A 72,089-nucleotide genomic window follows, 5' to 3' on the forward strand; every position below is an offset into this window, starting at 1 on the left:
CCCATGCTTTTTTTCCTCTGCTTCAATAGCTCTATCAAGGAGGTAGCCTGATGTGGCACTAGCAATAGAATGGGCAGAGAGAGAGAGAGAGAGAGAGAGAGAGAGAGAGAGAGAGAGAGAGAGAGAGAGAGAGAGAGAGAGAGAGAATAAATCAAACTCCATCCATTAAAATAGCAAGAGTTTCAAAATCGGAAGTACTATATCTGAGTCATTATTGATCTATACAGTAGGAGCTAGATAGATCATGCATGGACACACCTTACCACAATAGGAGATAGAGCATAGGATTTATGAATGCTAATGGAAAAGTCAAAAAAATAAATTATTTCTTGTTCAAGTACATTTTCTTCGCAAACAAACCTCTTAGTTTTCTATCATATTAGTCTACAGAGAAAGTTTTCTTCAACTATATTCCATTGCATCTATTTCATGATTCAGACAGTGATACGACAACGAATCAAGTTCCATAATCTTCTTGATAGAAAGACCATAAAGTTTACAAGACTTAATAAAGAAAAAAATTGATGAAAAAATAGAGTACATTTTCAAGATCATCATTACAATCATATAAAGTACCCACCTGTGACCTATTACAAATCGTACTACAATTCCCTTCTCTTCCTCCAGCTTCTTTCTTTTATCACCTGATTTCATCCTAAAAATTAGGATTGATCAAATTCAATAAAAAAACAAGGAAATCCCACTAACAATTCATTTTATGAGAGAACACACTGGAAGTGTTCATCCTTGCAGTTGTACATTGCACCTGTTATTGTATTGGTATGGCCTCTCAACCATTTAATACATCTCTTCCTCTGCAAATCTCATATTCTTACAACTTGACTGCTTCCACCAGAACATATGTACCGGGATACCTTATTGCTGAAGCTGATAGCCATTATAGAAGAAAGAAAAATAATAATAGAAATTTTGTACATAGACTGCAGCTTCTATTCTAGCTTCTTGTTCATTTTACTTTACATTACATTTAATTACATTTATGTGTCAGTGTGCATCTCTACCTGGTATAGACCTCTCTTAGGCAGAACCAAGTGAAGGAAAACATAGTTTTGATCTTGTTGCATCCAGATTTTAGATTTTTATTAGAACAATTACAAGAAAAATGGATGACTTTTGTATTGTTTTATGTCCTGTTTTATGTCCTGTTATGTGTCTTGTTTTATGTCCTGTATTTAGATAAATCTGTACATCATCTTAAAAAGTACATAATCTGAATTTTGTAAACATGTGGCCTTGCTTAATCTGAAATATTTAAACATGTTGGCCCTGTTTTGCTTAATATGTGTTGTTTTAGTAACATTTTGTCCTTCAATATTTTGTTGAAGGATAAACACTTTAATTGATAAGGATCCCTTCTTCACCACATTGTTGGAAAGTGGTAAGGGTGGTATAAGCAACCCTAATGTGGATGTTGCTTTCGTTGATGCCCAAGCGACACAACCCCAACGGGAAAAATGGCCACCTAAACATAAATCCCAGCGGGGTGTGTTTTGTGCAGTTTTTGAGGAACAAAGAAATAAGGTCATATCTCGTACATAGTCCTGTATGCTTTGTTTTGTGCAATTTTTGATATTTTTTTTTGACACTGTGGTGACATAGCTTGGATATTTATATACTGCTGGTTGCTATGAACACCAAGCCCTTTTTGGTACATCTATATGGGCCTTTTATTTTGTTGGTGGTTGGTGGTGGGTGGGAACATTTTGTTGGGTGAATATTTGTTGTTGGTGGGATATTTTGTACTGCTTGCTGCTGATGCTGGTGCTGGAGGACCCAATGGCAAAACTGTTTTTGTTGCTATTGAAGGGTGCTGGAGCAACTGGACTTGTTGCTGGTTGCTGTTTCACGGTTGCTGAATTTGTTGGTTGCTGTTTTCTGATTACTGGTTGCTGTTTTCTGGTTGCTGTTATTGTAATGAATTTGTATCAAAATCAACTTTTTGAAACTTGTATTAAGTTGATTTTGATACATAGAATTATTCACATGTAAGTTCTGAAGTTGATATAGTCAAATGTAAGTTTTGAGTGTTGATATTAGTCAAATGTATTAATCTGAGTACATGTTTAATATGTGCTGTTTGGTGTATATTGGGTTGGTGGGAAAGACTCACTTGGGTCGTGGTCCATGGCTGTAACAGATTTGATGAATTTGATGAATTTCTCCTTCTATGAAAGCTTGATTGATACTCTTTAAATTTGATGAATTTTATTATATATACAGTTGGTAAATTTGGATGCATGAAACTGGGTATGGATGCATGAAATAATGAAGATTATTTCATTCTACAGGTTTGGTGGCACTGAAATATTTCCATGTACTGGGTACTGATTGCATGTATAAAACTAGTACATGGAAATTGCACTCAAAAAAAATTTAGGCAAAAAAATAATAATAATAAAATGATAATATTTTATTATTATTTTTTAAATATGCATAAGCCAATGTGGAAGTTTTGTTGAAATGATAAAGTGGATATGCAAAAGAGGTGATTTTGCATATGCATATGCATAGTCCAATGTGAATGCTCTTATATGAGGGCAGTTGTATTCTTCTTCTTTTAGAATGCAGACGTGTCATATTGTCATTGAAGTGTCGGAGTTGGAAAGCCCAACTCTGATCTCCAACTCCGACCAAAGTTGAGAGGCCAAATTCGATCAGGAGAGGACCCCAACTCTGATCGGAGCTCTAAAGTTGGATGTGGAGGTCGAAACTTTGGTCAGAGTGGAGCTTTCTTAGAGTGGTTGACTCGCAGTGGAAGAAATGCATTGTTATGGTAATGGAATCTCGCGGGCTTTTTTTTTTTTTTTTGCAATCCACTCTTTCTCTGACTCATTGTGGAAAAATAAAATAAACTACTAGTGGAAAATATGAAAATATAAAGAAAAGAAAAATTGGTAGAAATAAGAGAAGAAGAAAAAAATAAAATCTAGTAAGAGAAAGAGGTCGATGAGTACAAGAGTGAGAAAGGGAGGAATGAGAAAAAAAAAAGAAAGGGAGAAAAAGTACAAAGGGAAATAGAGAAGAATAGGAAAGAAGACAGAGAGAGAAAGAGGGATTGAGAGCAAAAACACTATAGCTAGGCAACCTGAGAAGAAGAAATGTATTTATTTGTTTATTGATGAAGACCAATGAAAGGATAGGGGAGGCCACACCGATTCTCTGTAACTCTATCCATTTCGGAGAGTAGGAACCATATGATATATGTTTTCTATAGTTAAAAATATTCTTGTATTTGGTGTCCACATCAACTTTGAGCTCTAAACTACAAAAATGAAAAATCAACCTATGGTACTACTACTACTGATACACTGTTGAGTGTTGACTTCTGTACTGGCTTGTCAATGCCAAAATAAATAACTCCACTTCAACTGTTGTTTGTCTGCAACCTAAGTATGGAATGCAAAAAGACAAAAAGAAGCTTGCAATCTGAGTTTAGAATGCGCAAACACAAAAATGTCGGAGTCGATAATAGCTCTGATCCTGACTACGACAATTTTTTTCAAAGCAACTACGATTCTGAACTCTAAACTTTTCGACTTTGGTAGAGTCAGAGTTAGAGAGGGTGTCGGCCGGAGTTAGAGCCGCCGGAAGTTTTGCCCACCCCTACCCTTTATTCACCAAGTCCAATTTGAAGTTATTCTCTATTTTCAATGGTTCTGTTGGATGAAAGAGTTAATACTTACATTATTTTAATGGAGAGAGGAAAACATAAGGTTGGGTTGGATGAAATAATCGTAAAAAATTAAATTATCTTGCTAAAGTATTAAGAGCTAATGAAATCTATAATTTCTTGGTGAAAAAAATTACAATAAACTATTAGTTTAGCTTAGTAACAGTAAAAATAAAAGCCAATAATGAAATCTATATTTTAGCTCTTATTATAATTTAGAGCTAATAATAATAAGCACGACAGTAAAAATTAGTTTAGGTAATATTTTGACTACTCCAATACAATCCATTTTCATCCTCGTTGGTTAAAATATTGCTAAGTAGATGTTATATCGAATGGAATGCCAGTGCTCTTAGAGCAATGGCATTGGTCTGTCTAGCCAAAACCAAAGCTAAAATTTAGCTAAAACCAGAAGTTTTGTCTAAAAGCCAAAGCCATTCAAGTATAATCCCACGTTGGACTAGGTAACTATAAGCCAAAATAATAATATAATATTATTCTTTTATAATAATATTTTTATAATTTGTTTTTCATATTTTAGAATTATACTAACTATATGTTAATTAATAATTTAACTTTTAATTAACTTATTATTTCTCAACTATTTTTTTCAACCTAATTATCCAACACATACCATATCTACAATTCTTGTAAGGAATAGGGGTGCTACCCGCACCATACGGTGCGAGGTAGCCCTCTCCTCGCACCCCGCCCGCATCGGGTGGGGTTTTTCCATACGTCCCCCACCCCCGCATCCCGGGGGTGAGGTGCGGAGCAGATACCCGCCCCGCCCACTTTATTTTCACTTTAATTATGAATTACATTTAATTATATTTAAAAATTATTTCTAGATCTAAAAGTGATAAAAAAAATATATTTTTAGATCCAAATTGTAAATTGAAAATTTGTAAATATGACTATAATTTAAAAATTATATCGTTTTTAAATTTGCTAGTACATATTTTATGTAAGTTATAGTGTAGTAGTTTTAAACTATATAGTTTTTAAATTTGCTAATGCATAATTTGTAAACAAGTCTAACAAATTATAATATATATTTATATATACAATTTTTAAAATATAAAGATATATTTATATTTATATATATAAACATATATTTATGTTTATATATATATAAATATTTATGTTTTATATATATAAATATTTATGTTTTTTATATATATAATATATATATGGAAGGGGGGCGGGGCCGGGTTGGGCCCTCCCCGACCCCCGCCCCCGCTAGGGGGACTAGATGCAGAGGCCCCCGCCTATGCGGGGCGGTGTTGCCAGCCTTGCCATGCAGGGATGGGGCGAACGGGGGTGGGGTGCAAAGCCTCGCTGCCCACCCCTAGTAAGACATGTTTGCCTTCGAATAGCAATTCATACACGTTCGTCGTATCCAATAATGTGAATGCATACACATTCTTGTCCAGTACATACACATTCCCAACTTAAAAAAAAAAAAATATCTTAATTTATCATGAGCTCCATCATAAAAAATCTTCCATTCATCCTTTTTTTTTTTTTTTTTTCAACCAAAAAAATCCAAGCCACGTTCAGTATAAAAAAGTCAAACTTAACTCAATGCAAAAATATGCCATTTCCAAACCAAATCAGTGCAAACTTAACTCAATGCAAATATATGCCTAGTTCAGTATAAAAACAAACCAAACTTATACATGACAAATATGCACTGCATGGGGGTTAACACCATAATGTAATTCAACTCAAATAATTGACAAAAGCAATTAGATTCAGCTACCCTAATTCACACGAGAAAAAATGAGCACAACACCAAAACCCAATTCAACTCAATTGATTAACAAAACAATCATATTCAAGCTACTCAAATTAATCGCACATATATAGGGGTGTAAAAAAAAAAATCGAAAAATTGGTCGAATCGATTCGGTCTTGTTTCTAAGCAGTCTGATGCGGTACCAGTTCTTTAGAATAAAAGCTGGTGCGGTACCAATTTTCAAAATATGAAAACCGATTTAAACCGAACTAGACCAGTATATATTTATAATTTTTCATATTATACTATATATATTATATGCTAAATTTCTAATTAATGTAACATGAAATTCTAATCTTATTATTCAAATCTATTAATCTTATAATATAAAATTAATATAACATGTGATATACCATAAAATTAATTTTATAATTTTTAATACAACATTTGATGTAACATATAAATTTTAGTCTTAAACATAAACATTAATATTAAGTTATTAATATAAACTCACTTTTGATATATATATATAAAGGATAGATATATTTTTAGCATAATAGATTATAATATATATTCTTTTTGTAAATATATTTTTACACACTTGATCAGATATACTCACATAAAAAGTCTAGAATTTAAATAGACTATAGTTCAATTCAATACTATACTAGTGTGTATTAATTATTATAAAATAATGTACTTATGCTATAATATAAATAGATTAATAGTTTAGTATATATAAATATCATATTATTACTAGCATAAATAATCTGTAAAAATAGAAAGACCAAACTAGACTAGACTGATACTGAAAAAATTGGAAGTTTTGATTTCGGTAGTGAATCAGTCTAGTATCGAGTAGTGAATCAGTCTAGTATCGATTTTCAAAATCAGTATATATCAATTCGGTTATAAAAATTTACAAAACTGGATCGAATCTGACTAGTATCACCCCTACATGTATAAATCACCACATGGGCATAATAAAACAACCCCGTCCACATCAAGATCTATCACATACTATCGTGACCAAAGCAATATTTTAACGAACTGGACCAAGATTGGAAATACAAATGAATGAAGAGTTGATAAAATAGAGTACCAAAAGAGGAACATTGGTTGATGTGGATGTCTTTGGTACGGTAGAGGCTCTTGTGGAACGTCTTTGGTACTTGTGAATGTCCAAGGCACTACACCATATTAGTCTTGTTAAGGAGCTCAGTCTTGGATTTTAGGATCTGCTCGTCCTCGTAGAGCAACGCTCTTGCAGAATCTTCTAAGCTAAGCCCTAGATTGTAACAAAAAGTTTTTTGGCTAGGAAACGATGGGACTCAGGCGATGAAAATGGGTGAAATAAACCAAGGGTCAAGCTACCAAGGAAATAGAGACGGAGCAAAATTGAGGCAGACGTTGGCCAGCAGACGACGGGAAACAAAGGGGACGTTGGCCAGGAAATGAGGGGAAAACGTAGATGCCACGAGATGGGGGAGAAGGGAGAGAAGAGGAAACGAGGGAAAGCAACCATTTTGGTGGGGAATAGGGAGGAAAAGAGGAAAATTTGCAGGGAGAGAGACTGTGTGTGTGTTTTTCGATGGGAGGAAAATAATAAACAAATATTTGGTTGAACTATAGTAACTCGCCAAATATGACCCGAGACCCGAGTTACTGTAGCTCGAAGCTATCCTTATGATAATTTACCTAGTCCAATGCAGTGTATTTGATTTGCAAGCATAGAAGTACCTAATTGAAAAGGAAATATCAATCAAATATAGCAGGGTAGTAGCTCGCACGATGGGAAGGGGTGCTCTCCTATCTGTTGAGTTTTGATAAGGAAAGTGGTTCGGTCACAACAATCGGTCTCTCCTAAACCAAAACCATCTATGAATAAGAATCTTTCATTAGTAATATGAAGTAATTGTTATACAGTATAAGGATTGGGTTCAGGCAATTTGAAATGGTTTAACAATTAGGGATTGGAAAAGGATTAAGCCCTTAATAAGCATGCAAATGAGTCTTTGCTAGCAGCCCCAATCCAAGTCTTGCTTGCTGAAGAGAGAACAAACTTTTTAACTAATCTGATTTTCATCAAAACATCTGGCTCTAATTTATGTGACAAATAAAGGCCGAAAGAACTTTTGCAATACTAACAAGAAAAGAAGAGATTGCTTTGGAATAAACATATTTGTATCAACTGGCATAAAAAGATAAAAAATAGAATTTTGATTTTTTTTTTTTTAATAAATCAGTCTGTTAGATCCCGTAAGTGTGTTTACATACTAACCTGTAAGTAGCATAACTCGTGAGAATCGGAATTCACAGAAAATCAGGTTAGAAAAATACTTTCAATCCAATCACACTATTATTATTTACGTAAAAATCCAGTCTCCGCACCAGTCGATGACGACGATGCAGATCTCAGTAGGATAGATTTTGACAACAGTCAATGCATCCAGGCATGTCATTGGATTTTTGATAAGATATCCTCTGGATAAGGCAGCACATGAGCATGTATGGATGGACAAAAGTCATTATCAAAGGGGTTTTTGCTTAGCGTAATGATGCAGTTTTTGACCGTGCGAAACCTCAAACCAGGCCAAGTTAGTGAATAGTGATACAATATAGCATTTGGACAGCTGACAAGTAAGAAGAATTAGAAACCTTGCATGTGGATAGAGCTAATGATCCCAACGAAACAAAGCATACCAATACATATTTTCAGAGAACTGGGGAATAGTTGAATTAGAAGGGCTTCTCATAATCCCGTGGCTGTTGCTGCTCCCAGGCTGGCAAAAAGCCTACAGAATGCAACATAAGGGGATCAGAAGATAGCAGAAAATTACAAAGTAAAACTCATTTAATTCTCATCACTACAGCAAGTGACAGTTTAGTAAAAGCATATATATGACGATTTAAATGGTTACCTTCCCTACAACAAGACTCCACAACCTGATGGTATGCCATAAATGCAATATACACTCGAAGGAAATAACGGATCAGTACAGGGGTCTGTCCAACATATTTGCAAGTTATTCTAAAATGAAATCAGCAACCTGAAAGGAGTGTCCTTAACCTTTCTGTTTAAAAACCGTGAGGCATTCATGACCAGCTGAATCTTAAATAAAACAAATTCTAAGTCCATGGCTTACATAGTACAAGAAATTTTACATCCTTTCACTATAACTCTTTCAAGTTAATTCTCTCAGGCAACAGTTGGTTAAGACAAACACTAATATCCTTCAAATAGGGATCTGATGTTTTATGTGATGCTTTTACCTGTAACATATTCATAGAACTCAAATCAATGCATCAGCATTACACGAGAAATTTAGTTGAGACACAACTTGAGGCAAGGTTCTATGATGCAAGCAGGTTTCTTGAATAGAATCAAAATGTCCTCTTCCAGGACCAATCTTTCTCATCAATAAAACTCTTGTTTACCAATTAAAAAAGAAGAAGCTTTGTCTATGGCTCGTTCTATAGAAATGATGGTTGAATATTTGGGGCCAACATATCTTTCAAGCTAACAAATTTCTTGGACAATGGAGGAGCACATATGTTTTCAGCAAACTCTCTATATGTCTATTTGTCAGGCTTTAGGTCAAGATGTGGTCAACACAACTCCAAATGCGACATGTCCATCATCTCCTGCTTGATGCATGTAATCTATTAGAAAATGTATATGGCATAAATAACGTATCTATGCAGGTCTATATGCTAAAGGTGGTTCAACCCAGAGGGTTAAGCCAAGAGAAAGGGAATAGTTCCAGGATGCCACTCAACTGGGGATAGCAGATGCCACTCAAAGAGACCAAGCCCCTCATTTGATTGTTAGAAGGAATCACTTAAAAGACACTTTTCTCAACTTCATATTGCTCACCCATATTTAGTGATTACAAAACATTAGTGGTCAAGGTCACTAAATGCTAACAAACTCAAAACCCAAGTTCAAACAACTAGACATTCCCATACATCACTCAACTTACAAAATGAATAAAGACAATTTCCAAACCAACTTAATGGATACTCTTAACGCAAAAAAAATTAGGACTCATTATTGATTTATAGGCATCAGAATCTTCAATTATTAAAGAACTTGGTCATCGTTTGTCAGTACCCTTACTCGTGCACCATTCTCCCCTGATTGAAAAGAACCTGTCCTCGAGTTTCTACATCCTTGCACATGTCATTTATAACAGGAGAACTCCTTGGGTTGAAAAGAACTCGTGCTTAGATTTGCCTTTGGAGTTTGGAGCTCCCTTTCTAATAGATTATGAATTTTACCCAGTTAAATCCCTTATCTTCCCTCCTCTATTGCACTTTACACCTTGAGCTAGATGGCCATTTTCACCTTCTTTGTTTCATCCTTCAAGTGATTTATAAGATTCACGAAGACAAACATTGAAAAACAACAAATCAACCAACCCCAGTAAAACAAATGGAACCTAGTTGAAATTTTTAGGGCATTCACCACAAATCGGTGAGAGATCGAAAATCCACAAGTGCCTCATGAGTATTAAACACACAAGTGCCTCATGGGGCATTTTTTGGACCTGACCGATTCAGTCGGTCCACCATTTTCCTACACTGAAACCAACTGTGGAGAGCTATAGACGGGCCCAAACCGGTTACTATCAATCCAGTTGGTCCTATCAGTCCAACCGTTAAGTTTTTTTTTTGGGTTCAATTTGTTGGCAAAAAATTGTATTAAATGGTAAAATCATAAATTCAGTGAGTGCTTTAAGTAAGTTGTCTAGCTAAGTTACTATGTGTAATAAATTAATAATATTAATATTTAATAGTATGCTTATTATCAATTTATCATTGAGCAATAATAGACATAGTATGCAATTAGTTAATAGTTAATAGGCTATCTTAACATTTTATATATGATCATGGATCATACTTGCAAGCACTTAAGCATATTAAAAATATATACTTAACAACTAAATTATTTTAATTAAGTGTAATAAATTAATAATGTTAATAGTATGTGTTATCAACCTTCACATTCACATATAAAATACAAGTTAATAGCTAATAGCCTATCTTAAGTTCTTAACATTTTACATACTAATATCTAAGAATAGCTAATTAGGTTAAAAAAAATTACATAATTATTTGGTTATAATTTACATTATTACATTAAAAATTTACCTAATGCATAAAATATTATATAAAAAATTATTTAAAAATAGAATACATAATTTCGGTCGGTTCAAGGTGAAAAAACCACACCCTGGGATTGGACCAAAGACTGAAAATTTGGAAAACTCTAGACCAGTCAAAACCAGCAGGTTTGGTTGGGTTTTTTCTGGTCCACTACAATTTTTTACACCCTGACCTGTGACAGTCATATCTCATTAATAAAACCTCTGACTATGCTTTCTGAACAGAATCAGTGTGAGGTTGAGGTCTTGGCATGAATCCCTCACAAGAATAAGAACCTGCTAATAACAATTTGATGCAGTTGGGATATCACTAGACCACAGGTAGAGAAAATGACTTCACTGTTAATCGTGGATGCCACTCAACATAGTCACAACACACTTGATTCTTGGGAGGAATCATTCAACTCCAAGAAGCAAGATAACTTTTTTGTTTACAAGTTACTGACAAATAATTTTCAGATCCAAAGAATTCTCTCATCTTCTTACTTCTCATTGACATTTATAGGGGAATAAAAAGCATGACCAGTCAGGGTCCTACATCAAAAGCTAACTTTAAAAACAAAATTCAACTTACTAGGTGGTCTATAGGCATTCCAAAGAAAAAACTCACTAAGCAACATCTTAGACTACAAATTGCATGCAATACTTTTTTTGATCGGTAATTCCATGCACTACTAAAATCAACAAATATTCAACGAAAAATTTCAAAAAAAATTTAAAAGATAAAATAATATCAAAAGAGTTAAATTACTTATTCTCAATTCTAGACATCAAAATCTTCATTTTACTAAAGGATTTTTTTTTTTTTGATAAGTAATAAGAGATTTTATTGACAAGTAAATAGGCATAGCCTTGGTACACAGAAAGTATACAAGAGAAAACACCTAAATACAAGCTAAGAACTAGAATAGGCTTACTAAAGGACAATTTATCACCACCTATGCTCCTAAATCAATGAAAGAAAAGGAACACAAGTCCTTGGAGCCTCTAGAGTTGATTTGGATCATAGAAAGAATGGGGAACAGAAAATAAAAATGATTAAAAATGATCGATGAGCAAGCAAATTTGAAAGTATTTTCTTTTCTCTCTTTTTTCCAAGATTGAACTGTAGCTTTGGCTATAAAAAACAAGGACCATTTCTGCGCAGAGGCACCACCATTTGGCTGAAAACAATTTCAGCCAGAAAAGCACAAAACTACAATACATGACTCCAATATTGATATCTGTTTGACGCATAAAATGCAGTTAGCACTGTGTTAACATGACATTCAAAGAATCAAACATCACCTCAGGCAAATCAACCATATAAACTCTTGATTTAAAAGAAAACAAACCATGAAATTAAATATCTGGCATACTTAATGGTATTTCTTCCAGGGACATATATATGGAATCATCATCAGCAAGAGACCCCTGAAACAAGCAGTGAAAATATGTAAGTTACCTCATCAAGGTGGTCAAGGCACATGCATGACCATACATTAAAACTAAACCATAAACGGCAGGTCGGCGAATGGGACAGCTGCAATAAGATCATTGTGTGCAGAATATGCAGGTAAACCAGTTATCAATAGTTAGTGGTGGTACCTCTCCATTGGGAAGGCCCATCCCGCTATGCATTGAAGTAACATCCCCTGGTACTGAAGAACAATTTGAAAAATCACCTGCAAGCAGCTCTGAGATCATAAGCCCATAACCATCCTGAATGACAGAAATATCATTGGCATTCGGTGCATTGTTAGGGAAACCCTCAAGGCCCGTATACACAGTCTCCGTCCTGTACAATCCAAAAACCAGCAAATCAATAAGAACAAGATATAGAAACAATACATAAAGTATCAGGTGCAGTTGCCGCCCCCAAAAAATGCTATAGGGCAACAGGGAATGATTCTAAAAATAACCCCGTGGGCATGTCTATGCAATCACTTTTATTTAAATTGATGAATTTAATCAATATCCTCATGAAGAGACGTACTGATAAAGAAACTTACTTTCTTGCTGCATCATGGAAGGCCTTATCTTCCAGGGAAGAATCATTTTCTAAATCAATAACTTCAATCTCTTTACCATCAGTGACATGTCTACTGTATTCACCAGATATCTTGGTGTTACTCATTGACAAGTCAACATCAATTGGTGCTGGTTCTTTTCTGTTTCTGGAAACAGAATGGTAAATATGGATCGGATCATTATCATGATTCTCATTGGTTTCAGAAGCTCCCCCGAGATTAAGGTCACAGATTTTAAATGAACCAGGAAAAAGTTGCTTCTCTTCTGCATACCCAACACATGGTTCAGTCCTAGCTTTAGCGAACAGAGAATCATTCTCCAAGCTCTCATGATCTAAAGCCATGATCATGTTCTCACCAGGTGAAGCCATGTCTTCCTGTGAGCTCTTTTTCTTTTCACTGGAGTTAGAAAGGTGGAGATACTCATCAGCCTTTGTTACCTGAGAGGAAGTCCTCTCTCTTGCCTTTTTGATTCCCTCCCTGATATCACTATCTTCTAGAGCTCTTTTTTCGCCTCTTTCCTTAACAGTGGAACCGCAACTTTGAAAACCAGACAGTACTGGAATTGGTTCTTGCCTATTTTGCATATCTGAGAAAGACTGAGTTGCAAATTCACCCTGCTCAATATCATCTGCAGAATCTATTTTGACCGCATTTTCAGCAGAACACACAAATTGAGCCCTAGCAACTTCAGATTCAATACACTTCGAATCATAAATTTTACTTGATGGAGCATCACCCAAGGAGGTGTCAACAGGGGCATTGTCAACTAAACATTCAGATCCTCTTTGAGGCCGCATATCAGGAGCTTTTCCCTCCTCAATCTTTGGAACAGGGTCAACCTTTGAGCCCCTATGCGACAATGAAGAGCGGGTTCTAGTGGGCACCTTGGAAAATTTACAGAGTGTTAGTAAATCAGTGCTGGTGTTGTCTGAGAAATTTCCCTCCACAACACTATCCTGGATGGTTACTTCTTGTTTGGTACCCTGTTTGTCAGTTTCATCACTGCTGGTGCCATGCTTCACCTCTCCTATTCCCACATTCATATTCTTGAAATCATAAGACCTTGCAGGGAATTCTCCATTAGCCTCATGTTGGAGATCTTTCCCTGTAGTAGAAGAACTAGCCTTTATGGGCATATCATCTTCTTGGAACTGATACTCATCCAATTCAAATTCCAAATCACCAGCATCCTCAGTTTTTGGGGCTAATTCACTTCGACCACCAATGTGCAAATCATCAGTGAGATCTTTACCAAATTGCTTCTCCTCCTCATGGTACTGTCCAGAAGCAATATTGTCATCACCATCAACGTCAGCGGATGACCTAAGTCTATCAGACCATGAGCCACTCCTTCTGTAGTCTCGGCCATAATCTGAGCTATAATTTCGGAATGATGCTGCTCTTCTTCTTCCTTTGGTATTAATATCACCTAAAAGCCTTCTCTTACCCGATCCCAACCCAGCATCAGAAGTAGCATTCGACAAACGGGCAAGGGCAGATGTTCGGCCCTCCGGTGGAAGGGAGAATTGGTCTCCCTCCTGAGGCCTAAGCTCTTGAAACTCCCCCAACTGCCTCTTCAAACTACCGTTTTGCCACTTAACAGCAGAAAGTGCACTTTGAGGTAGCAATCCCTGAGAAACCAAATACTCGGCTGCAAGTCGACCCGCTTCCATAAAGATGTCACCTTTGCGCAGTGGTGGTTGTGGTGGTTGTTGATATGATTTAGGGTGGCCCTGGCCACGCCCAAAACCACGACCAAAGTTCCTGAATTCGGACCCGCCGTAAAACCCTCCATGGCCTCTAACCATCAAACCCTCAGGGGAGATCTGAGAGGCAGCTACACCCATTCCCATGGAGCTAGACCTATACCCATTTCCAGGACTACGATGTCGGGTATGCATGTTTTCGTCTCTTATTTTTGTTTTTGACGTAAACTATCTGTAGTTCACCACAAAACAATTGGAAATCCAGATGACCAAGGACTCCGCTGTTCTCTGAGGATCAATTCAGTATGCCGGTAACTGGGTTAAGATGCATAGGAAATTGTTCTTTGTGAAGATGATCTTAATTTACACCCCATGTAACAGAAGTTGAAAAATCCTGATTTCGTGCTCTGAGAAAAAGATCCACTAACATTGTGAAAATTAAATCTTAACAAAAGAAAGAAACGATACGTATTCTTATATCAGAGGAAGGGCAAAACCCACCTCGCAAATCACAATATCAGAATGCCGAGCTCAAGTGCTGCTACCAGGTACCTACCACCCCCAACTTAAAACCCCAAACCCAACCAACAGTTACCTAATTGACGAACCTTTCATTCATATGTTGCAGAACACACAAGTCAAACTCTAAGGAGAATTAGAGATCTTTGAGTTAAAGATCTGACCTTTTGGTTTTCCAAATTGAGGGGTGGGAGAGGGAGGAGACGGAAAATTTGTCTGATGCGGTGTTTGAACTTTGGTGCGTGTGTAGCGAGGAACATGAATCTTTCAAAGGATTGGGATCCAATACGGTTTCACCAAGTACTAATCCAACAGATTAGATTTGCAGCACAGAAAAGTAATTCGGAAGCTAAAAGAGTACAACTTTACCCTTTATTTCCTTTTAATTTACGGTCCCTGACTCCTCTTCCTTCCATCATCTTTGCCAAGTTTTTTGTTATTTTGTTTTTGAAGAAACTCGTTGTGTTTTTTTTTTTTTTTGGTTCATTGGAAACTCACCCCCTCCCGGCCCGGACCTTCTGAATTATTAGTGATTTTTAATAAGAATTATTAGTGATTTTGAACTTTGCATGCTAAATTATTAAAGTTGTACATCGCAATTATTAGAACCTGATATATGTCAATTTTTTTAAATTTTATTTTGTTTTGAACTTTACACACTAAATTATCAAATTAGTTGTGCATTGTAACTATTAAAACTTGACATTTTGTAGTACTCTAATTCCATTCTAATCGTTAGAATGTATAAAAAAGCGGGATACAATCTCAACTATTTGGATCTTTATGAGAGTGCATAATATGAGTTTTTGTAGTATGAATATACATTTTGTTAATTTTAATGATTTAAATGCATAATGAAAACACTTCATAGTTTGAGAAAATAAAGTGTATTCACCTCTAAGCCCCTCTGAGGACATACCTCAATACATTGCAATTAATTATTTATCCTTAGTTTCAATTTTAATTAATTATCATTATAAGAAAAATGACATAAGAAATATATTTTTTACGACGAATTTAAGTGATGTAAAAAATTATTTTTCTTATAATATATAATTGATATGTATATTTTGAAGGACCTAAGCCCTTTCGAGGACATATCTAGAAGACTAGATCCATCTCTATGGAATATTCTCATCCTGCATGTGAGTGTGATCACACGCTGCATGTGGTAAGTGTACGTGAATTTCATGTGTGGCTATGCATATATAATTTGTTGGCATACCTCAAACTTATTCCTTAAAAATCAAACAATAAATTATATGATTTTTTCTTCATATTGATCTGATATGAATGCAGAGCCTACAGGCTCGATCGTTTTTGTATGAATGCCTCGAACAAGATCATTTTACATTATTTTCCGCCAAGTTTCATGTCTATAACTCGGTGAATTTGTAAACGCAGTGATCAGCTTTTAGTCAATCAATTTAGGTTGGCAACGGATTATGATTTGCTCCGGTGACAAGTGATTTACGTAGTTCAAGTTCAAAACATGATCTGCTTCAATGAGTGGCGCGCGTTAACTTTCGATGAGATCTCCTCACCTTTTGTTTTTCCAAGTTATGTTCTCCTTTATGATCTCCAAAGCCAATTTTTATAGTTTTTTTTTTTAATTTTAATATGTTTTTGAAAAATGTTTAAAAATGGTTTTTTTATGTATATTTTAATTTTTGCCTAACAATTTTAACTAATCTTATGATTTTTTTAAAAAAAATTAATTTTATAATTTTCTTTAAATAGTGAATTTTTTCTTTATTTTTAGTTTTATATGATTTTAATATTTATGCTGATGCAGCATGCTAACGGTGCATTTTTTAATTTTTAAAAGATCGCTACATATACATTAACTTTTTCCGCCAATAAACTAACAAATCATATGGAGGGATCATTTAAAAATATGACTCTTACTTTAAGAATTAGATTAAAACATTTTGAAATATAGCAGGTAACCCTGTAATAAGTTCATATAAAAATTGAAGAATCAAGAGGCACAAGGATCATGCACTTATAATTTAAATGCCTATGTTTGTATATCATATAGAAAGGTAAACATTTATACTTTCACCCAAGAAAATTATAAAAGTGAAATTTACATTACATCGGCGGTCCAAGCGGCAGCCTGCTCATAATTTGTTGGTATACTGATGAACCATTGGACAGGTCCAGACCAGTTTCACACAAGGGCTCCACCTTTGGTTCTCCTTTTGGCAACATGAAACCTATTTTACTCACCCGGCGTGGCTGTGCCAAGAATGGATGAACGAGCATAACAGGATATTTGGCTTGGGCAGGACCCAACCAGCCATTGCAAGATTGGCGACGCCTGGATGATTCGTTCCAAAAAAGAAGCAATGCGAAGGCCCCAGCTGCTGCCTACTCGGCATGCTGAACGAATCAAGTGAAGAAGTCTTTTCAAACCAGGCCATGCCACCGTGCACCTGTGATGGCTCAGGCCTACGGACATGAGTTTGAACGAGAATCGCAGAAACTTCGGCAGGTACAGATCAACTGGAGGCGCCAGAGTTGACATGAGTACTACTACTGCGAGCAGCATCGGGAACTGTTGAATTTAACACAAGAAGAATTCTGTCCTCACACGCCTATGGTTTCACAAGACAGAGCCATGAAGAAATGAGGGAATATAATTCTGTTGAAGGTGTTATAGTGACTTGTAAATACATTGTTTATTTCATTATTTCTTATTCCATTATTTTGTAGTCATAAATAGCAGTCATCCTCTCCTCTGGTTCCCGATCTCCTCACAACAGAGAATTATGTGACCTGGGTAAAGACAATGCAGCGTGCCCTGAACATCAAGAACAAGCTCGATTTTATTGATGGTAAAATCACTAAACCAACTAACGCTTCAGACCCTCTTTTGGCTCCATGGGAGCACTGCAATGACATGATCATAGCCTGGATGCAACACTCAGTTGGCTTTGAACATAGATCAAGCATTGCAAATGCGGATGCTGCAGCAAATGTCTGGAATGACCTGCATTAAAGGTTCTCTATCCAAAATTCTCCTCGAATTTCCAACTCACCAAATCCATCTCCACTTTATCCAAAGACAATGAATTTGTAAGTCAATACTACAACAAACTCAAAAGTTTTTGGGATGAACTTGAAATCTACAAACCCATGCCTCTATGCACTTGTGGCTCGATCAAAACGTTGATGGATTACACACATCACAGCAAGGTTATGCAGTTCCTAATAGAGCTCAATGATTCTTATGACTCTGTTCGTGCACAAATTTTACTCTATGGCCCACTTCCTACTTTAAATCGAGTCTTGTCCCTAGTTCAACAAGAAGAGAGGCACAGGCAACTTCATTCTGTACCTGCCTCTCTTGCAATGGTCACATGCGGACCAGAAATGCGCAACCAACCATCTTCTTGCAAGGATTGATTGTTTTGTTCCCATTGCAACATCTCAAGTCACTATTTGGCGCATTGTTTCATGGCCAACCCTCATCTTCGTGTATGATCTTATTACCATATACCAGGCCATACCAAAGAAAAGTGCTACAAACTCAATGGCTTTCCCTTGGGACACAAGAACAACCTCAAGTTTAAATCATCTGCTAATCAATCTTCTCTTGTGCAGGAAGATATCAGCCATGGTCCGACGATTACTCAGGAGTAGTACAACCACCTCCTTGCCTTACATCTCACAATAATGCCCCCGCTCTTGTTGTCAACCATGTGCAAGCTAGCACGTCTCCTGTGTCTGCTATTATATCCTATCATTCCGCACACAAGTACAACAATACTACAAACACTACCACAACATGGATCATCAACATAGGTGCTATAGATCATATGATCTGTACCCACAATCATTTCACACACAATGTCACCTCGGTTTTTGACATGATCAAACTCCTTAATGGAGCCACAACAACAGCCACTCACATTGGTGATGTTTGTCTTTCTGACTATTTGGTTCTTCGAAAAGTGCTATGTGTTCCTACATTTTATTTTAATCTCATTTCTGCAAAATCCTTGACAAATCACTCCAATTGCTGTCTAATTTTTTTTTTTTTTTTTTTTTTTTCCAATTCATGTTATATCCAGGACCTTTCATCTTGGATGACAACTGGAGTGGGGAAGGTACTTAATGGCCTGTATCATCTTCAACTATTGAGATCCAACTCGACTGCTTTGCACATTTTTTTTTTTGTGACCTTATTTCCTTCCAGTTCTGTTAACAATATTATTGTTCCCAAGTTTGATTAATTTACTTTATAGCATTATAGGCTTGGACATAGTTCCATGACTCAACACATATTACATGATATCCACAAAGTTGATCTTAAGCTCTCGACTACTTCCAACATACCTTGTGATATTTGCCCCTTGCCAAACAACACAAATTGCCATTTCCCCATTCCAAAACCAAAGTTACTAGACCATTTGAAATTGTTTTTGTCGACATTTGGGGTTCCAATTCAATTCAAGCATAAATTGGTTCTAAATATTTTTCTTATCATTGTAGATCAATTTTCTCGATGCACTTGGATTTACTTACTAAAGGCAAAATCTAAAGCAAGAACTTCTCTTCAAAATTTCTTCTCAGAAGATTGCACAAAGCTGTTCATATCTTGGGCATCCCCAAGTCTTGAAATTCTTCCATGATGATCTCACATAACATAAAAATTATGTTAATGATGTTAGAAATAATTATGATAATAATTGGAGCATATATTGAAAAAATGTTGGTTATCGTACTCGAATGGCATTTGCCCAATGTTCCTAGCTAGCAATTGGGGCCTTCCTCTTTGGGTCCCACCCTAAACCAGTTTGCTTCATAAGATCAATAAATTCTCGTTGTTTGTGCTTTAGACGAGCAATCTTTCTCTTAACTTGCTCACAATTGAATTTCTTGTGGCACACAACTGACAGTAGTGTAGCAAGCCTTACATTATCACCGTTTGTGATCCTCCCTCCCCTCAATCTATCCATGAGGGTGTCCTCATACAACATGTCTACTAGTCGATCCTCGAACCTTTCATTCCATATGTCATGATCACGGGTGGAATCCATCATATCATTGTCCATAAATTCTCTCTAAAGCAACAAATTATAGCGATTATTGAACATGCATTATATTGGTGTCCATACGATGACAGGATATAGAAAAGAAAATGAAATAGATAAAATCAAACTTTTCTATAATGAATTGACGTGCCAATTGACTATAATCAACAATGTAAATAGTTTACTATAATGATTTTTTTTTTATAATTATAGAATTATCAGTCATAAGCCCATCATACCTGTCCAGATGTTGAACTACTTGTTGAGCATAAGTAGTAACGCTACAACAAGAAATGATTTCCGTTAGTCCACTCCAATTGGGAAACATAACAAAAGAAAGTGTGCTTGCAAAACATGTTAATTATAAATGGGAAAAACAAGGTATAACAAAAAAAAAAAAAAAATTCAGCAATTCACTAGGAAAATTAAAAAGCTAGAAGTTGGCTCCCTTTCACTGTCTTCTAATAAGCAATTCATTACTAAATTAAATTAAAAAGATCTCTCTGGCTCCCTCTCACTGTCTTTTAATGAAGCTGGAAAAATAAACCATTAGTTATAACTTCTCAATTAACTAATATATAATTAACTGATAAGACAGAGCATTTACCTAATGAAGTTGAAAGCATTCCAGCTTAATAATATAAAGAAGCCTAAACCGAGTATGAATATTTGTAAGCTAACTGGTACCTGTGTAATCATGGAGTAGAATTGCATTGACTCGTTATAGTTGAAAGAATATTAAGCTAACTTTCCTCTATCAATTATACATCATCCCAGTCCTTAAAGAGCTCTGGAGACATGACATTCACTAGTAGAAATCAGAGAGAGGTGGGTGGTGGGGTAGCCGTAGTTAAAAAGTGAATGATTTGGTGCATGCAGCCCATTAAAATATTGTAGTTTATGAATAAGTGAGTGAACATTGGAATCTATACCTATACCTAAAGGTATAGATTTGGTGTAAATGGGTCAAAATGTGTAGCTTTTCAATGAGATTTTGGAACCTAACAAATGTCCTGTATTTGTGAGAGAGAAAAAGAGGGCATGTTGTTCAGTTCATGACACATTTACTGGTGTGAAAAGCTTGATAAATTTGATGATTTTTAAGCAGCTGAAGGAAAAAACTCATCCTCTTAAATGGATATTAGTAAAAATTGGAAGCGTGGCACTTCTAAGTCATTGATAGGCAGATCAGAAGGGAATTATTCTTCTATTCTTGGTCCCTTGAACATAGGAGTTGAGTTTTCAAGAATATCTAAAACTAATTAGTTAGAGATGGTTTTACAAGGCTATTTGGACATTGCAGTTTGCTATTATTTTTCTGGTTTTTGTAATCCTCGAGCAAGAGTCACAGAAACATGTAAAATTTGATAAAACTACAATCATTTATATCTGTATGCACAAAACAAATCCCTTAGAGGCACTTTGGACTTTAGCTGGATGTTTCACCACTACTTGAATTGGAATTCAAGACCTATCAAAAAAGAGAAAACCGTACACATTTAAGTTGAGAAAAGAAAGTTAGTGAGGTTGTAATTGTTCTACCTTGACCCCTTAGACAATATTTTGCTAGCAAACTGTCTTGCCAGCTCATTGCCATCTAGAAAGCACATAGGAAGCACGCACTGCTCCTTTCTTCTGTGAGTTTGAACTTTGAATGCTAGATATGGGTCAATATTAAACTAATGAAAGGTTCTATAATGAAACCTGGATGCTTAGGTCTGTTGTTCATTATTCTTAGGCTGAGAATAGCAGCTCAATGTGGAGTGAATTCTTCATGTAAATCGTTGATGGGGTTAAATATACACTAAAATCTGGTTCCTTGGTTTGAGCCTTGACCCATAAAGAAAGTCAATTTTGGTTACAATTATATCGAGGCTAGATGCAACTATTTCCTGCTAACAAACTGCATCAGTTTTGTTCCACTAGCTAATTTAGTGGTTTTTCTAAACCAAAAACTATGCAAAGCATCAGACATTTCATTGGTTATAAACTGCTGAAAACAGAGTTGAATCATGGTACAATGTTCAAGTAGCCTAATAGATGAAAATTACGGCCAGCCTTATGTTAATTTCATGCGGTTCAATCTTACAGGTTACCAGGACAGATTAGGCCCAAGCTTCTCAAAATTTAGCAAGCTCCAAACAGCCATAATTCCCAACAACAAAGACAAACAACTCAATATTAAATGGAAATTTCAAATGGAAATCTCCAAACAACTCAATAATTCCCAACACCATAATTCCCAGCATTAATTCCAAATGGAAATCTCAAACAATGCCAAACAACTTAATAAAATTTTCTGACTATTGAAGAGGTATGGGGGAGAAATGCTTACCCAGTACGATTGAGTCCTGGGAGCCGTGGTGGGGGAAGTATGACGGCAACTCCGTTTGTTTGGATAAACAATGATAGAGCTGTGAGGCTACTGGTGTTTTAAGGGGATGGTTTTGAAGGGTTTGAGAGGTTTAGCTTTATAGACCATTTTCCTTACAACTGTCCACTCTCACAATATTGGAGATAGGAGTTGACTATTGCAATGAAAGGAAAGCAGACCTTGACTGAAGGGACAATGTGAATTCTGAGGTGAGGATGCACTGCAGGGAGTGTAGATAGGTCCTCGGCAGAGATTCGCCTGCCAATGTTCTCTCGCTTTGGGCAGAGATTCGCACAGATTCAAACCAAAAGCTTACGATAGGGGGATTAGGGCCAGAGATTCGAAGTTTAGCATCAACCCCTGTTCACACAATGGGCAGGTTAGAGACAGCCGTAGGTCTGTTTCGCAATCCCGTTGATTCCATAAATCCTGCTTTTGAAGAGGGCAGGGTGCACGACTCACATATTGCGTTGTCATCAATCCTCCCCTGCAGAGAAGATTTCCCCCTTGTTTAGTGAAGAAGACAGGAGATGAGATTTGTGCTGAAGGAATGAAGGGTTTTTGGGTTTGCAGGTTTGGGGCGTATAGGTTTGAGAAAAGCAAGGCTATGGGAATTTATGGGAAGGGAAAGTTGGGGAAAGAGAAAGGCATTTCTCTCCATTACTGCACAATTCTGTTGCCGGTCATGTCAATAAACAGTTTCAAAATATTTTACAATGCATATATCTCATCTCAGTTGAGAAATTAATGACCATTTGGTAAAGGTATCTCATCTCAATTTTGAAATAGTCTGAGATTTCCGTATCTCATCTCGGGGGCCAAACCTGCCCTTAGTGTTTTAATCATCACTGTTAGATCATTTTGAAAATTCCATTACGAAGGGCCTAGATTAAATACCCAAGCTCTCTCCATTTTTCTCTCACTTTTTCCATTTCCTCTCTCTCCTCCCTATTCCTCAACTCGCATGACAACCTCCCCTTCCACTTCATCGAATTCCTTCAGCTTAGCCCGATGTTGCTATGCGCCACCTAGCTTCACCGCCACCACCGGCATCTCCCCCTCATGCTAGTGAGCACCTTCCCTCACTGGTGAGCCTCCACGCGGCAACTCTCTCTCTCTCTCTCTCCTCCCTCTTTCCCGAAATGGGTTTCACCCATTTCTCTCCATCGTGCACCGCTGTCATCAGCCCATAGCCCCACCGAGCACCACCACAACACCACCACCTCATCAGCTCTACCCCACCACCAGCTCCCTTTCCCTCAAGGTCTCTTCCTCCATCGCAGCTCCTCCTCTTCATCGCACGAAACCCATATGGGTTCCTCCACCCACGTTGTCGTACACGGCCACCCACACCACCACCAACATCCACCTCCTCTCATCAACAACCTTCCCTAACCATCCCCATGCCCAGTCGAGGTCCCTACCCCTCACACTCTCCTCCACTCTCTCACGGGTCTTCCATGACCCACGGCTTAGATCCGTTGCTGTGGGCCACCGTGCTGCCTCCTCCTGGCACCATAGCTCCACCGGACCTCTCTCAAACCCTCCATGGCCAGCCAACAACCAACCAAATCCCCCTCCAAATTCCCTTGCTTGAGACCCACAAATTCTCCTTGAGACCCATGGCCTCCAACACCCCGGTGCTGCTGTGCTCCTCCATGCGCTACCACAAGGCCACTATGAGCCTCCCAAGACTACCCCTAGCCCTTCCCTAAGCCCAAACCTCCACTTTGCATGGTGGATAGCCATCATACAAGATATCCACCATACAAGGTGGATTGGTGGATATCCACCGTATGCGATTTAGCCGCCACGTACAACTCTTTCAACGTCTTCGACCGTGATGGGAAGTAATGCACGGGTTAATCCCAATGATGGTATAACTCTCTCTTCCTCGTTATTTATGTTAGATGTTAGTTGGTTGATTGCGGAGTTCACTATGTAGTGAAATGTTGAGCATAACTGTGTAGTGTGCTGTAAAGTGTTGTGGACTGTGCTATGACATGTGGGTGTGAAGTGTGTGCTGTAGTAGTGATGTGGCATAGTGTTGTGAAGGGAGTACACGTGATGCGTACTCCATGTAGTGTAGCGATGCACCTTGTGGCGTGCATCGTAATGGTGTATGGCATAGAGTGGATAGAAGGGAGTTCACATGGAGTGTACTTCTTGTAGTGAAGTCGTGATGCATCGGATGGCATGTCACGAAGGTTAGATGGTGTAGTTGAGGAGCTTAGAGCGCGTTGTGTAGCGTCAAAAACTGTGGAATAGTATCCTGAAATAGTTGTAATGTGACTCTGCTGTAGAGACGGTTGTCACAGTGTAGCTTGGGATTAGCCTTGAGCTACGCGACGAGACAGAGGTGTAGTGTGAATGGGGTATTGTCGTGTAAGTGTTGGGATGAACTTGTAAAGATCTTGGAAGTAGGAAAGTCCTGCTGACCGGGATTGAGTAGAAGTTGGAATCGGAGTATAGAGATTGTTTATACAAGCGGACGTTCAATGGGTTATAAGTTGATTTTAAGTGATAAGAGGGCAATGTACATGTGCATCTGGTGAGACACGTGTACTGGAGGAATTTACCATATATAATGGGTAATATGTCCTAAGTATGAGTACATGATGTTTAAGTCTCAGAGTTGGCTTAAAGTCATGTAGCATGTATGAATGGGAATGAGGATTTAGTGTGGGCTAGGATGCGTGAAGGAAGTGACGGGTGTACTGTCTACGATTGGAATGCGTGACTTAGCCGGTCTAAGTCATGCATTGAAATATGGTTTATAAGAAGAGAAAGAGGAAGATCTTAGTATCTTAACCTTAAGGTGAATCATGGAGGTTCACTTTAGTTAATGAGCACTCGAGATAGAACATTGAGTTTGGAAGAGGTAGTGATTGTAAGTGGATCTCAAAGGTTTTAACATAGTAAGTGGCATGGGATAGAAGGAGAGTGTTCCAAGTGAAGTGTAGTATGTATAAGTTTTCACTAGACCTCGAAGTAGAACGCTGAATTTGAAAAAGGTGACCCAAGTGGGTCCTAAAAAGAGGAAACGCGATAAGGAAGACATAGAAGACGGGAAAGAAAAAAAGTATGTCTAAGTGAAATTCAGTATGTGTTTCTAGTTTAGTTTCTTATGCACTAGATGTAAAATGAAGTTGAGGTTGTGTATGCATGTAGGTTGCCATCTGACACGCACATGAATGGACTGCATGAAATTAGTATGACATAGAGTCCAGGTAAGTATTATGTTTATACTCTTCTAGAGTTTTCTAAAGATATGAAAATGAAAATGACATGTTTTTCCCTTACGATTCTTTACGAAATGACTAGGACAATGTTCTACGAAAGAATGCTAAGTATAAGTTTTCAAATATATGTATGTAACGGCCATTCTTGGCAGCCCCTTTTTATGCACCCAAAGTATTAAATGTATGCATGTGAATGGATGGTATACGCAGTAAGTATTGTATGTATTTTCACGAAATGAAATGTGAGGCTCAGGCCTTATGCTTTAAGCGATGCTTTAAATGACGCGAAGAAAGTGTTTTAAAATACCCCTATGAACTGACGTTTTAAAATGTCCCTATGAACTGATACTTTTAAATGATGTCATGAAAGATGATGTTTAATGATGCCATGGACTGGTGTTTTAAATAATGTTTTAAATGTCAAGGTTTAAACCTATGCTTTTAAACGATGTTTATGAACTAAATAAACTAAAAAAGAATAAATGAAAAGGACTAAAAAAACGGAAAAAAAGGACTGAATGAACTAAATGACTGAAAGTTTTAATGTATAAAAATACATAACGGTCACAACTGAATGAATGGGTACCAAAGGACTGGGTAGATTGCAATACTGGGTAAGTAGTACTGATAGTGCACCCAGTGTTGCCCCCTGACTGAAAAGGGATTCCCAACCATGAAATGGGGGGAGTTCGAGTCCAAAGGAGGACTGCTAACTCTCGCACACAGGGTGTAACAGTGTGTAATGGTCAATGAAAAGTGATGAGAAAAAATGTATGTATGTTAAGAAAGAATGCATGTATGCTCAAACTCTTTAAGAAATGAAGGCACGAGGTGTGGGGAAATGTTTTATGAAAGAAAAGAAACATTTACAAAAGAGAATCATTTTCAAGAAAGACCCCGCCTTGAAATGTTTTAAATGAATGAGTGTCTTATGTATAGTATGTATGGAGTGGTGAATGCATGATTGAAAATCTATTTTATTATATTTTAATTGTATGAAGTAATACTTACGAGTTTTCGACTCATTTTAGTTTTTATGTGTGCCTTCCCAGGAACAAGAGGAGCAGTATGCGTCAGGATGGACATGACCCAAGGGAAAGAGTGCGAAAGCCTAGGCACAATATTTTGTGCGAAAAATTTTAACTATAACTTTTAATGTTTTCCGTTGTAACTCTCTTTAAATTAAGAATCACGTTTTATTTTATAAATATGGAGTCTTTCGTATCCTGGCATGAAAGGAAAAAATTTTAAATGAATGATAATTCCTATCATCTTTCTTAAAATCATTTTCTAAAGGTTCCACCACAAGGATGGGCATTACACCTGTCAACCATGGACAAATATTTTTCTTTTTGTCCTTTTTTCTTACAGCTTGAACTTGCCTTTTAGAGTCTAATTTATACCCCTTGTTAGAACTGACTGTGGCTTGCAATACTTCTTTCTTATCATCAAGATCCATTAGAGCATTGAAAGAGTTTGAGATCAGCATCATGATGTCCTCTTCTGTGTTTGAATCAACCTTATTATGGGGTATACTTGCATTGTAAGTCACGAAATTTTTTTCTCTTGCTATCTTAGAAGGATTTCTATCACTTGACTCTTTTGAAGCAGTGGAATTTTGAGTTCTTTCGTTTATGTCCCTGGCCTCTAAACCTAGATATGCTAGTCCTACTTCTCCACTAAAGTTTTCTACCATAACCACCAGTTCTATGACTCTAGCTTTTGACTTGTCAACTGCTGGAACTTCTTTTCTACTACATGTATACTTAGAGCAATGCCCCTTCTCATTTTTACTCTTTTTTGCCCCAACGTATTGTGTATAGAGTTGGGTCCTATATTTTCATTGTCTCCTTTTGGGGCCTCTTGATTCACGGGTTCAATATTATCCTCTTTTATTTTAGTCATGGTTTTGACAATGTATTTCTTACTCGGCAGTTTGGGCTTTTTAATCACCTGGTTACTTTTAGTGGCATTTCGACAAACACCTACCGAGTGACCTTGTTGCCTACATTTAGAACAATATGCTGGCACCTTTTCATATACTACAGATTGCCAAAATCCATTCGAATCTGATGTACCCACCCAGAATCCCTTCACCAAAGGTTTAGATATGTTCATTTCTATACCAACTCTAGCATAAAAAGGTCTAGTTCTATTCATAGTCAGGTTATCAGATTTCAGAAAATGTCCAATAGCAACAGAGAACATATGCAAATAAGGAAAATCAAAAAAATGCAAAGGGAGAGAAGGAAAGTTTACCCAAATAGGAGCTGGTGGTGGTTCTTCTTGCCCATTAAATTCTGAATACCATTTGAATACCTTGTAGATGAAGCCTTCCGTCTCACGCATTTCTTATGCCCAGGGTTTCACAAAATTAACATTCGGCTTTGTCATCACCTTGATGTTGCTGCTATTAAAAATCTCAATAGTTGGGATTTAAGAAAGCCCCCAGCATTTCACAACATGTAGCTTGATGGAATCAAGAGATGGACAACCTCGAGGGAATTTCAAGACTAAAGTGTTTTTCACATTCGTCTCAGCTATAGCCATTTCCTTCTCCAAGAAGATGAAAGCTGGATATCCATTGAGTTGTATCGGTGGCACGATGGAAATCCCAGCTGAGGGATTTGGCATCTGCAGCTGCTTAAGCATGTCAGCAAACATGTAGGAGGGCCTTGCCGTTGAAGTCGATGGGGCCAGAGGAGGTTCCATGGCCAACTCTCCCCCTTCGATCTCCTTCAGCACTTTGCTTACCGTTTCTTCCACTTCTATCGACATCCCAACGATGTTATCCACTCAGATATAGCTTTCAATTCAAATCTAGCTTCCAGTACTCAACATCCCTTTGATCTTCTTCGGTCTTGAGCCAAGGTTCTGCTTCAGATTTGGAAAGACCTTGAAGCTCCACCTGTAGATCAAAGGAAAAAGGGAAGAACGAACAGTGGATCTAGGAGCTAAGGTGAGATCTTCGATGGTAGATCTTTCGTCAGTGACGTGAGTGAGCTTTCCGGTGATTCCTTTGAAGAGTCGCTCCACCCTGCAACCTTCACAACCTCATGCCATCATCGCCCACGTTTTCTCCTAGCACTTGGTAGAGACATAGATTTACAGGGCCATCTTCAGAAAGAAAAAAAGATCTAACCGGCCTTCTTTCACACCGATTTTCAAATATGCTCAGAGCAAAACTGAAGGGTTGGTGCCCCCCTCATGCATGAACTTAAATAGGCCTATTAATTTGTGCTCGGTGCTTTATAAAGTGTTCTCTAAAATAATGGTTAACAGACTTAACCCCTGCTTTAAAAAACTGTCTCAAAAAAACAATGTGCATTCATCAGAGGCAGAAACATACACGAGAATATAGTGCTTGCCTAGGAAATGATTCATAGCATCAATGCTAAGGTTCCAGAAGGCAATGTGATGGTCAACGTGGATATGACTAAAGCTTATCATTGACTCGAATGGAGTTTTCTGTTGGAAGTTTTAAAAATCTTGGGTTTTTTTTTTTTTTTTAAATGGAGACAACTAATAGTTAATTGCATTACCACGCCATACTTCTTTGTCTTAATGAATGGAACTAGTAAAGGTTTTTTTAAATCTTCACAGGGATTGAGATAAGGGAATCCATTTTCTCCCAACTTATTCATCATTCTTGAAGAAGTGCTGAGTCGTTTAATTCATAAGAGTGCTACTGAGGGTAAGATGATTGACTACAAAACTCACAGAGGATGCCATAGTATTTCTCATTTTTTTTACGTTGATGACCTTATGATATTTTTAAATGGCTCCAAAAATTCTTTGAATGCTTGTATGGATACACTACACGCTTATGAAAAAATTTCTAGTCAAAAGGTAAATCACACAAAATTAGCAATGTTCTTTGCTAAACAATTGTCCATAGCACGAAAGGAAATCGGGATTCAAGCTACGGTTTTCATAATGTGCTTTCCCATGTTTATATTATGGTGCACCTATATATGCAGGTAGCATACATGCCACTCATTTTGATCGCTTAATTCAGAAAGTGCAAAAAATGTTAGCCTTGTGGAAAGGTGCATTACTCTTGAAGGGTGGTTGACTTGTGCTATTAAATCACATGCTATCTAGTAACCTTGAAGTGTCATGCACAAATTAAATAAGATTTTTTTCTGATTTCCTATGGGGTAGTAAGGATGGCGAAAAGAAAAAGAAATGGGTGGCATGAGATATTTTTTGCACACTTGTGGAAGAAGGTGGTCTCAGTATTAGGAAATTGGAAGAGATAGAGAAAGCTTTTCATATGAAATTTGTTTGGCAATTTCTATATGGTAATTCACTCTGGGCTAATTTTTTTCGAGCATAATATAAAGCTTCTATTCACCCTTTTATTCAGAATCAAGTTTCTTACGAATCTCATTTTTGGAAGGCTTTAAAACCTTTAATCAAAGTGGTGATTAGAGGCTCGGGATGGATTATCAATGAAGGCAAGATCTCATTCTGGTATGAAAATGGGTCATCTTTGGGAATTATTGGGGAACTCTCGGACGTAATGGATCCCTATTTGACTATAGATGAGGTCTTTTAGAATATGTGAGGTACCTGGGAGAAAATACAGGAGATAGTGGGGAACCACATCTATGAAGAGTTGAAGTCACTACACATTTGTCTCTATTCAGGTCGTGATATTCCTATATGGAGAATAGAGCAAAATGGAAATTTTACGACCTCATTAGCTTGGCAATACAAATTATACAATCATGTTCCTAAAGAAAAAGTATCATGGACCAAATAGATTTGGCATAAATTAATTCCAAGTAAAATCTCTATATTCATGTGCTATGTTTAACGGTTTGACTTTTGACCAAAATATTATGAAGCTGCATATCTCTATGGCCTCTAAATGTGAATGTTGTTAAGAGGCTATTTGTGAATCTTTAAATCATTCGTTACTTTTAGGAGAGATTCCAACCTTTGTTTGGAAGTATTTTGAGGCAATATTGGGTTTGAATCTTGTACCTACCAGCACATGGCATGGTAAAATTCAACAATGGCTATACGCCTTTATGACCCTTTTAGGAAAATGTATCACGTTGTAGACAAATTAGCTAAATGGGGTGTTGAGAACTGTGGAGTCTGGTCCACACTGCTCGAGCGGAGGCATTGGCCGCTTGAGCGAAGTCAGGCAGAGTCGAACGCTCGACGTCAGCTCGACAGTGAGCTCGAGCGGGAGGAGTTCGCTCTAGTGGAGGCATTGGCCGCTCGAGCGAAGTCAGGCAGAGTCGAACGCTCGACGTCAGCTCGACAGTGAGCTCGAGCGGGACGCGGAAGGGAAGTTCGCTCGACGCGCGCTCGACACGCCGCTCGAGCGAACATGCGATTTAGGGATTCCGCCGTTTGAACTATATATATGATTTTTGAATCTTATGTCTGTGTACTGTAGACACGAAAACACTGTGGACGAACAGTGTTGAGACCCATCTTGTAGTGTGATATTCCTCAATAATAAAATCCTCTGTAGCTCCCGTGGACGTAGGCAATTTGTCGAACCACGTACATCTTGTGTCGTGTGTGATTGCGTGTGTGATTGTTTTTTCTCGTTCGTTGTTATCTCTCAATTCATTGTCATCGTTTTTCACAACAATTGGTATCAAGAGCCAAGGTTCGGGTCTGAGAAGAAACGATGGCTGGAGATAAATTGAAGGTATCGGGGATCGAGAAGTTTGATGGCACGGATTTTGGATACTAGAGGATGCAGATAGAGGACTACCTCTATGGGAAGAAACTTCATCTTCCACTATTGGGGCAGCAACCGGAAAAGATGGATGATACTAGTTGGAACCTGTTGGATCGATAGGTTCTGGGGGTTATTCGATTAACCCTGTCGAGATCCGTTGCACACAACGTCATCAAGGAGAAGACGACTGCGGATCTCATGGCGGCTTTGTCAGGTATGTATGAAAAGCCGTCAGCGAATAACAAGGTACATCTGATGAAAAAGTTATTCAATTTGAAAATGGCAGATAGTACATCTGTTGCACAACATCTGAATGATTTTAATACTATCACAAATCAATTGTCGTCTGTTGAAATTGAATTTGATGATGAGATACGTGCACTAATACTATTGGCTTCATTGCCAAATAGTTGGGAAGCCATGAGAATGGCTGTTAGTAATTCTGCTGGTAAAATTAAACTGAAATATGATGATATTCGTGATTTGATTTTGGCTGAGGAGGTGCGCAGGAAAGATTCAGGTGAGACCTCGGGTTTGAGTTCAGCCCTAAATGTTGATTCTCGAGGGAGATCACATGACAGGAACTCAAACAGAGGAAGATCAAAATCAAAGTACAGGGGCAAGAGCAAGTCGAGGCCTGGTTAGCAGGCAGCTTGCTGGAATTGTGGCAAAGCTGGCCACATAAAGAAAAACTGCAAAAACCCCAAGAAGACGGAGAATGATAGTGCTAATGTGGTAACTGAAGAAGTACAGGATGCACTATTGCTTGCAGTTCATAGTCCAGTTGATGACTGGATACTGGATTCAGGGGCTTCCTTCCATACATCTTCCCACCGGGAACTAATGCGGAATTATGTTGCAGGTGATTTTGGGAAGGTATATTTGGCTGATGGTGAGGCTTTGAACGTAGTGGGAATGGGAGACATTGACATTGCACTCCTTGGCAAGAACAAATGGACCTTGCAAAAGGTCAGGAACATTCCTGAGTTGAAGAAGAACCTCATTTCTGTTGGGCAGCTTGATGAGTGTGGTCATTCAGTGGTGTTCTCAGATAGCACCTGGAAGGTCACAAAAGGGGCATTGGTACTAGCTCGGGGTAAGAAAACTGGTACACTATATATGACTACTGGTTTAATTGACACTATTGCTACTACCGTTGCAGAGAGCACATCAGATTTGTGGCATTGTAGGCTTGGCCATATGAGTCAGAAGGGCATGACGAAACTTCTGTCTAGAGGCAAACTACCAGAACTGAAGACAGTTGATCTCGGTATGTGTGAGAGTTTTGTTATGGGGAAACAAAAGAAGGTCAGCTTCTTGAAAAGTGGCAGGACGCCAAAGACAGGAAGACTTGATCTTGTGCACACAGATGTGTGGGGTCCTTCCCCAGTTGCATCTCTTGAAGGTTCTCGCTACTATGTTACGTTCATTGATGACCATAGTAGGAAGGTATGGATTTATTTTTTGAAACATAAATCTAAAGTATTTAATGTTTTCAAAATTTGGAAAGCCATGGTTGAGACAGAGACAGGCTTGAAACTGAAGTGTTTGAGGTCTGACAATGGTGGTGAGTATGTTGATGGCGGGTTCAAGGAGTATTGTGCAGCTCTGGGTATCAGAATGGAGAAGACCATTCCTGGGACACCACAGCAAAATGGAGTTGCTGAGCGTATGAACATGACTATTAATGAGCGTGCTAAAAGCATGAGGTTGCACGTTGGACTACCACCCACTTTCTGGACAGATGCAGTCAGCACTGCCGTTTATTTGATAAACAGAGGGCCATCAGTTCCACTCGATTGTGGATTGCCTGAGGAAGTTTGGAGCGGGAAAGAGGTTAAGTTTTCTCACCTTAAAACTTTTGGTTGTCTTTCTTATGTGCTTGTTGATTCTGATGCTCGTAGTAAGCTTGAGGCTAAGTCAAAGAAATGCTATTTCATTGGCTATGGAGACGAGGCATTTGGCTATCGTTTCTGTGATGATCAGGGTCGGAAAATCATAAGAAGCAGGAATGTGATTTTCAATGAGAAAATGATGTACAAGGATAAGTCGAGTACAGTTTCTACAGTAGCTCCTCAGGAGTCCGAGTTTGTAGGATTGGATGACCTACCAAAGGTCACAGTGCAGTGTAGAGATGTGAGTGACGGGGAGAGTGGGTCTAGTGCACCCATTCCTATTATTCTGCAGGCAGTTTCAGAACCGTCTACTCCTACAGTTGCAGTTCGCAGGTCAGTTAGGACTATACGTCCTCCACAACGTTTCTCACCTACTTTGAATTACATTCTGTTGACAGATGGTGGAGAACCGCAGAGTTATGAAGAAACCTTGCAAGATGAGAATTCTAGCAAGTGGGAGCTGGCCATGAAAGACGAGATTGATTCCTTGCTAGGGAATCAGACATGGGAGTTGACAGAACTTCCATCAGGGAAGAAGGTATTACACAACAAGTGGGTGTACCGGGTGAAAACTGAGCATGACGGCAGTAAGAGGTACAAGGCTAGACTTGTTGTAAAAGGCTTTCAGCAAAAGCAGGGTATTGATTACTCTGAGATCTTTTCTCCTGTGGTAAAGATCACAACTATTAGGATGGTACTGGCTATGGTTGCTACTGAAGATCTATTTCTTGAGCAGTTAGATGTGAAGACAGCTTTTCTTCATGGAGACCTTGAAGAAGACATCTACATGCACCAGCCTGAGGGGTTTGTGGTACAGGGAAAGGAAGGTTCAGTTTGCAGACTGAAGAAGAGCTTGTATGGCCTGAAGCAAGCTCCTAGACAGTGGTACAAGAAATTTGACAACTTCATGCACAGTGCAGGGTATATTAGATGTCAGGCAGATCACTATTGCTATGTCAGGTATTTTGACAATTCTTACATTATTTTGCTGTTGTATGTGGATGACATGCGTATTGCAGGGGCTAGTATTGATGAGATCAATAATATGAAGAAGCAGATGTCAGAGCACTTTGCAATGAAGGATTTGGGAGCTGCAAAGCAAATCCTTGGCATGAGAATTGTCAGAGACAGAGTCAGAGGTACGTTGAGACTCTCACAGGCTGAGTATTTGAAAAAGGTACTCAGCAGGTTCAATATGGACAAGGCCAAACCAGTTGGCACACCCTTGGGAAGTCACTTCAGACTCAGCAAGAATCAGTCACCAGAGTCAGAAGAGGAACAAGGTTACATGAGTAAGGTTCCTTACGCCTCAGCCATTGGTTCACTTATGTATGCTATGGTTTGCACAAGACCGGATATTGCCCATGCAGTGGGAGTTGTGAGTAGATACATGAGTAACCCAGGAAAGCAACATTGGGAAGCAGTGAAGTGGATTTTGAGGTACCTAAAGGGTTCCTCAGAAACCTGTTTATGTTTCTCTGGAGAGAGCTTGGAGGTGCAGGGCTATGTTGATGCTGATTTAGCTGGAGATATTGACAGTAGAAAGAGTACCACGGGCTTTGTTTATACACTTGGTGGTACTGCAGTGTCATGGGGTTCTAATCTACAGAAAACAGTTTCTTTGTCTACAACAGAAGCTGAGTATATTGCAGTGTCAGAGGCTGCAAAGGAGATGGTATGGCTACAAGGCTTCTTGGAAGAATTGGGTAAGAAGAATCAGAAAGGCACTCTCTACAGTGACAGTCAGAGTGCCATATTCCTTGCCAAGAATCCAGTATTCCATTCCAGGACCAAGCACATTCAGATCAGGTATCACTTCATACGGTCATTGTTAGATGACGGACAGTTGTTACTTGAGAAGATTTGTGGAAGCAAGAATCCTGTTGATATGTTGACAAAGGGTGTTACGCTTGAGAAACTGAAGTTGTGCGCAACTTCAGTTGGTCTTCTAGAATGAAGACAGGAGCAGTGAGTTGCAGAGGTGGAGGATATCATGTTTGAGGAAGACGGCGATACAGCGAGTGTACCAGTCTCCAAGTGGGAGAATTGTTGAGAACTGTGGAGTCTGGTCCACACCGCTCGAGCGGAGGCATTGGCCGCTCGAGCGAAGTCAGGCAGAGTCGAACGCTCGACGTCAGCTTGACAGTGAGCTCGAGCGGGAGGAGTTCGCTCGAGCGGAGGCATTGGCCGCTCGAGCGAAGTCAGGCAGAGTCGAACGCTCGACGTCAGCTCGACAGTGAGCTCGAGCGGGACGCGGAAGGGAAGTTCGCTCGACGCGCGCTCGACACGCCGCTCGAGCGAACATGCGATTTAGGGATTCCGCCGTTTGAACTATATATATGATTTTTGACTCTTATGTCTGTGTACTGTAGACACGAAAACACTGTGGACGAACAGTGTTGAGACCCATCTTGTAGTGTGATATTCCTCAATAATAAAATCCTCTGTAGCTCCCGTGGATGTAGATAATTTGCCAAACCATGTACATCTTGTGTCGTGTGTGATTGTTTTTTCTTGTTCGTTGTTATCTCTCAATTCATTGTCATCGTTTTTCACAACATGGGGCACTAGAGGTACAGAGCTGTTATTCAATTATAGAGACAATCTTCCCAAAGTCATTAAGGGAGCTATTCAAATGGATCAAGCAGGTTTACAAGTTACACGACGTTGATAACAAGTTATTAAGCATGTTTTTTTATTACTTTATCTTGCTTTGACTATAGGTTTTTTTTTTTTTTTTTTTCTTTTGCATTTTTGTGTTTTGGACTTGGCGTGTGTTCTATGCATCATGGTTAGTGGTTTCTTTCAATTGTGTTAATGCATTTCATTTTGATACTTGGTTTTGGATTTTAGGACTATCTATAACCATAGGTATCTAGCTATAACCCTAGGTATTTGACTATAACCACAATTTTCCTTTGCCATAAGCATTCAATAAAATATGGGGTACTGTCCTCTTAAAAAAAATTAATGTACGAGAAATGCTTTGGAAAAGAAAGTAGAAAACATTCCATATGCATCGATTGTTGGTAGTTTAATGTATTCACATGTTTGTATAAGATTTGATATTGCATATATTGTGGAAATGTTGGGAAGATACCAAAGTAACCCTGAAATAGAACATTGGAAAGCTGCTAAAAATGTTAATTATGAGATATTCAAGCCTGGTTTGTTTTCACAAACCATCTCAGCTCATCTTATCTAATTATTACAACCTTTTCAAACTCCTTAAAAAGTACAAATTTTTTTTTTTTCAAATTTCAAAACAAAAATGATATTAGAAAATTATATTCTAATAATATTTTATTCAATTTTGAACTTTCATCTCATCTCATTTGCATAACCAAACGAGGCCTTACAAGGAACCAAGAATCATATGTTTACTTATAAGCATGTTGACTGTTTGGAAGCGATTGGATATTCATATTCAGATTTTGCAGGTTGTCAAGATAATAGAAAGTCCACTTTAGGGTATGTTTTTATGTTAGAAAGAGGTGCATGCCATATCATGGAAGAGCACCAAATAGACAATCATTGCATCATCTACATGGAGGTAAAGTATGGTTTAAAACAATTTCACAAGCGAAATGGTTGAGGAGTTTTATCACATGGCTTCAAGTTGTAGATTTGATATATAAGCCTTTAAGAATTTGTTGTGATAATTTGGTAGCAATTTTCTATTCTAAGAATAACAAAAGTGGGAGTAAAAGGAAACATATTGACATAAAATATCTTGCTATTAGAGAGAGAGAGAGAGAGAGAGAGAGAAGAAGAAGCCTCAAAAGAGCACACAAGTATTTCATTCATGATTGCAGATCCCATGACAAAAGAGCTCTCAATAAAAATATTTGTTAAACAGGTAGAGATCATGGGGTTAATGAGTTAATTTTATGTGTGATTTGCCTATTGCATACCGTACTTGTTATTTTCAAGAACAATATTTTTTATTTTTGCACATAAAATATTCTATGACTTATGGACCCGGAATAACTTATAGAAAGTCATTCATAAATAGATAAATCACATATGAAATTTATTTAGAGAGACTAATACATTGTAATACATGAAATGAATTGTTAATAGAATAACATAACAATCATGATTAGGGGTGTAAATTGGTTCGATCTGGTCTGATTCAGACCAATGATGGATCGAAATTTTCCCCAAACAAGATCGGAGCAAACACACATAGGGACCAGACCGGATCGGCAACTATCGGTCCAGTCTATTTGGTTTTGCCTAATTATTTTTTTATTAATTTTTTTCTTCTTTTTTTCAAATAAATTAATAAAAAATTTATTTAAATCACTAAATTAAAATTGAGTTGTGATATTCTATTTTTACGTGTATTTTCATTGAAAGAGTATTTTAATTTAATTAAAATATTGATTCTTTTATTTTAAATTATCATATTTTAATTGGATTTTATTTAGCTGTGAAAATTAATTTGTAAAGCTTTCTTAATATTAATTATTGTTTTAAGTTTAAATTGATGTTCAATTTATTTTAGTTGGTTTTTGGATTTAAAATTTTGTTGTTAGTATTTACTAGTTATTTATTATATTTTAGCTAGATGTGGTGTTTAAATTATTTTATTCAATGTATAACTTTTAAAATTATTTTCGTTGGATCAATATCTGGACCCTAAATGTGAAGATTGGACTTCATTTCTTTTCCTTCCTTTTTCTTTTCTCTTTTTTCTTTTTCCTTTCTCTTTTTCTTTCTTTTCTTTCTTTTTCTTTCTTCCTCCTTATTTCTCCCCAGCCGCACGATGCAACCCCTCCCCCTCCCTCCGTTTGTTTCTTCATTTGCCCAGACTTGCCGCCCACCGCCACCATGTAGCACACCGCCCGGCCCTTCCTCTTCCCCTCCGACCAGCACACTTCCCCACCAAATTCTAGCACCTCCCGTGCCGACGTGGGCTCATCCAAGCTGCATGGTTTTTCACCCATTTCGCCGCCGTTGTTCCACCTCCGACCACCACCTCTTCATCACTTTATCATCGACCTCTTACCGTCTTAAACCACCCATTTCCGGCTCTGATCCGTTGCCGGAGCAGCCCCTACGAGCTCAACTTCGTTTTGGCCATTTTTCACTTCCACTGCCATTTTCGCCGCCACCCACGGCCAACCCTCACTTCCACTAGTTTCATAAACACCCATAAATCATTCCCTATCAATTTCAAGCCTTGGATCATCCCCATTCAAAAGTGGGTATTTTACAACCCACGACCACAGTGCTTTTGCACTGTTACATTGTTTTTTCTTTGCCTTTTACAACTCGTTCATCTTTCAAAAATTATTATATAGCGCTGTAAGTATTTTCCAAACTCCATTTTAAATATAAATATATTATTACTTGTACAATAAATTCATTGACTAGTTGGTTATTCCGGACTGAATCCGAGAAGTCGGGGGTCAGATAGATTGAGGACGGAGTTGTTTGGTTATTGTTGATGTTGAGATTTGTTGAATAAATTGTGTCTTGAGGTATGCATTGTATAGTGCATTCATGTGCATGTATTAAATTGAGAAAAACTGGTTTTATCAGTGTAAATGGATTTTCGGGTGCATGTGTATCATGACCCCAATCCAAGATAAGGCATTATCTCGATGGAACTCATTTGGTCACTCGGGAGTGTAATATACTGAGTGACGTCCCCTGGGTTGTCACTGGGCAACAACGGAAGCAGGCGGGATGGTAACGCTCTCGTACTGACCCCATAGCCCTCTACTGGCCAGGGCTAGAGGATACTTGGCTACGTACGTGTGGGGCGCAGAACTGGGCATCGTTTGTTACGAAGTCACACGCATGGTCGTTACCCGTGATGCGACAACGGGAGCCAGGGTGTGCAGATGACCCCTAAGAGAGGTCATAGTGCATTCGAATTAATTTGATATGGTTTTGAAATTGGATTTTGGGCCAAATGAGACTTTTGGCGTGAGTTGAAAAGTAAGATGTTTTTGGGGCCAAATGAGACTTTTGGCATGCATGGAAAATTGTAGATTTTTGAGACATGTGCATTCGGCATCTTTCATGCATATTGTTGAGTATAATATATTTTTATCTTGTGGTGTTTGGATTATTACTTACCTACGGCACCATCTTGGTACCGTAGATTTTGATGCAGATTTTGAGGAGGATGAGGCTGAGCCCGAGGAGGCGGCTTCTCCAGAGTATTGACTTGAAGTTGTTTTATATTAAAAATTATCTCTACTGGTTTTCATATTATGTAATTTGGATTTGAAATGATGTTAAACTTGTATTATTTTGGTACACTTGCGTTTTAAGCGAATTTATATTTAAACAAAATTCTAGTACTTAGTTAAAAGATTTTATTACCCACTGTTAATTTTATTATACACGTTGTTTATACACACACTTGACACTTGGCGATGGGATGTGTGACCCGTGTTGTCATCATCCATACGTCTCGATTTCCACGTATCCGTACGTGAGAGTTGGGGGCGTCACATGAGTGAATTATTAATATAAATTATGTAACTAACTTATTAAAAATATTTTATATGGTCAATGATAATAAATTAGATGAAAATTACATTATTAACTTATACAATTATTATATAAAAATAATATATTAAATTATTAAAAGTATTTTAAAAATATATATAAGGGTTCGGTCTAGTCCAATCTAAAGTTTATAGACCTTGGGACCATATTGGATGGTTTCGGTCCACAATTTATGGGACTGAGACCGACCAGTCTGGAATTCGGTTTAGACTGACCAGCTTACACCCCTGGGGTAGAACTAGGATTTGGTGCGTGGGGGGCGATTAGCAAAGTGTGTCATATGTAGGGGTGAACAGTAATCGATATTTGAGGTAGCAAAAAGTGTCATCGACATTTAACATTAACCATATAAGGTAGTTATCTAGGGACAACTAAATTATTAAATCCGCCAATTTGAACCTCTCACTTGAGTTCCATCAGACTTAAGTGAACGATAAAACTTATGATAGAAATAACTACGTGAGACTTATTAAAACAAACGATAAAAATTAAGTAAACAAACAATAAAAATTAGTTATGTGGTTTTATCTTTGCTTTCACTCATAATTGTTAATTCGATGATAGTACATATATACTTACTAACAAAACTAATCCAAATTATTAAATTAGTTAGTGGAAGGCAAAGATAAAACCAAATAGTTTAGTGTAAATAAATAAGGAAAATGAAGTTGTAAATTTACTAAATAGCTTAATTATAAAAAGAGACCAAGATATTTTCTTGCCTCTTATGAGATGCGAAAAAAAAAAGAGAATGTGAGATTTTATTAATGACAAAAAATAGGTGTGAGTATGAAAATTGTTGAAAGACTAAGAGAAACCTAGGCTAAATAAGATTTTTGATTTTTTTTGGGGTGAGGGGGTAGGGATACATTAATGTAGGTCCGCCCTTGTTACACCCCTAATCATGACTCATATACTACATATTTGTTCTAAAGCTTATGGTTTTAGTAGTTTTAACTATGGTTATAATTAGTTTTAGTTACCCAAATGACTTTAAAAGATTGTTATGAAAGCCAAGTCGGAGAATGAAAGAGCGCATTGCCTTGCAAGAGACTTAAAGTTGGCTCACATGCCACAAATTTTGTAAATATATATTATATGTATGTATGTTATATTATCTCAAAAGACTTCTCATTAGTATTAAACTTTGTATAATTAAAAATAAAGATAATTGCTTATAATGAAACTTTGGATTTGATAAAGTATTATTTGGATAGTGAGTTGAGATGAGTTGAAGTGAAAGTTGAATAAATATATTAGAATATTATTTTGTAAATATTATTATTATTTTGAGATTTGAAAAATATTAAATTATTTATTATATTTTGTGTAAAAATTTTAAAAAATTGTAATGATAAAATAAAATGAGATGAAACACTTCTTATATCTAAACAGTGCCTAAATGGTTATGTTTCTTGATGGAAAAATATAACGTTTAGAAACTTGTAGATAAGGGTCTTGATCTATCTATATAAAAGCTTGTGATTCTCCATCAGTTACAACATCGAAGTAAAAATTAGATAGGTTGAAAACCTTTATCCATGCAACACGCTCCATATAGAAAATGATGGTTCACAATCAAGAAATAATTAGTTCTATGAATAATTGATCAACTATGACCAAAGGTAAGTGTTTTAACTATTCTTTTATTATTTGATTTTCTCCCAAATATTACATATGGCGCCTCACATGCAAGAACGACACTACAAGAAAAAGGGCCTAACTCGGCGATTTTGGAACTGCTGTAAATAAAAACGCTGCAAATAATCATTATAAGTAGCGCTTTCATCCTCCCCGGTCTTATTTTACATTAACTATACGGGTGGGCCTGATTTTAATTTTTGCAACGATTATTAAACTAAAAGCAACGATTTACGTCGCTGCAATTATGAAAATAATATCCCGGTAGGGGTCCTACTTCGCAACAAGGTCGCGCGCGAAAATTGCATTAGTTTTATATTTTCCCCCCTCTTCTATTTTCCTCCTTCACCGTCCCGACTCTCACACCCAAGCTGATTTTCCTTCTCTAAGCTTCGCCTACTTGCAAATCCACCCACCCGAACCATTTAATCCACTCCAAATTGTAGAGTTTGTGGTTTGGCGTTCCTCAGTTTGTCTGACCCATCGTTCCCGAGAGCATACGAAACCCATTTGCTCTGCCTCCATCTTAGGTTAGTTTGTGACTGGGCACGGGCATTCCACCATCGTCATCGGAAAACCTCTGGGTTCAAAGCTTGGGCCTCTGTTTCGTGAACCACAGATATTTCATTGGGAAATATCCCCACTCGGAACTTTCCAAGAAATGTGCATTTTTGGCTTGTAGAACAAATTTTTTCCTAACTGATTGTGAAAGCTTGGGATTGTGGACGTATACAACTCGTTTAGGAGATTTTTGGGGTTAATGTCTTACTGGTGCTTCCTGATTGACACCAGATTACATTTCCCCCCTCTGAGAGTGGTGGGCGTAGACCCACCCATAAGTGTTACAAATGCCAACATTTGTGGTTAAACAGAGCAAAGTAGGTTTGGTAAACTGAAAAGATATAAGAAGACAAATAAATTAGCTTTTTAACAGAATATGGAAGTAATTTGTAGAAGCAGATAATAGCACAAAATATATATGTAATTATGTATACCTCGAGTGAATATAACAAAATGCACTTGGTATTGAAGCTGTAATAGCTTAGAGCATGTTAAATGAAGAGCTGCATAATTATTTGAGAAATCTGTCAGCATATATCAAATATTATATAACTATTGTTCACAACAACATTGTCAGATAAAGAAAAGATCGTGAAAAATATAGTAATAATCCGATGTACCAAGCTTGACTACTTCTCCAAGTTCAAATTTAACTTGTACCCTTACACTCATTGCAAGCATGCTGCATTTTCTTCATCATACAAGAGCCAAGGTGCCTAATGGAGACTTTGAAGGAGGAACTTTGAAAACTAGGACATTTAATTGAAGCACTAGACTTGGAGCCTTTTAACGTGTAACACACAATTTCCATTTGTATTCAATACAATGGCAACAGAAGACTGACATTTATATTATAATTTTTTCAGGTGACATAGTTCCCATATGATACTTGTTAATGAGACTGTTGTCCATGACAAATCACTATTGTCATCAAGTGTGGAACTGAACCTTTTTCCAGGCCCTGATAGAGAAGGTCAGTATCTATTCAAATTGGTATTCTGTATTTCTTAACGGCTGATCTTGTTGATGAGGAAGTGTTATTTAACTCTCTGCTGCTCATTACTTATTTAAAGTGTTGTTCCTTTGGGCCCTATAAATACTGGTTGTGTTATAATGCATGTGAATGAAAAAGAAGAATTTTTATTTTAAAGAAGGGTATGAGTGTATTATATACATCTGAAAAGTGGATAGGACTGTGAGCATATTGTTGCAGGAGGGATTATCTGTCTTTGTTGGAAACATATTTTGTACTGTAATTTTTAGGCTGTGGTTCAATATATTGTATGTCTTCTGTGCCCGGATACATCAGCAAATTATTTTATGGTTTCTCGTACCTCTAGGGTATCTTGGCTACAGATTCAAGTTAATACCTAGCCTAGAAATCTGCAAGGAAAACCCAGCCAAGACAGTAATTAATTTAGTGTATTTCTTACCTTTAAATTTTCCCTGAAGACAAATAATTCTCATATGTAGCCATGCTGATGACTTAGATCTCTCGGTTTGGTTTTACCAAATTTCTGTTGATGTTGAGCATGCAAAATCAAAGATTTGCTTAAATATATGGCATGATGTTGTGTCAGTTGCTCCTTTTTTTCATAACTTGTGGTCTGTAACTTACTTTACTTATTATGGCATTTTTTGCTTAGCTGCCATTTTTTTTTTTTTCTATCTAAAGATTCTTGTTGAAATTGTTAGTTGTTATTTTCAGCAATGGGTGCTTCTCAGAGTGGTTAAGGAGATCTCAAGAGAAACTTTCAAGTGTACTCTGTCCCCAATGTAGAGCAGTTGTACAATTTGTTCGCTGAAACCACTTCCTCACAATATTGCGGAGGTAGGCAGACGAGCTTTGGGTTATATGGATAAGATGTTTATTAAAGCAAATGTGCATTGGAGTTATTATAAATGTGATTGGTGGAATAACATCCTTTTTGTTGTGTTTGTTCTCTTTATGCATTTGTTGGTGGAATAGCATCCATTTGGTGTAAGAAAATCACGAACAGTGACAATCTACAAGGACTTTAATGGTAACTACAAAACAAAGTTGATATGGGTTAATATGTAGTTTATATATGCAGAACTTCTCACTTCTTAGTAAATAACATGAAGTGTGTGTTTAGTTATGTCTATGCTTTTATAGTAGCATTTAGGGAAACCTCCCTCACCGATATTTTCCTAGGGTCCAGAGTTCTCACACAGGATGGAGGGAAAGGGAAATCACAATAACTTATACTGCGTTACAGTTTGGTTTAACCAATCACATATAAGTATAGATTCCTCCCATTTATTTGAGGTGATTATTGTTTATAGAATATTGTGTAAATTTTACAAACAGTGTGCTGAGCACTATCTGTGAGATAAAATTTTGAAGTATCATCTTTGGTCTACTTTCCCTCCAAACAAGTTGCTAGATTGAGTTTGTGGGCTTTTGCCTTTTGGAGCTTTTTTGTAAAAAAGAAAATGATTTGTTTAGCCTAACATTTAAGTGATTACGCTCCAATGAGTATAGAATGCCATTGAGAGCAAGGGGATTACTTCATTGCTTCAGTAGCTTGCTTGGTTGGTCATGGCTTCCAATCCAAGAGTTACTGAAGCTGTGGAAGCTATGAGTATCGTAGGTATTTCTGCATTAATTGGTCATAACAGTTCTGAAGCTACTATAGAAACTCTATGATAAAAATTGAGAAATAATTGAAGAAGACAATTATGTGACACTTGTAGCTAGATTCTGTAATGGAATGTAACAGAAAATTAGTAAACTGAACTAATATGGGATTGAAAGATCAACAATTAATTATACTACAGGTAAAACTCCAAATTTGATTAGAAGGCTCTCACTATTTCAGGTAATGGAATCAGAAATGTTGCAATATAGAACCCATGTTTAACCAAGGGCAGAAGTGTGTCTATTTGCCAAATGACCCAGCACTCATTTCCCACAATGAGAAGGACCCTATTCCATCTCATGTGGTCTATAGAAATGTCACTCTGCTCTTGGGCAACCTAATTAATAATGCAGCATGAATAATGGCAGATAATTATAATGGGAATAAGTCTCATTTCAAGTGGATTACATAAGAATGTGTAGTATTGAATAGAATTTCCTCTTTTTTACTGTTCTCTATTTTGCTTTGAATTGATGCAATGAGCTACTTAGATCATGTCTATGATAGAGGCAGGGCATACAATCCTGTATGTTGTATGTAAGACCCGCTTGCACATGTAGGATGCTACATGTCAACCTCACCTTCTTGTGCCATTCCATCTCACCATTTTGTATTCTATTTATATCATCTATATTTACCACCTAGCCATCATCAACTTCACCAATATCATTCTAGTTAGCTAGAATGACTATCTAGCTATCAACATCCCTGAGAATAAGCACTACATCTTCCAATCACACCTTGCACATTCTCATGCAACCGGGGACAGAATTTAGTTAAATTGGAAAATTTAACTAATAAACCCATTTTTCCTTTGACACTGCTAATTAGAACAACATTGTCTTACTTGTCTTGATAATTACCAGATGTTCAGTTTTGGGGTTAATTTTTATGAAAAAAACTGAGCCCAGCAAGGACCCCCCCAAAACTGGATAAATTCTGAATATGTTGGGAAAGATTATGCTATTGACCTGGTGTGAAATAGAAGATGAGAGGTCTATTAACTTTTTCAATATCTTTTTGCCCAATTGAAATTAAAAACTTACAAATAATTTCTTTAAAGTCTTAATCTTCCCCTGCCTTTTCTCTCTGCTTCTATATTTGTTTTATAGCACTTGCAAAGGAAAACTCATACACGGTTTTCCCCCTTCCATGAATCTCTTACAAGTGTGATAATGAACTGGACAGAAAACTGATTTGTTGTGCACTTTTTTACACCTTAGTGGCTCCCCATTAATCCATCCGAGTTTACCACCATGACTTAAGAAGCGGTTCAGCACTTTGTGTAACTTGATACTTGATCCTAACATCTCATTACACTAAATGGCTGAACAGAATAAATTCTAAGTAACTCATTTGAAGTGACTCAGCACCCTAACTTCTTCAAGGGCTCTAACAAAACTTTGGTAAAAGTCTCTTTTTCCGAAAGCATATAACCGAATTAAGTCACCTACACCAGGGAACAAATTTCCTTATCATTCCTCCAGTGTTTTATATAATTTTTATAAGTAATCTGATTCATGATAGTGATTGTATGAATCTGTACAATGATTACACGACATATATGCTGCAGATACCATCATATGCTTTTTTAGTTTCTCTAGTCATTAAGGTTTTTTTTTTGTTACATTCAAGGAATTATGTAAGGCGTACTCTATTTCCCCCAGTTATCTCTATTTTAGATACCAACTTTCCTTAATATCATGTCAATTTAGTTAGATGTGCATCAGTTGATCGTGCCTTGAAAATTGCTCCAACCATGAATGTTTATAGAAGACTTTTGAATCACAATTGGCAACTGGGCAAACCTTGTTATATGTTAGTCTGAATCACAACATATTCAGACTGACAGGGAGATTTGTTTGCCTTCCAGTTTCATACCTACAGAAACTGGATATCACTTTTTTTATGTACTTCGTACACCATTAATCAGTAGTAACTCTATTGAAACACACACATCATTCAAGTTTCATTTAATACAAGGATTCTTGTTTTTTACATAATTATACGTAGCAAGATTCAACAGCCATGAGAAAACATATTGGCAGAGAAACCTTCCCATCAACAACCTCCTAACCATAGAGTTGCCTAGCAGAACTTTTGTTGGTAATTGTAGAACTTGTTCACCAATTGGGCACTTTTGTTGGTTGAGATGCATTCGGAAAATATATGCCCCAAATTCAAATGACTTGCTGCACATTACCCTGTGATGATGTAGCACCATCATCATGCAATCACAGCCCATGAATTGTCAAAACATTAACTGATGCATTCTTTATTAGTTTGGGGAGATGCAAACATGACCCTATGCCGAATGTGTATGACATGGGAAATTACCATTTTTAATTAATTGATAAAAAACAGACCAAGTTTGAAATATATCTATAAGCATCAGCTATCCAACAAACAAATATATACAGCTCCAAATGGGTACTACCAGCAAACCAAATAACATACATATCCATTGAACTCTGTGGTATTTTCCCCCTGTGTATTTGTATCGTGCCTTGAAAATTGCTAGTTACTTCTTCGCCCTACCGTGTGGTTATTATAACTTCAATATCAAAACCACTCATGCAGTTTTCTTTTTATTAGATGGACAAAAGTTGGATGAGTTTGGGTGATAGACTTCTATCACCTGCTTACGCTGAAGGGGTTAAGAGTTTCCTTACAATGGCACGAACTCATTCCATGGGAAGTGATCGCATTCGGTGTCCGTGCCGTATATGCTGTAATAACCTCTTCTTGCCTATATTTGAAGTGATCGCATGGGGTTTATGTACTTGGTTTAGCTAGCATTTAATAGTTTGGTGTAAGAAGTTATATATATATATAAAACTTATCCATCAGTAATTAGAACTCGCTGAATTCTAATTTATAAGTTAGAATTCTACTGCGACTAACGTCCGACGCAGTAGAATTCGCTGAGAATAAGTAATTCAGCGATATTTGGGGTTTTTTGCGAATCAAAATTTAGGCTGTAAAAGACCCTTCTTCTTGTAGTGAAGGAAAGTTGATTTAGTGAAGACAATTATGTGCACTGCAAGTACGCCATCCACATCTGCTCCTCCAGTTTCTCCAGGCCTTGAGTACCCTATTGAAAGTCACAAGTAATTATTAGAGAGAATTTCCACCCCTCTTCCTTCACTTATTCCTCTTTCCTTTAATTCTAAATAGATCATATTAAGAAAAGTCAAAAAACAATCATGTCAATTTGAGATATATAGCTTAAAAATATTGATCTGTGACTCATACACGTGTGTGTTGAAAGTCCCTAATCTGTTAACATGATATATAACAGAATATGCAGCATGACATCACACATTTTGTATTACAGTTATAATAAATACGTTATTGATAACATATTTTCCAATGATGCATATGGAATATTTAAAGCTGTGGCTTGTATGAAACGCAGTACTAATTCCAAGCAATGGGTAGTGCTTCAAGTGCTTTTAGCAAATTGGTTTCTTGCTAAAAGTACCTCCATCAATCTCACGTTTAATGTGAGGCCATTGAAAATATTGAATTAATTAGGTTAGGACTTATTTATAACCTGCTTCTAGGTGCAGTTTCATCAGCAAACTTTCTTTATACAGCAGACTTAGATATTGTGGTTTTGTAATTGGTTGGATCGATCAAACTTCTTCAAGCTTTAACCACAACCAAAACATACTCCTAACTAATTTTTGGTTCATTGCTGTTAGAAATTCCTAATTAGAACAGATTCCTGTTGCTTTTTATTACTCTCTTTTGTTTGAATATACAATTTCTCTAATGTCTAATATGAGATGGATATTGAGATAAGTATCAGTTTGGTGAAATGTCTAACATGAGGTTCAGCAAAATATTTCGAAAGCATTTAATAGTTTGGTGTAATGTTTATATAAGGAAATTATAGGCAAGTAAGTAGACAGAAGTGATCTAAGCACAAGACTTTTGGTGTAATACTGAAGTATACAATGAGTCATTTATTTCCAAAAGCTGACAGTAAAAATGCAGAGGCTGTGTATAGAAATAGGAATATGTATATAATTAGCTTTTTCTATATTACAATGTTCCATGTACTGAGGAATTGAATTTTTATGTAACAAACAGCTATGTTTTGCGGTTTGCACGATGCAGAAGAGTGGCAGGGGTATACCTATGATTTGTACAGTTTTCACTGCAGCAAAATTGTGGATGTTCCAGCAACCAGTTGTACAAATAGTCATGATCTAAGCTTCGAAAGCATCTGAACCTGATGACAATTGTGTGTTTATTGAGAGTGTGAGAAAAATACTATCCATATGTAAATTGTGACAAATCAGATTTAATTGCTCCTCTTTATAGTTCACTACCTTCCATTAATGCACCATGCTGGGGTATCTGTTTGGTTAAAAATACAAAACAATGTTGTATTGGATGAGTATGGTTGTTAAATGCCAACAATGTTGTATTGGATGATTAGTATGGTTGTTAAATGCCAAGTTATATTTAGATGAATGTATGTTTTTGGATCCATTTGGTTATGTTGTATTGTAGTATTTGAGAAAATTGTGAGTGAGTGGAGCTGCCTATTCAATTAGGTACCCAAAAAATTGATTGAATCAAACGTATGCTGCAGCAGCCAGCCAAGATTATTTCCAACGGCACTCCATGCGCTGGTAAAAAAAAAAGAACTGGCCAGATTATTTCCAGCGCTACATCACCGCTGCTTTTACTCTCAACATATCATTGATTTTACAATGGCAGCGCAACACACACCGCTGGCTTAAAGGTGTAACATAAAAATTTTATTTCCAGCGCAACATACACCGCTGCTAATGGTGTTAAGTCAATCACTGCAGATTTCTTTGCAACGCTATAAATCGCCGGGAATAAAATTATTTTGCAGCGTAATTTACAACGTTGTAAATAATAATACCTAAACACAGCGTAGTCTTAGTTCGCTGCAAATTGTTTATTATTATTTACAGCGATTTGTATCTTATTTGCAGCACTTTTTTTACGCTGTAAATTTTTTTAATCAGTGATTTTTGATATAGGATGGAAGGATAGTGTCAGCGAATGTTTTGATAATTGCAGCGCCTAAAATCGCTAGGAATAATCGTTTATATACAGCGAAATTTGTATATCGCTGAAAAAGTTTATAAGTGAGTATACAATTGCGACTACCATGCGGCGCAGTATAAATCGCTGGTAATAAGAATTTCTAGCAATTTTTGGGGTTTTTCCCGACTATTTTGAGCGCTGTAAAAGACCATTTTTCTTGTAGTGCGAGTTGGTAAGTTAAGAACGACACTGCGAGGGAACATTCATGTGAGGAGCGCGGAGGAAAGATCACATTTGTAAGGAGATCGCAATTCTGGTAGCCACGTATCGGGGAAAATGAAAACAAAGAAAAATGGAAGCGAGAGGAAAGGGAGACCCCTCCCCACTCGAGGTGTAGGAACCGAGAATTCGGTAGAGAGAAAACACAAAGAAAACGCATCAACTGCAAGTCTGCATGTGCTTGTTTTCAACATCCTAAGTACCGTAACTTGAGATCAAATCACTATTTACGATTCTACTCACAAGGGCCATACAATTACACAATTCCAAATTCATGCACACGCGGGTAACACACTATCCTAAGTCATTCGGCATGGACAATACACCGGGGATGATTAGAGAAACGGCACGAGCGACTAAAAATAAATATTTCGATCCATATAATTCACAACTTGCCTGCTTGTCATTTACTTGTTGGGCATGGCCCATCCAACCCCTAACCTTCGGCATGACCCCAAAACGCCACTTATACCCTCCCTCATGAGGTATCTTTGTATACGCGTAAATATATACTCACCTTTTGCACATTTAAAGTAAATAATATCGACTAAAATCTTTTGATACTACGAGAATCTTGTCCCTATGAGCACAGTATTGCTTGCTGAAATCTCCAATGTGCACTATCCCTTTTGTATGCTCGCTGATCCTCGTCCTCCACCTTTAATCTATCATGTGCCTCATTTTTATCCCTTATCCTCGGTGAGATTTAACTTAATTGTTCTGTTTAAGATTGGTTGCAGATGCTAAGCACCGTAGCCCATTCATATAACAGTTTCACAACTTAAGACTCATGCCAGACAAATCAAAACAGAGAGGAAATATGACTCCTTGTTTTAAGCTTGTCACAATGAAATACATCTTATATGCCATCCGCCAGGTGCCTTCTATGGAAAGAAGTCGCAATTACACCAACTTCGCAGATGTTAGCCAAAATCAAGCAACTAGCAGTATGCTCGGGAGAATTTATCGATGTTGGCGTCCAATAATCTGGCCTATCTATTTGTGATCAGGATGAAGCTTGGTGAAAATTTAGTGCTTATTGTTGGTCCGAGTTTGAGTTTTAAATGCTGCCGTCTTTCTTTCTCTCTGAAACACACAACGGACACATGCACCTAAAGCAAGCGAGAGATCGAGTGCACTTTAACAAGAGAAGATTAAAATGGTATAAATGTATAATCTGGAGGAATATCCTTATTGCAGCAAGTGAACATCAGCTCAGGTTAAAAAAAAATAAAAAGAACAGAAAAAAGCAGCAGCCTTCTTTGCTTTAACATCATTCAATTGAAAAAGTGGCAAGGCTAATGATTCAAACTTGATAGATCACTTCCAAATATGAATCTGTCATTGTGGTTACTTCATGTGCATCGCAGGAGAAAGGGAGCATCAGTTCCGTACCAGTAACCAAAAGCAATTGGATTTCGTCCAAACAAACACGTTGGCCAAAAGGTTACGTCTGTATCAGCTGGAGAGACGGATGGATGTCTGTCAGTGCCATGCGTGCACCACTCCTAGCCTGATCAGTCATATTACTCCCAACACGCAAGCTAAGCTAAGCTAAAGCTTTGTGACGCTCTGCCTTGTGGCCATCTTATCAGTGTCAGCTACCAAAGTAGAACCTAAAGGCTACAAGTTTATTGTGGGATATGCACACCTCTACTCCCTCTACCAGAATACTTGCAATGTGCCATTTACTGTATTTAGGCCAAAACACTGCAATTTTTACGCGCTCCCATGAAATTAGAAGGTCATCTGCCTTTGTTAAGTGCATTAATGTGCTTATGAGGCTCTCGTTAACTAACTTTTAACAAAAACATAACGTGACAAAAGAGACAATGAGTGAGAGAGAGAGGGAGAGAGATTTTTTTTTTTTTTTGGGGGGGGGGGGGGGGGGGGGGGGGGGTCGGTTCTGGTTTTAAATCGTTCAGTTTAAGAGACAGCAAGATTAGGAAAATAACGTGTAAGACATAAGTGCTCCTTGAAAAACCACATAACACGAGAAATCCCCGGCTCGCAGGAGGTTTTCAAGATGGTCCCTAGAGGAGGCAAGGCGAGCATGAAAAGCTCTATTTTGAGAACTTTGATGATTTTGTTGAGGGGACAAAAGGCAGAAATTAGGGTAATAAATAGTGCAATGTTAAACGACAGAAACAGGGAAAACGGGTTCTTAATTAGTGATAATTGGTGCTAAAAACAAGAACCCATGCATCCTTTCTCGATAGCTCACAATTGAAGTAGACATGGAATTTTGGGGAACAAGGGTGGCTCAGTGGCAAAGACGTTTGATGGACTTACTTTTCTTGTTGCCCTTATTTTATTAAGAGAGAAGAGAAGAAGATTCTAGTGCACGATAAATTAATACGAGCACCAATCAAGTGAAGCAATTAGAATATACAATGAAAACAAAATCCAAGAAGAAATTATACCGGCACACCGGTGCTAGGAGACAACCGGCCTCTATGACTTTACATCGAATATACTCTAGAATTAAAATATACTTCTCTCAGGCTCTCAGCAATAAGTTTCCTCCTAAGGCCGAAGAGGAATTGCTGACAGAACTACTGAGTTCAAGCAAAAAGATCATATAGAAAGAGGGAAAGAGATTAAAGGCGACAAAGGCAAACAATATATTTCAAAGGCAACGATAAACCTGCAAAAATATTCATCAGTTTCAGTACCCAAGAAAAGACCAACCTTAGGAGCATGGCTAAGCGATCGAAATAAGGTGACGGGACTTGGCAGGCTGGCTCGTTACGATCTGTTTCTTCACCAATGCTTTCATGCAAAGTACAGGTTCACAACGCATTCAAATGCCCATGCAAGTGTACCGATCAAGGCTAGCTACAGACAGAGAGAGAGAGAGAGAGAGAGAGAGAGAGAGAGAGAGAGAGGGGGGGGGGGGGGGTGGTCTCAAATTTGGGTGGGTTGTAGTCATGTAGGAACCACGTACTTAACTGACACTGCTCGTTTGTTAATTACAATATGGGGTTTAATACCTAATGAAGCGAAGGGGAGAGAGGGAGAAGAGAGGGGGGGGGGGGGGGGGGGGGGGGGGGGGAGAGAAATATGGAGGGATCGACCTCAAACCATATCGGATCTTTATTGCGTTGGGAAACTGGGTTGGGGGTAAGGATATTGATTCACTGCCAGGAAGATACTGAGAAAAGAGCTCGATTCCGCCAGCCAAGGAATAAAGAGTCGTTGCGAATTTGCAGCTGATAACCCTCAGAAGGATAGTGGAGCCTCAGGAGGAGTTTGGCCTGCGAAAGCGCGAAGGGGCTCAAGGGAACATTGGAAAAGCCCGAGCTCCGAAGCATCACCTCCCACGATTCGTATCTCTCGTGCCTTTCTCTTCTGTTGTTTCCCTCTGCAGCGACGATGTCCATGATCTCTCTTCCGAACCATACCTGCTCGACAGTAACCCTCTCCCGGCTATTAGGGGGCAACGTGGCCTCCAGGGAGTCAAAGACCGCCGTGTAGTGGTCCAAGGCCTCCACGAATCTCTGCACGAAGAGAGGGTGGTTGTGGTTGGCCTCTCTCTCGGCAATGGTAACCACCTTGGGGTTCAAGGCCTTGATTTTGTGGAGGAAGAGGCGTAGGCCACGGGAGTCGTCCCTAAGGAGCCTGTGCAGATAAAGCACGCAGTTGATGGCAAGGGCTTCGTCTGGTAGGAGAGCAAGCGCGGGAGGAAAAGCTGGGACGTCGTCGCTGTTACCAAGGAGAAGAAGCGGGTGGAACTGAAACCTGAGGCCGAGGGACTGGGCGAACTTCAAAAGGCGGTCGCCGGTTCTGTGTAGGATGTTTAGATCGTGGCCTGTGGCGGTGATGCGAAGCATAGGAGGAGGGTAGGAGCGCTCGGCAAGGGCCTGCATCAGAGGAGGCCATTGCAGACCGTTCATGATGTCAAAATCAAGGATGTGGATGGCCTTCTGCCCTTCGTCTATGGCTTCCAAGATGGCTTGGTTGGCCGTCAGATGGCTGAACCTTACGAATGGGGTTATTTGGTTCAACGATAGATAGCATGACTGAAGAGCCTCTTCTGGCTCTGTCATGTCTACATTGTTCCTATCGTTAGTTAATGCAGCAGCAGCGGCCGCAGTTGGAGTAATCGCCATTATTATGGATGCTGATGCTGCACTAGTGGTGGTAGTTGCAGCGGCCGCCGCAGCGTAGCAGCAATTATTAAGGCGAAGGGAGAGGGCTTTGGCAAACTGGTGGACCAACCTCTCAACGGAGTCTCCATAGGGGGACGAGTTACCGGACAAAATGGAGACGAGGCGGTGAGCAGCGGAGAAGTCGGACCTAGAGATGAGTTCAGCGCAACGAGTAAGTAATTGACGCATGTGGGTTGCATTTGACACTGCTGAGGTGAAACCTTCCCGAGATGGTTCGGGGATAATCTGATGGTTGTATTGCAGATCTGAGCCGGGGTCCTCTTCCTGTTGATCATGATTTGAGGAATTGAGTGATGCCATGAACATATTATCCGATCAACAATTGATCGGAGCTCTCTACAAGCATATATTATGTGCAGGCGCAGTCCTAGCTAGCAGTGGTAATACTAGTACCAGGTATACGTGTATTTATATACATTGGGGGGAGACCCATGTCACTGAGAGACAGTAGGAACTGAGAATGGGGTTGGAGAGAAAGGGACATGTACTCTCTTTCTCTCTCTCAATTATTCCAATAAAAATGAAAATGGAAATAGGAACAAGGATATGAAGAGATAAAAGTAGGGCAGGACATCTGGGGGAAGTTCGCATGTCTTTGCTTTAACGTAATATATATATATATATATTATATGCAGATGATCGAAGATGATGAAGCGGTTTTCTGTGACAGAACGTTAATGTCTGCCAGGAACAGAGAGGAACTGAAATACTTGTAGTAGTTAGTAACAGTAGCAGGACTGTTCCTCATCCTCTCGTAACGACAGACATATAGCATCTATAGAAATACATATACACGCAGTTCTGATATATATATGTTGGTTAATAGTTGGTTGGATGACTTAGAAGGCAAGTGGATGAGATAAATATTTGAACATATGAGAAAATAAACAAAGATTACAGAAATTAAATGAGCCGTAAGTTGTTACGTTATTCCATGCATAGACTTCTCCTGAGCTTGACTAGACTCTACTATTTTGGAGGAGAGATATAAACATATAAATGGATACTATAATATTTATTGATGAATATTTAAGGATGTATAAAAAATTCATTCGTATAATTATAAATATTCATTTTATATGTCTTATATATCTCTCACTTTAAATTTAAAAATTCAGTCAAAATTTTAGAGGACTTAATTAAATCCACCGATCTCCTAATAGCAGAGTAAAAAATTAGGCCAGCTCGTTTGTTTTTACATATAAAATGAGATAAAAAATATATATAAATAGTAATGAGATAATTTATAAATAGTAGTGAAATAATTCTGAATTAATATTTCTATAGAATTTTAAAAAATGATAGAGAAAAAGTGAATAAAAAATTATAAAGTTAAAAGAGGGTTAAAATATAATTTTTATTTTGAGATTTAAAAAAGTTAATTTTTGTTATATTTTGTTTGAAAGTTTGAAAAAATTGTAATGATTAGGTAATGATTAGATAAAAAATTAAGATTTTGAAATTGAAAAATGTTTGTATTTTAATGATGTTTGGATATTAAGATAAGATAAAATGATATGAGATGATTTCAAAAATTTATGAAACCAAACTAGGCCTTAATTTTTTGGGGTGACCATATATTATAATAATAATTGTTTATCCGGAAACTTCATATATAATAATATAACAAATGCTATAAAACATAATCTAATATGAAAAAAATATAAACAAGTTCATAAACTTAAATATGCCTAAGTGCATCATGATTATAAGAGACAGAATTGCAAATTATTATTTTCTTTCTTTCATGGAAAACAAAATATTTTCATTCAAAATTGTGGAGAAAAATATGAAAGCGATTAAAAGGAATAAGAAATAATATATAAAAATTATAGGTTGTTGGCTATAGAAAAGTACATATTTTAAGTTTTAGAAACATTTTTGTCAAACTTTTGTGTTAAAAGTCTCTTTATTTTATTTAGTTCATTCTAAATGTTTTACTTTTATAAAAAATTAAATAAAATAGATACGCATACTTTTTATTTATTTAAAGGAATCTGTGAACCTTTAAAATATGTTAAAGTTAGGGAGTTATTTAAAAAAAAAGAATTATTTTATAGAATAATTCTATTTTAAATTTTTTATAGATAGGGAGAGGTTTTGGGTATTTCTTAGATCTTGGAGGAGAGTTAGGAGTTGTTTTAAAATTTGGGAACAATTTTTGCAGAACTTTTTAAGGATAGTGGGAGGTATATTTACATCCCTCCCAATTGGGCCGAGCCTATCTTGGAGGCCTAATAATTAGCAATACAGTATGCATTTGAATTGTGTAAGGAAGGAAAAGGGTTAGGGCCTGCGCAGAAAACTAGTCGACGTGGAAAGATAGGATGTTGCCTTTTTTGCCCTGACATTACCCTGTAGATGCACGTTATGACATAAGTACTCTACATGATCGGATATAGGATATGGATAGAGATCACCGCAAGGCCTCATGTTCCTGACAAAGTACACGGAAGGTGGTCACACTCACCTACCTGGCACTAAGGTATGGCTCGGGGGGCCACACTGCATTAAAAAAGACAAAATGATATCTCGTACATGAGACATGGGAGACAAAGGCCTTTGACATGAGATACGAAGTACCATCTTGACAAGTAGAATAAAATCTGGGCACCAGATTAGAATATGGGGCCAATGTTCTCTTGCTTATTGGAATTCTCTCTAAGGAACAAAACACTAACTTAGGTATTTGAGTTGACCCATCAACCCTGAGCCCCTCATCTTTGTGCTGCATGTAACTGAGCTAAATACTGGTGTGTGAAACACATCGTCACAGTGGCTTCGTCTGTGGGATCTACATAAAAAATAACGTGTCCTTCATATACCGGCTATAACGAGCTCTCGGACAACCTGCGGATAGGAAGCTTTGTCAACAAACTTGGAAGGATGGTATGTAGAAATGGAGGAGCACCTGAGGAAGATCGTGGAGGAAGTGGAGAACCTTCAGCAAGAAAACAAATCCTTAAAAAGGAGGAACAATGAACCGTAGGAGGATGGGGAGCCAAGTCAAAATGAACATACTGAATCCCAGAATGTTGGCAGGGTAGACACCAGTGGGAAGAAAGGAGGAGAATGCACCACGAATTGCACAACCTCATGGATAAGTATGAGAAAATGGCTAAGAGGATGGGGGCTTCATCGTTGGTCGACCAGCTGCTCACCAGCATAGACTTTCCCTATAGCGTGGAGGTGATAGTCATGCCGCTACCTTCGAAGTCCCTAGTTCCCCAAACGAAGATGTATGACAGGTGTAAAGACTCTCTCGAGCATCTAGAGACCTTAAAGAACCATATGATCCTGCATAAGTTTACCGGAGAGATAACTTGCAGAGCTTTCTCTCTGACTTTGAAGGGAGCCAAGAGATGGTGGTTTAGGGTGAGTTGGTCGGGCTATTTATGACATAGTTCATGTTAAGCAGAAAAAGAAGACATCCAGTTGCTTAAATCTTGATTGTTAAATAGTAGGAGGATGAGAGCCTGAAAGCATACTTGGTCAGGTTTAACAAAGAGTGCATGACGATATGTGATCAATATGAGAAGATCACACTGGTAACGCTTCTGAGAGGTGTGTGGCCTCAAAACCCGTTCATGAGGGAGTTAGCAAGGAAAACCCCCACTATGTTGTGGGAGCTCATAGACAAGGTGGATGGTCTCATCAATGACGAGGACACTCTTTGGGCCTTAACCGCTTGAGGAAAATCGAATTGTAGCAAGCTAATAAGAACTCCAACACATCGGAGCAAGCGAAGGCCCTGAAAAAAATTCAAAGGGGGCAACAAGACAGGAGGTAGGATGAGGCCGCCCCCTCAAGAGGACAAGGTTATAGACACTCACTGTCCAACCTAAGCATGAAGGAAGCTAACAATTGTGACTAAACTAATTGCTTTTTTTGCACATACCACCAGAATGGAACTCACAACACCGAGGATTGCTACACCCTTGGGAGGAAAATGGACAAGTTGGAGTTCCTAGTTGCCCAGTATCCCATAGGCCAAAGGAGGGAGTCAGAGTAGGTCGGGGAAGGCCTTGGGGGCCAAGAAGGAGCAAGAGCCCCAAAAGGCAGAAGACAAAACTAGAACCTACAGGGAACCCCTCTCGCCAAACCTTGACTCACAAATCAACACCCTAGGCGAGATTTGTACCATAGTAGGGGGATTTACTAGGGGCAGCCTCACCTCATCCATCAAAAAAGCGCACGCTCGGAGGGTGCGCTATGAAGAAATATATTTGGCAGAGTGACCCCTCACTAAGGAAAGGAAGTGCTCGATGAAAGTAGTCATGTCCTTCGGTGATAACGAAGAAGAAGGGGTCCTGTACCTCCATGACAATGTGATGGTAGTAACCATGCTCGTTGCCAATTTCACAACAAGAAGGATCCTAATTGACAATGGCAACTCAGCAAATATCTTTTTTGGGATGCTTTCACTAAGATGGAGACTGATCCCAATTGCATGCAACTAGCGCCCATGCTATTCAAAGGGTTCTCGAGACACATGGTCCAATCAATGGGAACCATCGCCGGCAGTGCCCCTAACATGGTAGAGATGATGGCCGACTACTTGATGTTTAAAGCCCCATTGTCTTACAATGCCATATTGGGATGACCTAGTCTCAAAAATCTAAAAGCGGTAACATCAACTCACCACCAAAATATGAAATTCTTGATGGTGACCAGCGTAGTTGAAGTCCAGGGCAAGAATGTACTAGCACGTGAGTGCTACATACATGAGTTGAAGACCGAGGCAGGGGAGGTCCACATAGTTGAAGTCTCGACCTAAGGAATGGAATCACCACCACCACCCTTGCCAGAGTTCATAGATAAAGCAGAAGAAATCAGGGATGAGCAACCCATTAGGCATGTGGAGCCGAACGAGCCATCAGAGTTAGTTGCCCTGGACCCAAATTGCCCCGAGGACATGGTCAGACTAGGGACCAAGATGGAACAAGAAATAAGGCAGGCAATGAAGCAACTCCTCACTGAACATTGGGATGTGTTCTCTTAGGGCCACCAGAACATGCTTAGGATAGACAACACAATAATTGAGCACCACCTCTGTGTAGATCTTGGGGTGAAAAAGGTTAGGTAGAAGTGCCGAAATTTCAGTGCAAGAAATGTGCTACCATAGCCAACAAAGTCCACTACCTCCTAACAGTAGGGCTCATATGAGAGGTACACTACCCAGAATGACAGTCCAACATAGTATTGGTGAAGAAGTCGAATGGGAAGTAGAGGATGTGCATCGACTTCATTGAACTAAATAAAGCGTGATTGAAAGATAGCTTCCCATTACCCCGCATTGACCGGATCGTGGGCTCCATCGCCGGTCATTGCATGTTAAGTTTCATGAATGCTTACTTAGGGTATAACTAGATCTAGATGAACCCGATGAGAAGACATCTTTCATTACGAACTAGGGGCTATATTACTACTGAGCTATGCCATTCAAAGAATGTAGGAGCCACCTACCAAAGGTTGGGCAATCACATGTTCAAGAGACAAATAGGGTGCAATATGAAGGTCTATGTGGATGATCTACTTGTCAAGAGTAAAGCACCTAACAACATTTACTGGACTTAAGCGAGGCCTTTGCATTGCTACGACAGTACCAGATGAAGCTCAATCCAGCCAAGTGTGCTTTCAGCATCGATTTAGGGAAGTTTTTGGATTTCATGGTGTTAGAGAGAGGAACACAAGTGAACCTTGGAAGGGTGAAAGCCTTAATGTACATGTCCTTGCCCTGGAATGTAAACAAGGTGCAGAGACTAGCTGAGTGGGTAGCTGCCCTTAATCGGTTCGTTTCCCGGTTAATGAACGAGTGCCTACCATTCTTCAAGGTGTTACGAAAAATGCAGACTCTGGACGAGTGTGACCGGGCATTAAAGAAACTCGAGGAAAACCTCACCAGGCTGACATACCTCAGTCAAGTCGAACTCGGAGAAGCTCTGAGCCTCTACCTGCCTATCTCTTTGAGCGTCATCTCTGCAATCTTCGTAAAGGATATGAAAGGCTCCCAGAAATCGATGTATTGCACTAGCCAGCCCTTCCAGATGTACTTGCTTGTCTTTGCAATGGTAATGAAAGCCCAGTAACTAAGGCTATATTTCCAAGGTCACTCAATCAAAGTTCTGACAGAAGCACCTTTGAAGAAGATCTTGTAGCGGCTAGATGTCTTAGGCCGTTTGATGAACTGGGCGATCGAATTGAGCGAATTCAACATTGAATATCTCCCCTGAAACATGATAAAGGGACAAGTACTAGCCAACTTTTTTGTAAAATTCACTAGCTTCCTTGAAGAAATTTGAGATTCGCCTGCGATGAAGCCTTGCCATGCCTTTGTTGAAGGCTCATCCTGTCAGTGGGAGAGTAGGGGTGCATTTTATCACAGATATCCTAGAATAACACAACTACGTGATCAAGCTAGCGTTCGAGACCACCAACAACGAGGCAGAATATGAAGCACTATTGGTTGGGTTAGAGGTCGCTGAGTTGTTGGGGGCTATAGAAGTGGAAGTAAAAGCTGATTCCCAAGTAGTTGTCAATCAAGTTCGTGTGGGAAAAGCGCAACCATTTTTTGTATTTCCTTGTTCAACAAGTGTCAAAAGGAGAGACCTAAAAGGCCAACAAGTTAGCATGGATGCCTCGAGGCAGGAAGATTCTCCACTTCTAGAATAGACAATCTCTAAAATGATCGATGTGCCTGTTGTGGGAATTGAAGTCTTGAAAATAAGGGCAGGAGCACTAGAATGGGCACTAGATGTAATAAAATACCTGGATGCAAACAAACTCCCTGACGAGAAGTGGGAAGTGCGAAAGGTTAAAAATTGGGCAGCAGGCTTCATTATGATAGACGGTATCTTGTACAGGCGAGACTACTCGACAACCTTCCTGAGGCACGTCTCATTGGAAGAAGCACAATATATATTGGATGGAATACATGAAGAGGGATGCGAGAATCATTCCGGTGGGAGGGCATTAGCTAGAAAGGTGTTAAGGGTGGGGTACTACTGGCCACATGCTTTCAAGGACGTAGATTAGTTTGTCCAAAAGTACTAGTTGTATGCCCCAATACCATATTGCCCGCCGAAGAATTGACATCGATCATGTCACCTTGGCCATTCACACATGAGGTTTGTAGTTGTCACTATAGATTACTTCACCAAGTGGGTTGAGGCAGAAGCCCTTGCAATGATCATGGCTAACAACATCACTCAATTTTTATGGAAGGTTGTGGTTTGCAAGTTCGACATCCCTCGCAGCATAATCTTGGACAATGGGCGATGGTTAGACTCGAACCATTATTGTGACTGGTACAAGGAATTGGAATCAAGTTCAAGTATTCTTCCTCGGGTCACCCACAGGCCAATAGACAAGTTGAAGTGACTAACAAGATGCTACTCAGGATATTAAAGAAGAAACTCACTGACAAGAAAGGGACTTGGGTGGAGGAGCTCTTCAGGGTCCTGTGGTCTTACCGAACCATGGTGAGAATGTCGATTGGGGAAACCCCTTTCGTCTTGACCTATGGAAGTGAAGTATTAGTGCCCATAGAAGTAGGGATGCAAACCGATAGAGTCTAGCACTTCGATCAAAACTCTAACGATGAAAAACTAGAAGAGCAACTAGATCTGCTAAAAGAGAAAAGACAAGAGGCCGAGCACTACTTCAATAGGAGAGTCCGACTGAAGTCTTTCAAGGTGGGCGATTTGGTATTGAGATAGATAAAAATGACCACACAAGAAGAAGGAAAGCTGGGGCCACGATGGGAAGACCTGTTGGTCATGAACGTTGTCACGACCAACAACAGACCAAGTTCTTATTAGCTTTGAGACTCCCAAGGAAATGAACTACCACACCGGTGAAACGTGGAGCACTGGTGAAAAGTATTTTGCTTAAATGTACTTAGAAAGTGTGTGAATAAACATTGAAAGATCATTAATAATATTGTCATTTTCCAAATTATGTGTCTTGTCTCATAGGATATCCCTTAACGCGGAGTCACTAGACTCGAAGCTAATCAACAGGTAGGACAAGTTGCTTGATTGCCCGACCTCACTCGCGTCTAATAGTGGGACAAGCCACTTGACTGTTTGATCTCACTCACGTGCAACAGGTGGGACAAGTCACTTGATTGCCCAACCTCACTCACTGTGAATCAACAGGTGGGACAAATCAGTTGACTTCTTGACCTCACTCACGTCCAACAGGTGAGACAAGTCACTAGACTTCTTGACCTCATTCACTGTGAATTAAATGGTAGGGCAAGTCACTTGACTATCCAACCTCACTCACGTCCAACAGGTGGGACAAGTCACTTGACTTCTCAACCACCCTCTTTTGCGCACACAAAGACGAATGGAAGAAAATAACGAAAATAAATTTAACAAAGGAGTAAGGTAAGAACATCTCTATGCATTAAGAAAAATTTTCCTCATTTACATTCATCTGAATCTGTCCTTACATTCAAAACAAAAAAAAAAAAAAGAGAGAGAGAGAGAGAAGAAAAAAGCATATATGTATGAACACTTAAGAGTTCGAGAAGGTGTTGGGCATCAAGTCCTTGCCCACAGTGTTGGCATCTAGCGGTTTGGCTGGAGAGACATTAGATCCATAAACTTCAAGTCACTCTCAAGGTTCTCCAGCAAGTAGTCCCTCAATCAATCCAAGCCCTCCTTGTAGCAGCAACCATGCCTGGTTGTGGACCTTCTTTGCAGCCGACATCTGGTCTGAAAGACTGGTGGTGGTCCCCTGGGAGTCAACCAAGTCGAACCTTAGGCCTTTGACTTGCAGGTCACAAGAGGCCAACTCTTCTCAAGTGGCATTTAGGCGAGACTCCAGGGCCTCCACCTACAGATCTCGCAATTGCAACTCACCCATAACCAAAGCCATTTTGGACTCCAGACCCCTGGCCTACTTGACCTGAGAATCCAGGAGGGGACACTTGCACTTCCATGACTTGGTGAGGTCCTTGTATGTTTTATGCGTAGCCAATTATGTCTGAGTCATGCTGCTTGAGCAGCCTCGCCTTCTTGCCTTGAAGGTCCTTGCGCGAGTTACAGTGTTCCTCCAGCTCAGCCTCCTTGTGGTCCTAAAGGCTGCGCAGAGAGTTTTGCTCTTCCTCCAAGAGCTTGATCTTAAGGAGGCGTTTATTGGCCTCTTCCCAAGATTTGGCCAAATCATCTTGGAGGAAGAAGTTCTCTTGAAAAAGCTTTGCGATATTTTTCTTCTTCTTCTACTGATTGGAGTACACCAGGTCGAAGGTTTTCTCAACCTCTTCCCTCTCTGCATTCACCTTGTGAACCTTTAAGCAGGTAAGGTTCACGAGGGACCATAGTGCTCAGACTTTGTCCTCTAGCTTCCCCCCTCTTGTCAAGGTAGCCAATTGGTCTACCCTTGGTCAACCAAGCAAACTCAAATTTAGTAAGAGACAGATCAAAGAAAGGAATATGTAAAGTTGTGATAGATGATGAAAGGAATGCCTTACAGAGGTGAAGAATTCTTTAAGTTTGTCAGATTCCTAACTAATGGCCTTGGCCCGGGCTCTGTTGAAGTCAGAACTGATCGGTGGGGTCCCACTTTCATTGCTCCCTTGGTGTGCATAATGTGCCCCAATTGCCAAAGGGGCGAAGGAAGAACCTGGGAAGCAGGACCCTCACCTTCGTTAGGCGGCGACTTTGGGGGGACTTCAGTTCCTCCCATGGCACCGCCTCCTGGTGCTTACCCAGATGTCCCTGTGGCTTTAGCGTCAACCAGAGTCTCCGATTTGAGAGCCCCTACGACCTCATGGCCAATGACCATCTCCTACTCTAGCATTTGCTTAGCCTTGTGGTCGAGATAGGTGTCTGTGTGGCCTCATGACTAGCAACGGTTCCTGCTTGAATATTGCATGAGAACCTTTCCTACCCTGTGGGGTGTCTACGTCAACCACATGAACTGAGTCCCTTGGGGCGAAGTCAAGAAAAGCAAGGGAGAAGGCCATCTCAAGCTCTTCTTGCCCTCGGCTAAGAATCATTGCCTACCCTATGTCACCTGATAGGGTAGGAAAAGGCCACTTTGGTTACGAGAAGGACCTGGCATGGCGTTACATAGTAAAAGTTGGAAATGCTGACTGCAATGAAGTGGAGTGTTGATCGGGCTAAGCAAAGTTGGGAATATGTCAAAAATTTGGCTGCGAGAAAGACCCCACAACCTAAGGTATAAGGATGACCTCGAGACGTCCTTGTGGTCCTTGACGAGGATAGGACCTTAGAAGACTGACTTGGGGGAGGAAATTTAGCCAACTTGAAACTGTTGTTGTTGAACCCCGAAGGCTCAATAACTACCTCATGTTCAACACGAGACTTCTTCCCTTTCCTCTCCAACGGCGAGCTAGGGGGTATTTTTTGGTCCCAATATAGGGGAGCCTCCCTTGGGATGCGATGGACAAGAGTAGGTGCCTCTCTCGGGACGTGATGGCCGCCGGAGAGAGATCGGGTGTGAGACACTAGGTACTGGCCAATATTAGCAGTGGTCAACAGGATGTTGGTATGGATCTCCTCCTGGTGTCCATCCACCCAGGTGTAGACCTCCTTCAACCAGGCTTGTTCTTGCTTTGTCAAAGTCATGCCAATCTCTATCTTTTGGCACAACTCCCAAACATCATGAATAGGAAACTTGCTATGGGCAACCTCCTCAGTGTGAAACTCCCATTCTTAACCCGACACGAAGAATAGAAACTCTTGGTAGTAAGGTTTGGGTAATTCTCACCAGTAGCCTCTAAGACCATGCGCCAGACAATGCAGCAACACATTAAGATATGCCATGCATTGGGATGAAGCTGCGATGGAGCTAGCCTCAGATAGTCCAAGATGTCTTGAATGGATGACAAAAGGGAAGCCGTAGATGAATCGAGAAAATCAAAGGGTATAACGCCACCTTTGTGGCAAAAACCTCAAAATCTACGACCCCATGACAACCCACTAGGATCTGAAAGACAGTGGAGTTAGGTATCTTGTAAGAAGACCTTAGCGACCTTAGGTCAACTAGGGAAATGTTTGCGGACCAATTGTACTCCTTGAAATATTGGGAGTTACCCCAGAGGTAAGGGGGGGGGGGGATCCAGGCCTCCAAGAACCCTAGAGAATCCCTTTGAACGAGATGAGCATGAGACCTAGGAAGTAGAACATGAGGTGTTCTTGGGCATCATTGAAGGAAAGAAGAAGGGAATATGGGAAGGATTGAAGAACGAAGGGGTATAGAAGTAAGAAAGTTGAGGGCGTTCAAAATGTTGCAACGAGAATTGGGAAAGAGTGAAAGAAATGAGGTGATGGGATGAGACTCAGATTTAAATAGGTGCCCACGTCGTCTGGCTACCCAAACTAGACGGCGACACATGTTGCCAAAAGTGGGATAACAAGAACAGATCCTGCGATTTTTGCTACATGAGCAAACGTGGGGGAGCGAACTGTCACATGCAACCTAGACGTGGAAGAACAAACCAACAGACGCTGTGAGTAACCCATCTGTCAAGCATGATTGGCCAACAGAATATCGAGGATGTTAAAAAAAAAAAGAGGGGGAAAAGGAAAGGGGGGAAAGAAGGAGGAAATTCTCACTACACACGTGCAATACGAATTTACGAGGTAACTAGGAGGGATATTTACATCCCTTCCAGGCCGGGCCGAGTTTATCCTAGAGGCTTAGTGATTAGTAGTAAAGTTGGCCCATAAATTGCCTAAGGAAGAAGATGGCCCAGGGCCTCTATGGGAAACTAGTCAATGTGGAAAGACAGGATGTCGTCTACCCTAACACCACCCTGTAGATGCACGTCGTGACAGAACCATGCCATAAGGATTGGATATGAGACATGGACAAAGATCACGGCAAAGCCCCCTGTCTTTGACAGAGCACATGGAAGGTGGTCGCACCCACCCACCTGCCACTAAGGCGTGGTCCAGGGAGGTCACGCTGCATGAAAGATGACAACATGATATCCCATAAGGGAGACAAGGGCTTCTGACACAAGATATGCAATACCATCTCGACGAGTAGTATAAAATTAGGGCAACAGGTTAGAATATGGGACCTACGTTCTTTTGCTTACTGGAATTCTCTCCAAGGAACAAAAAATTTAGGCATTGGAGGTGACCTTTCAACCCCAAGCCCCTCATCTTTTATGTGTTGCAGGTAATTGAGACTAGTACTCAGTGTGCCAAACACATCGTCAACAAATAGGAAATGTATTTTTTTGGCATTGAACTTGTTTCTTGAGGATACAAATATTATTAGAACTTTTAGGGGTATAAATTTTTTTGACAATTTTTTAGAGGCATAACAATAATTAGAGTGTATGAAATGAAGTTTGGTTACAAATAATAAAAATTTTATGTGTAGTCATTTTTACATATTCTTTTGCGCACTCTACTGATGTGATTGGTTGTGTATTAACAAAATTGATCCAACTAATTATATTAGTGAAGTGTAAAGAGAATACGTAAAAGTGATTCTATGTAATATTACTCTTACAATAATCAGTGAGAAATAGAGGATATGGAAACACTTCTAGTTATATTATTGGAGGTGGTCCATTTGACAATAATGTGCGCAATGAATCTTATCAATTGGGAGAGGAAGAAAACAAGCTCCCTTCTCTCTAGGAAACAAGTTCGGAGCAACTGTCAGAAGGAGGTAGGAGCCTCGGCTCCTCCCTCCCTCCTTCCTTTCTCCCTTTTTCCAGTTTAGCTTAGGGTGTCCTTTCTGGTCTTGTCTTTTGTTTTTATAGCATGAAAATAAAAGCTGTTGGCCGAGACTTTGGGGGGATGAATGGCCACCACCAAGCTTGGTTTCCGAGTTCCTCAACCATATTTAATCACGTTGCTGGGCGGAGAGTTTTTACACGATGAAGGTAGAGGATCTTGGCTTCGCATGGCCGTGGTTTGGGTGGCTGAAAACACTTGAACCAATCCAGCGTTCCTGACTGTTTTTTTGGGATGTGAGGAGTTAGCTCTTAGATGGCTTGGGACTGGTTGCCTGTAAGATCGGTCTGCTGAGGGGATGTGTTAGAGGGTTACGGATGGAGCGGAGTTAGGGCTTTTAGCTCTTGGAGGTGAAGTTTTACATGCTGGTTTGGGGTGCACTTCCACGGGGTTAAGGTGCTCTGTTTTAACCATGGAAAACAGAGGAGTTTCGGGATGCATGCCAACGTGCATGGGGGGATAAGGCACCTTTTCTGGGGTGGAGCTCGGCTGTAGCTCATGGCCGTTTTCAAGGGGATCGGCGACGATGGTTCCAGCTTCGTTTACAGTCTATTTTATTCTCTATTTTTTTCCTGTCTTGTTTGATTTACAGTCTTTTCTTTTGGCTTTCTTCTAGTCTGTAATAAGGGTCACGAAGGCGGCAAGGCCTTCTGTTGGGTTTGTTTAGTCTCTATTATTATGTTTTCTTGGTGCTTATTTTGGTCGGTGAAGGTGTTTAGTCTGTGATAAGAGATTATAGTGAAGGTGTCCATTGCTTGCTTGCTTGTCCGTTTGCACTCTGAGGATGGCTCGTCTGTTGCACCCTGGAGTTGTCCGTTGCTTGCTTGTTGGTTGCAGAACGTGGCAGGATGTTGGGCGGGCTAGGACAGTTACGGGTAGCAGGGATAGTGGGGGACAAAGTGGTGCAGACAGTGGATGGGCATATGGCGTGGGCATTCGGTGACTATGGAGAGCATAATGTTTATTCCTGTTAGGGTGTATCAAGTTGTTTTACTTTTTTGTTTTTGTCTGTTAGGTTTAAAAGAGAATAAATTGAAATAGGCATTCCCTTTCCTCTTTTGGAGGAGAATGGTAGTTTAGTCTCTATTCTTCTTTGGAGAATGAGGGTGAAAAATCCCCCTTCTCCTTTGGAGAGTGGGGGTGAAATAAGTTATTTTTATCGTAGACAAGTCGAGATGGACATCTCTATTTTTACAGAATCGCGCATCTCAGAAGGGCTGTGTCATTAGAGAGTTTTTTGAAAATTTTTAGACAGTATCCGACACAATGAAAGTTGTGTGCAGGGGAGCATATAACCGATGAGTAGTTGATTTGTAATCAGGGCTTGTACATGAACTTATTAGTCACAATTATAACTTTCTTTATTCATAATTTGAATTAAAGTCTATTTAAAAAAAAAAGTGCGCAATAAAAGTTGGTCCTCATGTGGATCTTTTCGACTCTCTACGGCATGATGTTGCAAATATTTCAAGGGGCGTTTTTAATATGAAAAAATATAGTTGTAAGTATAATTATGTATTAATTTGTGTATTAATATGATTTGATTGGTTAAAAAATAAATTTTATTAAAAATAATGTTAATTTAAATTTCAAATATAAATAAATTAATATTAATATATAAATTAATATGCGACTATATTTATATATAACGAAACCTTTTTAATATTAAGTGATATATTTCTATCTGATTTTAAAGACTCCTTTTTGTCTATTATAACTACTAGCCAATCTCCTACAAGGATTAGACAGTTTAATTCCAATTTGTCGGCTTCCTTGGCAGCCAGAAGACTGGGTTAAATAAAATAGACCTGGATATGAAAAAAATGAAAGAAAAAGCGTCATTTCATCTACTTGAGGGGGAAGGAGGGTTCATAATGGGAAAGAGAATTTAGAGGAGAAAAAGGATATGCTGGGGCCCGGAGCAATTTCTTTACTTCTCTACTACAGCAAAAATTACACGCAAAGCCTTAAATGAAGAATTTCACTTTTACATGATATTCGCTTCAACGCTGACACCCGTTTTCCCTGGTTTGTCTCTCCCTGTTGGATTCACTGAGTCATCGGGCATAGGACTTTTCATCTTATTTTATCGTGAAATTTATTTTGTATGTTTATCTTTTTATTTTAAACTTTTAAAATTTAGACAAAAATCTTAAAATTTTTTAATAAAAACTAAAATAAATTTTAATTTGAAATATATTAAGTTAGAAGTGGGAAAAATTGACTTGCTTTACCACATACGTGCAGTGGAGAAACAACAGTTGTGAAACAGTTGCTTGCACTAATCATACACTGTTTATGAATTATATTACACCGGAAGAAAGAAAAAAAGAGCTAGGAATGGAATAAGCTATAACAACTGAGAAAAGCCATGTCCGTCCCCCTGCTGGACATGTGACGGTTCCCGATAATATTTTTATTGTTCAGGGTTCTTTCCAGGGTGATGTAATCACTACTCGACTTACTTGCTGGAAACCCCACGCTCTCCCTCTCCTGTAAGCAGTACGCAGTGACTCTTGGCATAGAAGTCAGAGACTCAGAAATGATGGATGATTAGCACAAGCAATCAAATCCTTACAACTCTTTTGTCCCCTTCCTTACAGCCTCCCACACAGCCCCACGTGCAAGTAAATGGTTCTCTTTTTCTTTCAAAGAACGAAAATAATGCTTTGGATTTATCCATCCTCCCACACAGCCCCACTTCCTTTCTGTAGAACGTAAATGGATTATGCTTTGGATTTTTTGAATTTCTAATTAATTTCTGTCCATCTAACTTTGGTTAGATATGACTCAATTATCATATTGTATTTATTACAAGGTTGAGTTTCCAACCGATTCAGCGTCGAGTTGGTCATAGTTATTTTCAAAAAAAAAAAAAAAAAAAAAAAAAGAGTTCATCATAGTTTTTTATTTTAAAACAAAAACTCTATTTGCACCCGGCGTGGGGAACCCCCCGCATACCCGGCCCTCCACGTGGATAAATTGAAAACGGCGCGCTTTGTATTTAATGAGTGGGTCTCATTCTTCTTTATTTGTAAGCTTTCATTTTCACAAGTGGGTCTTCTTCTCATCTTCTTCGAGCAAGACGAACACGGGTACTTCTCATCTCCTTCTTCTCATCTTCTTCTCATATCCTAAAGAGCAGTATGTGGTTGCATGCCCTAAAGAGCAGATTCGGTGATGTTGGGTCTTCTTCTCATCTCCTCAGTATCCTTTTTCTCATACACAAATTTTGAAAAAAAAATGATTAAGTTGGGCTTTGATGATAAAGCAAACTGCAACTGTATCGAAATCACTTCAACCCATTTGAAGAAGCATGTTTGTCATGGCAACAAAATCCTATTTAAGATATCATTCCTAATCTGATCGGTTTAGCATGCACAAGGAACTAAATCCAAAAGGAAAATTCTAGTGAGCCTAACAACCAGATTAGATGGAAGATTTGGGGATAGTTGAGGAAAAAAGAAAGGAGCTTTTAAATTAGTCTGAGAACGGCTGTATTGGTAGAACTAGACAAGTTTCCTTCCATTTTTTCTACACATCCAAACAAAAGAAATAAAGTTGACTTCCCCAACCCTATCCTGTCGTCTCTACTCTTCAACTCCCAATCATAGTGTGAATTGAAAGAGAGAAAATAGGAAGCAAGGTTTCGGAGATTGGATTCGTGTTTTGTGAGCGACAGATCTCTCTTACCGATTCTGGGATTTTGCGAGCGACGATCTCTCTTAGAAGCAAGGTTTTTGACTTCGGTTTCCTCTCATTCGTGTTTTTGTGTTTTTTTAATATATCGGCATGACGTCAGCCGATTTCCCCGAAGGTACCCAACCCCGTGTACCTGTAGCAATTCCCATTTTAAAATATTCACAAAATTGCTTCAATTGATCAATTTTAAACTGAGTTGAATCGATTATAAGAGATTAAAAAATGCATTTATTTTGCTCAGCATTAATCGAACCGGTTTTAGTTTTTATTTTTAATCATTCACAAAATCACTTCAAATTGACATTTTCGCGAGTCAGTTCAGTAGGAAATGGGAGGGCCTATTGTCTAGACTCTAGACTGCATTCAATTAATTAGTTCTTAAATTGATTTGAGATGATTCAAACATATTCAAAACTACATTTATTCTTTTATTTTGTTTGTGTAATGAGGTTTTTTAATCAATTTTTTTTTTTGTATAAAAATATGATAGAGTTAGACATATATTAACTTTTTTATCCTTGTGTCTAATAAGACGAATAGAAGTACTGAAAAATAAAATATGAGGTTCTTTACTTTATTAAGATGAATAAGTATTGCATTCAATTCGAGATTGTGCGAAAATGCAACTACTTTTGTAACACCCAAAGGGTAGGCTTAAACCACATCTCGACTATAATTCAAAAGGACGAGCCAGTCGTATAATTAGAGTTTCAAAGGAATGATTATAAAGAGCAATAATTTCTTCCATCCAATTAATGTGATATATCACTTACACTTATAAGTTAATATAGAGTATCACAATTGTTATGTATAACTTACCGATATTACCTACTTCGTAAACAAAAATGTTGGAAACAAAATACTAAGGATAACTAAGGTCAAATACAAGAATTACACATTACAAGAGATATGATTTTTTGAGACAAAAAATTTTGTCTCAAAAAATGGAAATTTCATCCCTAAAAGTTTTGGGAGACGAAAAAATTTCGTATCTATTTTGTCTCAAAAATGTTGTCTCAAAAATTTTTCGGAGATGAAAATTGATTTTCGTCTCCGAAAAGTATTTTTAGGGATGAAATTAGGCGGAACCGGTCGAAACCGTTCGAATGAGAAATTTTTTCTGAGACAAAAAAATGTCGTCTCAAAATCAAGTTCGAACGAAAATATTTTTGTTCGAACAACATGAAATGTTAATTTGAACCAATAACCATATCTGACCAAGTCCGTTCGAACAAAAAGGTTCGTAAGCGACTTTAGTTCGAAGAAAAATATTAACTGTTTGAACAAATAATCTATTTACAGAAATCTTCTGTTCGAACGGACTTTTAGAAATGAATTTATTCGAATGAGTATTTAGTTGTTCGAATGAACGCATGGATTGTATTTCTCGGTAAGTTCGAATGGGTATATTTTTGTTCGAATGGATATGTTTTTGTTAGAATATATGCATAAATGGTAATTTACCATTCGAACGACATTGATCAAATAAAATGAAATTGATACTAATACAAATTGTAATCTATATACATTAATTGTTCAAATGTTTACAAACATCGTAAATATTAAAGGCAATTAAAAAAAAACAAATAAATTATGATTGTGGTGATAGTGGTGGTATAGGGTTTTGACACATCATTAATTGAAATTGTTCAAATATTTTTTGGTTATTTAATTG

General features: G+C 38.5%; 3 protein-coding genes across 8 annotated transcripts; all 3 read right to left on the bottom strand.

Annotated features, from left to right (window-relative positions):
- Positions 1 to 7,960: 7,960 nt before the first annotated feature.
- On the bottom strand, positions 7,961 to 15,155 carry LOC122289547 (uncharacterized protein At4g26450). Of its 4 annotated transcripts, none has more exons than XM_043096661.1 (5): positions 15,002 to 15,155; positions 12,592 to 14,725; positions 12,188 to 12,377; positions 11,959 to 12,013; positions 7,961 to 8,227 (listed from the first exon to the last, which is right to left on the bottom strand). In XM_043096661.1, exons 2-5 carry the CDS (start codon positions 14,511 to 14,513, stop codon positions 8,172 to 8,174), a joined length of 2,223 nt encoding a protein of 740 aa, XP_042952595.1. In that variant the 5' UTR covers positions 14,514 to 14,725; positions 15,002 to 15,155; the 3' UTR covers positions 7,961 to 8,171. The 4 variants fall into 4 exon arrangements, with proteins under 4 accessions (XP_042952595.1, XP_042952593.1, XP_042952596.1 ...); XM_043096659.1 differs by having other exon boundaries at positions 14,820 to 15,155; XM_043096662.1 differs by having other exon boundaries at positions 11,935 to 12,013; positions 14,820 to 15,155.
- Positions 15,156 to 16,842: 1,687 nt separating this feature from the next.
- Positions 16,843 to 28,922, bottom strand: LOC122289633. 3 transcript variants are annotated; one of them, XM_043096799.1, is made up of 3 exons: positions 27,755 to 28,922; positions 20,119 to 20,160; positions 16,843 to 17,397 (listed from the first exon to the last, which is right to left on the bottom strand). In XM_043096799.1, exons 1-3 carry the CDS (start codon positions 27,842 to 27,844, stop codon positions 17,062 to 17,064), a joined length of 468 nt encoding a protein of 155 aa, XP_042952733.1. In that variant the 5' UTR covers positions 27,845 to 28,922; the 3' UTR covers positions 16,843 to 17,061. The 3 variants fall into 3 exon arrangements, with proteins under 3 accessions (XP_042952733.1, XP_042952735.1, XP_042952734.1); XM_043096801.1 differs by having other exon boundaries at positions 16,843 to 17,437; XM_043096800.1 differs by having other exon boundaries at positions 16,843 to 19,909; positions 27,755 to 28,920.
- Positions 28,923 to 52,161: 23,239 nt separating this feature from the next.
- Positions 52,162 to 54,719, bottom strand: LOC122289479 (scarecrow-like protein 18). Its single transcript, XM_043096496.1, has one exon. The coding sequence runs from the start codon at positions 54,285 to 54,287 to the stop codon at positions 52,947 to 52,949; it is 1,341 nt and encodes a 446-aa protein (XP_042952430.1). The 5' UTR covers positions 54,288 to 54,719; the 3' UTR covers positions 52,162 to 52,946.
- Positions 54,720 to 72,089: the final 17,370 nt, after the last annotated feature.

This window comes from Carya illinoinensis, chromosome 12, assembly GCF_018687715.1.
Source record: "Carya illinoinensis cultivar Pawnee chromosome 12, C.illinoinensisPawnee_v1, whole genome shotgun sequence".
In the NCBI taxonomy this organism is placed as follows: Eukaryota; Viridiplantae; Streptophyta; class Magnoliopsida; order Fagales; family Juglandaceae; genus Carya; species Carya illinoinensis.

Excerpts from the sequence above, each read along its gene's own strand:
- LOC122289547 (XM_043096661.1), bottom strand. The coding sequence starts at position 14,513 with ATGCATACCCGACATCGTAGTCCTGGAAATGGGTATAGGTCTAGCTCC. Across the intron at positions 12,378-12,591 it reads TTCCATGATGCAGCAAGAAA|GACGGAGACTGTGTATACGG; the intron begins GTAAGTTTCTTT and ends TGGATTGTACAG. Across the intron at positions 12,014-12,187 it reads TGGGCCTTCCCAATGGAGAG|GGGTCTCTTGCTGATGATGA; the intron begins GTACCACCACTA and ends TGCTTGTTTCAG.
- LOC122289633 (XM_043096799.1), bottom strand. The coding sequence starts at position 27,844 with ATGCGTGAGACGGAAGGCTTCATCTACAAGGTATTCAAATGGTATTCA. Across the intron at positions 20,161-27,754 it reads CACCACCAGCTCCTATTTGG|CGTTACTACTTATGCTCAAC; the intron begins GTAAACTTTCCT and ends TTCTTGTTGTAG. Across the intron at positions 17,398-20,118 it reads GTAGTTCAACATCTGGACAG|TTCCCGATGCTGCTCGCAGT; the intron begins GTATGATGGGCT and ends TAAATTCAACAG.
- LOC122289479 (XM_043096496.1), bottom strand. The coding sequence starts at position 54,287 with ATGTTCATGGCATCACTCAATTCCTCAAATCATGATCAACAGGAAGAG.